Genomic DNA, 60,948 nt, shown 5'->3' on the forward strand with positions numbered 1-60,948 from the left:
CGCCAGCGGGGCTGGAGAATGTACGGGACCGGGTGAGTGATGCGGTGCCGACGCGCGCGCGACCTAACTCACTTCAGCTCCGGGTTAATTCTCCAGCGCATTCCTCCACATCGCGGGTTTTGTCAGCTCCGGTGACACTAAGAAGTGCTCAGGGAGTTGGGAAGACTTCCGGGGGGGGAAGGGAACACGCACGACGCGCATCTGAGGTGTCTCACGCGCACTTGCGCGCTTCTCCCACAGAGCCGGCTTTTATGTATGAGAGTGGGGGTTCTAGTGAATCCAACTCGAGTACATGCTCTGTGGATTCAAGAGATAGAGACGCGGCTTGTGTGATGCCCTTTCGTCTACGGCCCGTCCTTGGGGGGCGGGCCGGAGGACTACCCAAGGTTCGCCAGGGCTGCGGTTCTGACAGAACATTATTCGGCTTGGAGTCGCCTGGTTTTACTTCTAGGACCCACTTGGCTGGGGGGAGTAATCAGGCGGGGCTATGCACTACAGTTTGCCCGTCAACCCCCGCGTTTTTCAGGGATTCTCTGGACGCGTATGGCGGAGCAGGAGAAACTATCCTGTTTGAGAAACGAGGTGTCTACTCTGCTGCAGAAGGAGGTCGTAGAACTGGACCCTGCAGCCGAGATGGTGACAGGGTTTTACTCCCGGTACTTCCTCGTGGCGAAGAAGACCGGGGGTTGGAGGCCCATTCTGGACCTCAGCTATTTGAACAAGTTCATAGCTACCCGCCCGTTTCGCATGTTGACGGTCAAGAAACTGCTTTCAGGTGTATGTCCAGGAGATTGGATGACATCTATCGACCTGACCGACGCGTACTTTCACATACCGATAGTCAAGAGACATCGAAAGTACTTGCGTTTCGCCCTCGAGGGTCGGGTGTTTCAGTACACTCGACTCCCGTTCGGCTACTCTCTGGCACCCAGGACCTTCACCAAGTGTGTGGAAGCGGCAGTGGAGCCTTTGAGAGTGAGTGGGGTAAGGATCTTGACCTATCTGGACGACTGGTTGATCCTTGCCAGGTCAGAGGCAGAAAGTTACGCTCACACACAGAAGGTGTTGAGCCATATTGCCACCCTGGGGTTCACAGTGAACCTCAGCAAGAGCGCTCTGACTCCAGTTCAACAGTTAGTTTACCTGGGGGTACTGTTGAACTCGGAGGAAGGATACGCGCGCCTCCCGGACGTGCGTATCCAGCCCATTCTCCGACTGACAACACAGTTGCTGGAAGCTCGGTGTCACGTGACAACAGCAGGCACTGTTATGTCCCTCCTGGGGCTCATGGCGGCAGCCCACACGGTTGTTCGGCTGGGCTTGCTGCACATGAGGGAGCTTCAGAGATGGTTTGGTCGTCTCAAGCTAGACCTCAAGCGGGAAAGAGGTCGGGAAGTGCGCCTTCCCGCTCGGGTTTTGCAGGACATCCAGTTTTGGAACTCTCACGCCGACCTCAGGCGGAGAGTTCCATTGGGTTGCGTCCTTCGTTACACTCAAGTGTTTACAGACGCTTCCCTGACAGGTTGGGGAGGCACCTCGGGTCAGGCCTACGCCAGTGGGGTCTGGAGCAGTCCGGTGCTCAGACACATAAACTGGCTAGAGCTGAAGGCGATTCACAATGTCCTGCTTCACCTCTCTCCCCAACTGTCACGGTCCAACGTCCTAGTATTATCAGACAGCTCCACCGCCGTGGCGTACGTAAATCGCCAAGGTGGAGTCAGATCCCCAGCCCTTCTGAGTGTGGCAAGGAAGATTTGGCTGTGGGCGGACTGTCACCTGCTTTCGCTCAGAGCCCAGCACGTCCCGGGAGAGCTGAATGCAGTAGCGGACAGACTGTCGAGGGGGGCCGTCCAGGACGAATGGGGTCTGTCCGAGGCAGTGGCAAGCGAGATCTGGTCTCGATTCGGTCACCCGGTTGCAGACCTCTTCGCCAGCAAGGAGAACTTCAAATGCCCTCTTTGGTTCTCCCTCAGGGCTTCGGATTGCCCCCCACTAGGCGTGGACGCTTTAGCCCATTCGAGGTGGCCGGTCGGTCTGCTGTTCGCCTTCCCTCCTCCGCGGCTTGATTCGGAGGACGAGGCGGGGGGGGCTGAGGTTAATTCTAGTGGCACCAGACTCCCCGGGGGCGCTCTGGTTCCCAGAGCTGGTGCGCATGGCGGTCGGGGCCCCGTGGGCCATCCCTTGGGGCCCCGCTGCCCTGTGACAGGCGGGGGGGACTCTGACAGCGCCCCCGGTGCTGGGCCGGCCTCTCAAGGTGTGGCTCCTGCACGGGACGAGCTGATCGGGACCTTGGACCCGGACGTTCTCCACACGCTGGAGAACGCCCGGGCCCCATCAACACGTAGGCTTTATGCCTCAAAGTGGGGGATATTCTCCCGCTGGTGTTCAGACAGGTCCTTGGACCCCAGCTCTTGTTTGGTCTCCGCTATCCTGTTTTTCCTGCAACATTTGCTGGATAACGGGCGGACTGTGGCGACACTGAGAGTGTTCGCATCAGCCATAGCGACGAGGCATGTCGGTTTTGAGGGTGCTTCGGTTCGCGCCCACCCCTTGGTGGCGCGTTTCCTGCGGGGTGCCTGCAGGCTTCGACCTCCTGCAAGGCCTTCCAGCCCTCAGTGGGATCTCCAGTTGGTACTGGACTCTCTCACAGGCCCGACCTTCGAGCCTCTTGACCAAGTCCCACTGGATATCTTGTCTTTCAAGGTATCGCTCCTTCTGGCACTAACAACCACGAAGAGAGCAAGTGAGCTTTGTGCCCTCTCCATTAGCCCTGAGTGTCTTTCCTTTGGCGTCGAGGAGTCTTCGGTGTCTTTGCGTCCTAACCCAGCGTTCCGCCCGAAGATTCTGAGTTCCTTGTTCCGGGCGACGACCTTCACGCTGCGGGCCTTTCACCCGCCGCCTCACTCGGACCCGGGTCAGGAACGTCTCCACCTGTTGTGTCCAGTGAGGGCGTTGGCCTGTTACTTGCGGCGGGTGGCCGAGTTTAGGCGCTCTGATGCCCTTTTTGTCTGCCACGGTAGATGCCGGCGGGGAGAGGCGGTCTCCCCCCAGAGGTTCTCTCATTGGGTGAGATCGGCCATTATCCGGGCCTACCGAGCAGCGGGTGGATCCGCTCCTAGCGGTCTGAGGGCACATTCCACCCGTGGCGTGGCAGCCTCAGTGGCTCTTTTGCGGGGTGTGGCAGCAGAGGATATCTGCTCTGCTGCCTCTTGGGCGTCCACGTCTACCTTCGCTAAGGCCTATCTCCTCGACGTAACGGCGGGTTAGTAGCTCATACTGTTTTGAGCGCTGTTGTGCCCCCCTCAGGGCCCACGGCTCAAGTGGGTTTGGACCCTGGGCCGGCGGGGCCCTAGTGATGCTGCTCCAGGAGCGGCGTCCAGCTGGGGGTACATTTATCCCGTCAGGCTTCGCCTTTTGGGTAAACCCATAGCGAAGCCGTTGGAGGGCGGAGCACCAATGACGTAGAACCCCTGAGTTATCTATCATAACCTCAGGTTCTACGAGTTGGTGCGAAGCCCTCCAACCTCGTCGCCCAGCGGCCGCCCTTCTCGCTGAGTTTTCAGTTGGAGAAAGTGCGGCGGGTGCTTCCCGCCTTTATAGGAAGGGACTGCCCCCTGCTGGGTGGCGAGTTCATTAAGCTTTCTCAGAGACGAGGCGGTGCCTCGGGGTAAACCCATAGCGAAGCCGTTGGAGGGCTTCGCACCAACTCGTAGAACCTGAGGTTATGATAGATAACTCAGGGGTTTTTGCTTGTGTGCGTGTTTGTTTTCATGCATGTGTGTTTGTGTGTATTCATGCATGTTTGTGTGCATGTGTGTCTTTGTGTTTTTGTGCATTTGTGCATGTTTGTTTGCGTGCATTTGTGTTTTTGCGTGTATGTTTGTTTGCATGTATGTGTGTTTTGGGAGGTGTTTGTGTCTGTGTGTGTATGTACGTGCATGTTTGTATGCATGTGTGCATATGTTTGTGCTTGTGTGCGTGTTTGTTTTCATGCATGCTTGTGTGTTTGTGTGTGTATTTATGCATGTTTGTGAGCATGTGTGTCTTTGTGTGAGTGCATGCGTTTGTCCGTTTTGTTTGCTTGCATGTGTGTTTGTGCATGTTTGTTTGCATGCATTTGTGTGTGTTTCTGTATGTGTGCTTGTGTGAATGTGTTTTTGTTTGCATGCATGTGTGTTTGTGGGCATGTTTGTGTGTGTGTGTCTGCTTCTCTAGTGTGTCCTTATTCTGGTCTCCATCTTCAGAGAGACACTACAGATCTTCCAGAACCTCAGCCCCTCCAGCAGTGAAGAACCCGGTGGTTCGGTCCAAGAGCTACAACGTTCCTGTGCTGACCCCTGTAGTAGAGTCGGACCCGGACTCATCCACAGGAAGTGGAGTCAGACGCCATTCGGTCTGCGAGATGACTTCCTGTCTGGAGGAGAGCGTCCCTGTGGCTGAACCTTCCCTTCACACCTGCAGCACCTGTATGGACCACCAGAGGGCTCCCTCCTTCACTGGTGCGTTGACCTCTCGAGCAGCAGAAGTTCTGGTCAGAAGACTCACCCTCTCCCCCTCCTGCAGGTGCCGTGACTTCAGAACCAAGAAACCGTGGGGACAGACCGGTCCTCCCCTCCTCCCCTGGGATCCTCCCGGACCCCTGGTCCTGTGAGTCGGCAACCCTGCTGCATGATACCGAGTCTGGTGCCAGTCCAGACGTACTGAGAGCCCGGGAGAGTCTGGACTCAGAACCAGAACACGATGGACTCTTTCTGAACTTCAGCAGAGACACACACAGCTAGAAGTCACCGACGCAGCCATCGATTAATCTGGTGAATTAACTATTATACTGTAAATATTTATCTCAATTAATTTGTTTTTAATTCCTGTCTCCATAAGAAAAATGATCATAACTTTTTAATCATATTTTTCATAAAAATGTATTTTCCAACAGTCAGACACAGAGGAAATAAAAATAATATATTTAATAATAATAACGTGATGTTTATTGAGAATAAAACTCGGGATTGTGAAGATCATGTGAACATTCATGCGACTCGCCTCGGTCGATTCTCTTCCGAGAGTTACCATGGCAACAGTCCAGCATTAAAGGAGTCATTGGTTTTGGAGGAAACTTGAGTTCTTGAAGGAGATCATGATGTTTAAACCGCACATCCAAAGAATGGACCCGGTGCCTCCACACCAGAGGTCCGTTTTCCTCGGGAAGTCATCGCTGCGCACCTTGATGACATCACTGCTCACCTTGATGACATCACTGCTCACCTTGATGACATCACTGCGCACCTTGATGACATCACTGCTCACCTTGATGACATCACTGCTCACCTTGATGACATCATAGCTCTCGATGAAAGCATGTCACTCATAATGATGCCAACTGCACATGATGATGAAAATTGCTGCTTGGTGGTGACGCCTGCAGCCCGCTCACAATGATGACATCACTGCGTCTGATGTCGATGATGTCACTGCTCCGGGTGGTCGCCGACGAGTCGAGATTCCCCGTGATTCAGAGTGAAGAAGGATTCTGGATCTAAACCTCTCTGCTTCAGAGCTTCTCTGAGACGTTGAGGCGGCTCCAGGTAGAACTGAAACACACACACACACACACAGTTACAGCAGAGCACACAAGCGTGCACAAACACACACACACACACACCTCATGAGCGAGGGCGAAGGTTCCCCAGTGGACAGCAACAGACTTTTTGGCACAAACGTCTTGGTGGATCAGAACCGCCTCTTCAGGGTCCACATGTTGCCCTCTCATCACCTCCCTACACACGCACGCACACACGCACACACACACACACACACACACACAGGTTTAACAGCAGATTAAAACACATAATAGTGTGTTTGTGAACAGACCGGGGCTGATACGCTCCGATGGGAATAGCTGCGAGGTCGAACGGTCCAAATTTCCTTCCGATCTCTTTGAAGGACGAGCAGTAACCGGTGTCGCCGGCAAAGAAGAACCGGTGCTTTGGACCGATGACGGACCAGCTGCCCCACAGAGCCTGAAGAGACCAGAGACTTAAACCAAACCCGGAGAGAGAGAGAGAGAGAAGTTTGGACCGGACCTTGTTGGTGTCCAGTGGCGTGCGCTTGCTCCAGTGTTGGGCCGGCGTGCAGACGAACGAAACCTCATCCCGGCCCGGAAGACAGTCCTGCTGCCACCAGTCCAGCTCCGACACATCCTCACAGCCCATCTTCACCATCCAGTCCGACAGACCCAGAGGGACGAACCTGAGACGAGACATCATTAGTCAAGAGCTTCTCTGAGGCGTCGGAGGGTCCGGACGCTTACCAGCGTAGTTCTGATCCGAAGCGAGAGTTTAGACTCTTGACGGTGTGGAGGTCCAGGTGATCGTAGTGCGAGTGGCTGATGAGGACCGCGTGGATTTGGGGAAGCTGGGACAGACAAAGACGATCAGGACAGAGACCCCGGAGAGAACACATTAACCCACCTGCTCCACACTGCAAGGTGGCCCTCGGTACCGCTTCGGACCCATGTACTGCAGCGGGGAAGCCCGCTGGCTGAAGATCGGATCCGTCAGGATGTTGAGTCCATCAAGTTCCACCAAAACGGAGGCGTGCCCGAGCCAAGTGACCCTCAGACCAGAACCAGTACCGCACTGATCTGGACTCTTGACAAAGAACGGTTCCATAATTGGAAGTTTGGAGTCCAGAGTCTGTGGTCAGAGAGGAAGAATTCTGAAACTGAAAGATTAGATCAAAGAACCGGGTCAGGGTCTCACCTTAGGATCTGAGGGGATGTCACTGTGGTCTTGGTCCAGCAGCAGGAACCTCAGCAGAGACAGAGACGAGGGGAACCTCCAAGTGGGCCATGGGTTCATCCAGTGACCCTTTTTGTCCCGGCAGGACCGGGTCACGTCCTCCTGGACCAGAAGAGGTCAAAGATCACCTAGAAACTTACAATTTTATTTTGTATTTATTTCTGTTTATTTCTAGTGTCTATAAATGACTCTAGAGGTTTTGTTTCAGGACTTTTGTCAAGGTATGGCTGCTCAAAATGATTAAGGTGAATATATTTTATTTGAGTTAAAAACAAAGGGTTATTCTAAATATAACACAATTATATATTAAGCATCTTTACCTTTTTTGCGTGATATTTACATTTAAAAAATCCAACTCACGTCGGGTCTGACGTCACTCTTCGGGGTCACATGACCTCCATGAGCTCCTCTCAGCGCCGCTGTTTCCTGGTGATGAGGACAAGTTCAAGTTTCCATGGCGACAGGAACATTCATGGTCACGTATGAAGATCACGTGACTCATCGGCTCTTCACCTCCATCAGCTCTGGATCCCTCGCTGCCGCGTTAGAAGATGCTGGCGTATCCATGGCGACGGATCTGCGACACACACACACACACACACAGATTCGTCGGAGTGACAGGCGAGATCTTCACACGTCAGAAAATGATTGACAGCAGCTCCTTCATTTAGCTTCGGTGTGAACTCGCGAGTCCGAATCGGGCTCTATGTACGTCAAACACCGGGTCCACTCTGACGGTCCGGGAGGCGAAAACGATGGAACCGGAACCGCGAAGATTCTGTGCAGCTCAGGTGGCTCAGCTGAGCCGGTGACGTCACGGATTTTGGTCACGTGACTTAAACAGCCAGCGTAAACAAAACGACAGTAGAAAATAAAACACGACTTTTGTCACTTTCATGTTCGTGTCGTGTTTACTCTTATGTTATTTCTACTGTTTAAGAATTACGACGTTAAATTATTTTCTTTAACAAGAGACTCGTAATGTCAAATCAGCTAAACTTCCGTTTGGGATGAAGCCAGTAAAAGTTTCAAAGAACACGTCACTTCCGCAACGCATCCGCGACTAATACTACTTACCTGGTCCAGTGACGGTGAGTAAATTTGAACCTGGTTAAAGTCTTTTTTAACACTTTCAAACTCCGCAACATTCCGCTCCACACCGAACACGAAGGAGGAAATCCTGCACTTCCTGTGTGTTGCCTTCACGGACCGTGGGACGTTTTTCTTTTTAACTACACGTGTTGTGAGCTCAGTACTAAATAAATAGTACTTTTACTGAACACCACAGTGAAACACAAACCGCCACAAGTAAAAATGTTTTACTTTATTTAAAAAAAAAAAAGAAAGAATAAAAAGGTAAACCAAAACAAACAACAGGTCACAGGTCTTTCTGGTCCGGATCCTCCTCCAGTCTTCGGATCTCCGACTTCAGGTGGTTGATGCTTTCTCTGCTGACCTTCAGTTTGTCCTTCAACTCCCCGATCTCCTGACTGGTCCTCTTCTTTGCCGACTCTAACTTCTCTTTGGTGTTCTGCTCCAACTCGCCGACTGATCACACAAACATCAAGTCAAGTTTCGTCAAATCCCACAACTAGTCTAGTAAAAGTACTTTCTTACACTCGGTCTCGTGCTTATAAGCTCCCAGAGTCAGTTGTCTGGACGTCGTCAGCAGCTGCTGCATCATCGCTGTTGGATCTTGGAAAATCTGAATTAAAAAAAAACCACACACATTAAACACATTTTTCTAGAGACAAACTACACACAGACACACACAGCAGTACTGACCATTTCATCATAGAACTCAGAGACAACAGTCTTCTTGGGTATTGCACTGGAATCTGACTGGAACAACTTCAACAGGTGATACATTGTGACCTAACACACACACATACACACATGATAAATACACAATATTTCCAACACTTTTATTGTCACATGATATCACATGTCCGCTGTAAGAACTTGGTCTCTGTCTTGCTAACGTAAATGCTCTAAATTTACCTTATTTTCGAATGTAGCCAATAGCACACTGAACACAGTATCTAGTCTAATAGGTTGACAAGAACTTAAACAGAGGTGACCAGAGTCAGGGTCATACTTCACATCAATCGAGGTCAAATCTCTTTGGCATCCTGGTTCAATACTGACCGGTTTCTCGTTGGTGTCGATAAAGAAGATCTTAATCATGATCTCAAACTCCCCCCAGCCGGTCTCTGTGATCTCGTATGGAGGTTTGGTGACCACTGAGGCGGACACACACGTCAGTCAAGAGGTCACTACACTTCTGTTGTGGACGGTCTCACCTCTCAGTGGGTTCCCATAACTCTCGTGGAGTTTGAATGAGATCTTTTTCACGTACGCCGACATGTCCTTCAGCGACACCGAAACACAAGTCATGTCGGAACTTTTGCTGCTCGTCGCTTATTGATGACATCACATACCTCGTTCATGAACGGCTTGACGTAGACGGACCACTGGTGCGTGTGACCATCTTCTTCACGCTTCTTTCCAAAGTAGCGGGCAACATTTCCAAAAACAATGGGCTTGACGATCGTCACTCCCTGTTACGGGAAGCATTTAATTGAGGAGGAAGATTTGTTTTTAGGGCACTTACTATTTACTCGGTCAAACAAATTTTAAAAAAGTGTGTTAAAATGGGTTTAGTGTATTCAAAGGGATCATAACTTTCATAATTCCATTCATATATAATGGGGAATTACATAAAACATGTGTCAATGGGATATTATCTCAACATAAATCCAGCTTTTTGGTCATTTTAAAAAACCAAGAAGATGAATTTCCTCACGTCCAAAAAGTTGTAATTAGAATTAGAAACGAACATATTAATTAAAATGTATTTAATATTAATCACTTTAAAATTATGCAGGTGAAACCATGCAGGGTTTACATTTTTAAGTAAAGTCTTCTTTCTCGTAATAAAACCGAGGAGTTTCTTACTTGTGTAATACTGCAAATAACAAACCTATCATTTCAAATCGTGGGTTATTTTAGGAAAGGAAAATATAGAATTGTTTGAGTGTATTTTGACTGGTACGGGGTGATGGAAGATGAATTAATCTGCTATTAACACTCAAATATTCCGGTGTTCCAGGGAGAATTAAATTATATTTTGGTTCGTAACCACTCACCTTTACTCTCTTCCCCATCTTCTTGAACATTCCACGGTGCCAGCCAACTTTAAGACTCCATTTATACAGCAAAGCGAAAATTCTACTTCACAACAGAAGCCGAACAAACGCCGGAAGTTCCGTTTCGCTCGGTCCGGATAGAAACTCGATCACGTCAAAGGTTCCGCACAATTAAGACTAATGCAGCAGGGGACGCTATTTGAGGATCCACTGTTCTGTTCTGTTTAAAACTGAACGGGTCGACACGCCAGATACATTTGGAACATTATTTATTATATTAAGTCTCGGTAATAATTGAAAAAAAAGGAAAGTACACAACAGAATGTTGGTGCATGACGTCATCACCATAACCTGAGTATATTTAGTAAGAAGGACATTCATATTTATTAACAAAAAAGTACCACCATAAGGCATAGTTCAAGAATATATACCTAGAACTAAAAACATTACAATTAGATTTAGTTTACTGGGGCCACTTTTGCTGCTTAACATGATTTATTTAATGCTTGAACTTAAAACAAGTTTTCCTCTGAAATCTAATCCAAAAAAGTAAATAATTTTACCTTAGTATATTTAACAGGTTCTTTTGGACCCGGTGAGAGAAGTGAGTGAAATCAAGAACAGAGAATTTTTGTCCAAAGATTTTATTGTTCTGAACATATTTACAAACGGGTGACGGGTCAGAGCTGGTCCAGGTCCAGTGAGGTCACTTACCCAGGAAATCGGTCAGCAGCACAGCAGTCACATGACCATACATGTGTGTGTGTGTGTGTGTGTGTGTGTGTAGAAGCTTATTTAAAAGTCATCACATGAACAAAGTGATTTAACAAACATCTTCCAAAATATCTCTCAGCATCTCATAATAACAAAAGTGGATATAAAAACATAAACGATGACATCATCAAGGTGGGACGCCTCAGAAGCACGATGAGGGTCTCAAGTCCCTCCTGCTGGTCCCCCATGACAACGGCGAGCAGAAAACCACGTCGGCACAGAGCCCCAGTAAACACTTTATTACATCATCATGACGACAGGAAGTGGAGCTACAGAAGGAAAAATCTACCACTAAACAACTTTATTGTTTTTCACACTTGGAAAAAAAAAAAAGTTTTGTCAAAATAAAAAAGCAGGTTGTAAAGTTTGTCAGGTTTGCTTACACGGGTTTCCAGGCTCCGCCTGCTGCAAAGCAGAGACGAGGTTCTGTCGGTCCGGTCATGCGGGGCGGCGGGAGGTCGGGGCGGCGGCGTCCGTCTTGATGCTCGTCAGCTGAAACGTGTCAGAACGGAGGGAGGAGTTTGTTTGGAGGCAGCGCAACAGAAACACTCCCCTCCCCCGACCACTACAGCTACACTCGCCCACGCCAGAGCCGAGCGCAAACACGGCCAGGTCAGAGGTCACACAGAGGTGAAAGAGCTACAAATTCTAGCAAAACGACTTAAATCGCAATTTAAACCTCAATCGGGTTTCTAGTCACGTCCTAGTCTCGTCTCCTCCCGGTGTCTGGCGTGTGTTTGCGCTCGACTTTGACACGCAGCCGCTCATGCAAACAGGAAGTAGCTACAGTTAAACAGCGTCATGATCACAATAATTGTCTGTCAGTCGTTACAGATGTTCCGGCTGCGACTCGCTGACGAGGACAGTGGAGACGCCAGCGAGTCGCTGACACAGTTGCATCAACATCTGGACGATTTTTTGTTGTTTTTTTTTTTTTAAACAAAAGGGGGAATTTGTCGTCTCCAATTCAAACAAGAGGAACCAGACTGTGCTAAACAGCACGTCAACAGAAACAACTAAGCATGAAACCTGCAGGAAAAACAGTCGTTAACCGGCAGTCACACGGATTTATGTCAGGTTAGATGACGAAACGCACACAAGGATGGACCGACAGGTGAAGCTCCGCCTATCAGCTGAACCACAGTCACCAAATGAGGCAAAGTGTGGCCCTCAAGAGGTCCTAACTGAAACCAACATTCATTTAGCAAGTTCTTGCTTCTCAATTAAAATGTTTTGGTATAAATCGCTCGTTTTAGGAGCTTGTATATTACCCTTTTCCCCCTCTTTTAATCTGCTTGGCATGTCATTCACATAAAAAAAACAACAAACACATAATTAATTACTATTTAATTATATGATACATTTTTATATATTCCATGTCAAGATAGTTTTCTATTCCTCACATTTTATCTTTGTCACTCCATTTTAAAAAATTGAGTTTTATATAATCCACCCAGTCCCTTGCTAGAAATTTTAATTTCTATTTTTTTATTATGTGAACTGTGTAGGAGAAGTGACCCCCTGGTCCAGCCTTGTGTGCAGCAGGCGCTGCAACGAGATACCTTTATTGAATCGTAAACACAGGTGGACATCGACAGTTTTGTACAAGCATCATCTCGGAGTCCCGAGGACATCCCATAATACTCTGGTTTATGTGAATGTAAGACTTTCATAATATTGCGGCTGGTCAGCGACACTACAGACACGTTCAAGTTACAAACGTTTGCCTTCACAGTCAGGGAACAACAAGGTAAACAAGTGATTACACTCTGGCGCAGCGTCGCAGAGAACAAACCAGAGTCAAACTCTCGCCCCCTTCAGTGTTTGCCATCGTAGATGTTTTTAAACCAATTGTGTTGCGCTGCAGTCAAGTGTCGGTGTAGATGATGAGTGAGGGGGTTCAGGAGAGACTTGGGGCGGAGCGGGAGAGCTGAGGTAAAAAAAAAACTGCAGTGGAACAATCTGTGATAGTCTTACAAGATGTTGTCAGTGAACTAGAGATGTGGATGAAGACAAGTGGAGTCTAAATGAGTGCCAAAAACCTGCTTGTGTACGAGAACAAGGGTTTGACTCTGGCTTGACTTCGGCGGGCACCATTCACACGCTCTCTCCTTCAGTTTCATTCAGACACCACAGATGTGAAACCTAAGAGGAGCCAGAGTTGCCGTCTACCGAGAACCTGATCATCTTTTTTTTTTTCCTACTCTGCTCCAGGTTCTCAGTGGACAGCAGACTCCCATCCTCGTTACACAGTTCACCGACCCTTCATGACCCCCGACATGTTCGTCAGTACATCATATTCAGCGTGACAAGATTTTACACACGACTGCAACATAAGAGCTTCATTCCTCGACAGAACAAACTAGATTTGAGCTTCTACAAGACGTTTTCTCTTCCTTGAGGAACGCGTCTCAGTCGAGTAGAAACAGGGAGACGGGAGTCTTGGTAGGGTAATAGAGGCGGGACCAGTTTCAGTCGAGTCGCAGCGGGGACTCGAGTCCAGGTCGAGTCGTAGGGGGGACTCACTAGTCCAGGTCGAGTTGTAGGGGGGGACTCACGGGCCTAGGTTGAGTCGTAGCGGGGACTCACAAGTCCAGGTCGAGTCGTAGGGGGGACTCACAAGTCCAGGTCGAGTCGTAGGGGGGACTCACAAGTCCAGGTCGAGTCGTAGGGGGGACTCACAAGTCCAGGTCGAGTCGTAGGGGGGACTCACGAGTCCAGGTCGAGTCGTAGCGGGGACTCACGGGTCCAGGTCGAGTCGTAGTGGGGACTCACAAGTCCAGGTCGAGTCGTAGGGGGGACTCACGAGTCCAGGTCGAGTCGTAGGGGGGACTCACGAGTCCAGGTCGAGTCGTAGGGGGGACTCACGGGTCCAGGTCGAGTCGTAGGGGGGACTCACGAGTCCAGGTCGAGTCGTAGGGGGGACTCACGAGTCCAGGTCGAGTCGTAGGGGGGACTCACGAGTCCAGGTCGAGTCGTAGGGGGGACTCACAAGTCCAGGTCGAGTCGTAGGGGGGACTCAAGTCCAGGTCGAGTCGTAGGGGGGACTCACAAGTCCAGGTCGAGTCGTAGGGGGGACTCACAAGTCCAGGTCGAGTCGTAGGGGGGACTCACAAGTCCAGGTCGAGTCGTAGGGGGGACTCACGAGTCCAGGTCGAGTCGTAGGGGGGACTCACGAGTCCAGGTCGAGTCGTAGGGGGGACTCACGAGTCCAGGTCGAGTCGTAGGGGGGACTCACGGGTCCAGGTCGAGTCGTAGTGGGGACTCACGGGTCCAGGTCGAGTCGAAACGGGGACTCACGAGTCCAGGTCGAGTCGTAGGGGGGACTCACGAGTCCAGGTCGAGTCGTAGGGGGGACTCACGGGTCCAGGTCGAGTATAACGGGGACTCACTGGTCCAGGTCGAGTCGAAACGGGGACTCACTGGTCCAGGTCGAGTCGAAACGGGGTCCCACGGGTCCAGGTTGAGTCGAAACGGGGACCCACGAGTCCAGGTCGAGTCGAAACAGGGACTCACGAGTCCAGGTCGAGTCGAAACGGGGACTCACGAGTCCAGGTCGAGTCGAATCGGGGACTAACAAGTCCAGGTCCAGTCGAAACGGGGACTCACGAGTCTGAGGTCAGCAGATACAGTGACTCAAGAAAAGTAACATGGTGATAGAACACGGGGACTCACAAGTCCAGGTTGAGTAGAAATAGGGAGACAGGATTCTTGGTAGGGTTGACCAGTTTCAGTCAAGTTGCAGTGGGGACTAGGTCTAGTCTTGGCAGGGATTCACGAGTCCAGGTCGAGTCGACGCGGGGACTCACAAGTCTGAGGTCAGCAGATACAGTGACTCAAGAAAAGTAACATGGTGATAGAACATCTTGGAGAAGCTCAGACTCGGTCCAGATCGTAATCGTTTAACATTATGAGAACCTTTACACAAGAGAACCACATTAACAAATTACAACGTCTGTCAGCAGCGTTCAGTACAACCAGTGATCACTAAAACAACAAGCTAACATCAGGTCACATGACCTGGCCGTCACATTACATCTAGAGCCACAGCAGCATTGAACTAAAGTTTGGTCCCAACTTTAAAGGACAAAATAGACAATGAACTATAAACACTTGAAATTATTTGGGATTGAATGCAACATTGAGTACAAGTTGACCAGAACTCAGTTGAAGACATGAAACTATTCTGCGACATGACCCCTGACCCCGCAGTCTCACTTTGACTCCACGATCCTGAGCAGCTTTCCCAGCTGGCAAGGACCGACCCGAGGCACTTGAGCATCTCGAAGCAGACAAGCAAAAATCTGCTGCTGGCACGACCCTGACCCATCCTCTCTAGATATAAGGGTTGACAGTAACCATGACGACCATCAGAACCAACTGTGGAGTCAGATTTAATACTATTGTTATTTCAAGACAATGGTCTCAAGAGTAACAGTTGACATTGTCATGAGGAGGACAGGAGGAGCAACTGGCTAGCGATAAACAAAAAAACAAAAACATTTAAGTGTAAAAATAAACGAAAGTATTAAAAATAAATATATAAAATATATAAATATATACAAAACATATTTTATCTGTCGAGTGTTTGACCAAAATGACAACAGGCTCTGGGTCGGTGCTGGTGCTGGCAGAGGAGGGGGTCACTAGTGGACTGCAAGGTTCGGGGTTATGGACCGATCTTTATTTTCATTGACATTGAGATTTTTGGAAGAAACTTGACAAGACTAGTTACAGCAACATGATTACATCTCACACAAGGGACTGAACCAACAACACCGTCACATTACAGATTCACAAGTGATGACTCGGCAGATTTACAACATCTTTAGCTCGTCATGATTTTAACACTCCAAACCTGCACAAGTGTGTGTTCATCTGTGTGTGCGGAGAAGATAAATCTGGGCACACTTACCTGACCTACTCACCCCGACAACGTTCCTCCTCCCGCTCTGGTCTGGACCAGGATTTAGCATCACTAACAGAACTGTCAGTAAACAATCTAAGACGCGACGTTTCAGGACTGAAAGGAAGTCAGAGAGTGTTTATGGGGACCCACCTGCTGTACTAGCGGTGCCGATACTCTCGCTCCCGCTCCCTTTCACGGTCCCTGTCCCGCTCCCGGTGGCGGTCTCGCTCCCGGCTCCGTTCTCGGTAGTAGTCCTCGTGGCGTTCCCGGCTGCGAGACTTGTGCCGGCGACTCTTCTCTCTAGAACGGCTGTGGTCTCGCTCCCTGGAGCGCTCTCTTCTGCCGTAAACGGGAACTGTTTCAACACGGTCGGGAACGTCTTAACGTGACAGCGTCAGAAGGATACGCACCTCGAGGCGGAGCCGTAGCTCTTGGACTCGATGCCGTGCAGACAGTCCTGCAGGGAGCTGATGAGGACTTTACAGCGGTCGTCTGCCGAGACCTTGGACTGTTTTATTAGGCTGATGGCAGTGACTAGAGTCTCTATGGCGCTGCCGTACTCCGCTGAGAAGGGACACACTTGTGAGTAGGAGATACACTTATTATCGTTTTCTTTTTATATACAATTAAATATTCACAGCATTTGCTCATTTTGGTGTTGCAATACATTTTCAGGCCGCTAGAAGAAAGGAACCAGGAATCCCAGCCTGGAATAAGCAGCTTTTAAAGCTGATGTTTGGACACTTTTTGGTTAAAACAAATATAAGCAGCTCATGTGTCATGTGGTCTGGAAATTCTGCAACACCAGAGTCAAGTACGTGACAATACTGCACATATAACCTTGTTACTACAGCAACCCAAATATCTCTATCCTTATCCCTGTATCATAATACGTATTGAACCCCAGAACGTGTCGATAACAGTAAAATTGTGAGAGCACAAACCTGCACTGGCGTCCGACACTGCCCTGGAGATGGCGCTAGAGGAAATTGCTCTGTTGCGGTTCATAATCTCCTCAAACTCTGCCTCGTTTAGAGGGGCCCGTGAGGATTCCATGTCCCTGAAAGTCCAAAAGATTAGTGGGGTCACATCCTTTTAGGATCATCAGAAAGGGTGGCTAAGGCTCACCTGCTACCAGGACCGTAGTCTCTTTCGTAGGGTGGTGGTCTTCCGTACATATCGTTTGGTCCTGGGGGTCCTCGGCTGTCGTTGGGGGGCATGTTGTTGTTACCGGGTGGGGGAAAGAAGGCGGGGTTGACGTGGGGTGCTGGTGGGGGGCCACCAGGCGGGGGACCTCCCAAGTGAGGCGGGGGTCCCAACGCCATTGGTGGCCCTAAGGGTCCGGGAGGACGAGGGGGGAACGGTCCTGGAGGTGGGGGACCTTGCTGTGGTGGAGGTGGACCAGGAGGAGGACCATAGCCTGGAGGTGGGGGACCAGGGGGCAAGGGGCCCAGTGGTGGCTGGCCAAACTGACCAGGGAAAAGAACTGGAGGAGGCAGTCTGTCACCCCTACTTGGTGGGCCAGGCATAGGAAGCGGGAGTCCCTGACCAGGGGGCGGTGGTCCCGGTGGACCGGGTAAGCCAGGAGGACCTGGAGGGGGACGTGGAGGACCCTGAGGTCCACCTAGAAGACAAACAAATAGGTTCATTGGTGACAGAAGGACAGAGCCTTGACCAGACAGCAAGCAGAGGTGTATTACCTCGGTCTCGCCAGCTCCGCCCGAAACTCATTTCCATCAGGGGTCCATCTGGTCCTCTGCCCGAACCTATTGGGGTGGAAAGCAGAACAATAAAATGGCTTCCTCGGCTGCCTGTCAATCAACTAAGGACCAACCACAAAGTAAGGATCTGACAGAAGGTGCCGGCTACGTCAGAACAACTTCTAATCAAACTACATTGAACACCCCCCAAAAAACAAGAACCCACAGATTTATCCTAAAGCGAGGTCAATGAGCTCAAGGTCACACCAAATCTGCCAATCAAATGAGGTCTGAATTGGCAGATCTGATGTGTGGAGTCCCTCAAGGTTCTGTTCTGGGTCCTTCCTATCGTTTTTGCTTTACTTGATTCCCCTCGGTAAAATCCTTCAGAGATTTCCTAATGTTTCTTATCACATTTTTGCTGATGACATCCAGCTCTACTGCTCTTTTGATCCAACTGAGCCCCAGAGGCGGAACAGCTTAGTCAATTTTTTGATAGAAATCCAACAATGAGTGAAAACACTCTACAGCTAAATGTGGACAAAACTGAAACTCTGGTGATTGCTCCTGATGATATGGTTCCAGGGTTGAGTCAGTACTTGGGTGACTTAGGTCAGTCCGTCAAACTGAGCCTGAGAAACCTGGGTGTTTCTTGATGGAGTCTACTGACTCCTTCAAGAAACATCTTAAGACGTTTTTATTTGTTCAGGCTTTTCCTTGATTTTCTGGAACTCCTGTTGTGTTATCAGTTTTATCTTGACCTTTAAAGTATATACCTTATTGAATATTGTTTTGATTGTTTAAGCGCTTTGTGACCCTGGTCTAGAAGAGTGATATACAAATAAAAATTACTTACTTACTTACATTAGAAACACACAAATTAAAAGTTTGTGAACAAAACTATATAAAACTCACCGGGAAAATGTGGTGGTGGACCTCCGGGCCCTCCAGGACCCTGGAAACGATCGTTCCCAGGGCCTGGGGGTCCACCGGGGTACCTGCTTCTACCTCGACTACCTGGAGGAAACCCTCCACGAGAGCCAGCACCTGGGGGCCCGGCCTTTCCCTCCCCCGACATCTGTCCTGAGTGATTACCTGCCGGAGGAGCCATACCTTGAGGAAAAACTGGGGTGTGGGTGTGCGTTTGTCTATACGGTATACAAGAGTGTGGATTACTTACTTTTGCGAGACTGCATCTCAAACTGACTCAGCGACTGTTTGTTGCAGGGTGTGACAATCGGATTCTGACCATGGAGCTCCCGCTTTGACAGGAGATCCATCAACTTCCTGGAGGACGACTCAGAGCCCACAGAGACCAGCGCGAACCTGAACACATACACGGATCAGACATATTGACTTGATGATCTGGCCAGTACAGAGACACCGCAACACAAACTTACCCTTTGGACTGGCCGTTGGCTCTGTTTTCAAAGAATTTGATCTCCAACACGTCTGAGATTCCCACTGAGCGGATCACCTCGGTCAGGTCCTCGTCTGTGGTCCACTGAGGAAGCAAATATCCATCATTAAAAATGATTCGCTGCAGCTTTAAGATGTGTATTTTTTAGTAGAACTCACCCATGTGAGGTTTCCGATGTACAGTGCTATTCTTTTGCCGGAGTATGTGAACACGGAATTTGGAGGGGATCGCTTGCCCCCCTCAGGTGCCCCGGAGGCTGGAAGATTGTCCAGGTAGTCGCGGTCTTCTGGGGCATCACCATTGTTGGCTGATGGTGATATGACATCATCATACAAGTCTATCTGCTCGTGCACTGGGTAGTCTTGTTCCTGATGACACAATCATGAAAGAAGGTTTTTAGGCGATGATAAATGTCAGACTACCCTTTTACATCAGAGAGAATTCCAAAAAATAAAACGACACGGAAACGGATAACGAATCATAACAGTTCAGAAAATGTAATAACCGTTCACGCTTATTTTCTCTCCTTTAAGGTCAAGATATACATGCATTCGACGCGGATCTGCTTTTGACCAAATAAGGAGTGTGTTTTGGCTATATAATGTGGAACTTTGCAGAGTAATACTTTAGTGTCTCACATTGTGGCTTCTTTGCTTGTATGTTGAAAGATTTTTGAGCAACTTTTACGATACAAAAATATGTTCGAATTAATTAAGTAAAAACTTAATACATACAGCATACATTGTCAACAAGATTTAAGTGCCCCTTTAGTTGAAAAATACAGTAAAAGACACCATGTGACTTTTCTTTTAGGCTTGGCACAATTTAGTATATATTTGAATATAGTTTGTAAAAGTAAATCATTTCGTTTGATAACTACCACAATTGGAGCATTTTTTAATTGAGACAGAATCACATGGTTAAACAGTTATAACACGGTGACAAGCTTTAGATAGTCTTTTATTAAACTAGTCTTAAAATACAATTTAAAATATTTTGCTGTGGTCAGCAAAATTCTTTCGAAGCGATTCCCCCCCGAGAGTTTTGAACAACATTCTTCCTGAGATCGATCCACTGACGATTTCACAACAATGGCAACCATTGCCAAAAAGCCCAGAGGAAAAACAATTGTTAAACCTGCTTTAGAATGTTTGTTTAAACAAGATCATGCGACGTTGTTGTGCAGAAAATGAATTTCCATTGTTGTTTTTGTCTTATAAACATGTAAACGCAACACATTAGTTCATTACACGCGGTGCTAACTGTGGTAAATGTTCTTCTTGTGTGCATTGCAATACTCGGGGTAAACATACATCTTGGTTTTAGATTTAAAATGCGATAAACTACACTGAAATCGCATCTACCTCACGAGACACACCAGTTAGCACCGCTAGCACGTTAGCATGCTAGCGGGAGCCCGCCACGGGGTCCGTGAAGTCAAAACAACAATAGACTGCAGAAGCGAATAGTAAAACTCGTTTATTCAACGGTTAAACACCGATCGATCGGTGCAGCTCACGGGCATCATGACGTTTGGAACTCAAAATGCAGGTTTTATCCTCCATTCACGCAGGCGATCATAAAGGAACCACGGGTGGCGGCCTGGAGCTAACATGCTAACGATCGTCGCACACAAAACAAAACAGGGGAACTCGGTGTAAAAAGAACCGCGTTCTTCGTCGCAGCTCGGGGGAAAAAAGACGAGGATAGCAAACCTGGTTAAATTCCTCTTCTACGTCGGCGTAGATATCGATGTGATCGACTCCCTCCGACATTTTCCTCACTGATCCACCGACGAGCAGAAACAGTGGCAGAAACAGCGCCGCCGACAGTCCGAGCGACTAGAAGAGACGAGACTGGCAGGGATCGCCTCGGCGTGACGTCACGGACGTCGTAATTGACTTAAAAATCTAAATCAACGATAGAGATTGGCTGCCTTCGGAGTGTAACTATTATGTATAGTAACATTTTATAATTAACAAGTAACAATATGTCGACAGTTAAAATTTCATTTTATCCTTCCCCCCTCGTTCCTTCTTTCTTTTTTATTAAATAAAACTTTATTTGTCCCCGAGACGCGTTATTAAAAAATTAAAAGCACACAGAGACAGTGATTTAACTAATAATAAATAGGTAAAAACACACAAAAAAATTAAAATATCAGTGAAAACAAAATGTGCAAAACTTTCTTGCTGTCATTTCGACATATATACCATGAATATTTTAACACATTTTGTGCTATGATATCGCTAATATTTTGGAAACATTCTATAACCGCCTGTTTCTGTTTTACCATGTTGTGTTTAAATAAAAATGAAAAATCCTGTAGCTCTAACTGAATGGACAGAAATAGATTGAGCGCCCTCTACTGCACAGAATACGCACACACAGGTTTTTTTTGTTTGTTTATTTGGTCCCTTTAATTTTTAAATATCCAAAACAAGCCGAACAAACATTTTCAACTTGGAATCATGACAGATTTATATTGTATGTTTTTGTGATCTTTGAACCATTAAATAGTTAATTCTTATCTTCTCTGTGTCTTGAGATAACCTTGTTATGATAAGACACTTTAAATAAAATTGAATTGAATTGAATTGTGTGAGTGAATGTTGGTGCACAAAGTCATGAAGATCAGGATCTTATCAACAGGACGAACGGAATAAATGAATGAATGTAATATGTATAAAACAAAAGTAAACACGCTGACATACACATGTAATCTTAGCACGCTAACCCGCTAATTGCCATCTAGCTTGAATAATCACATGTTGAGGTTGAAGTAGCAGTTAGCGTTAGCATTAAAAAAGAAAAAAAACCGAAGCTAAATGGCAAAGATAGTTAGCACAACTGCCCCCCACCCCCTTTACCCTGGCTAGTCTGGACCACCTGTATGAATAAATAAACAACATGGTTGCATAGTGAAGGCACTTTGCTGCCCCCTGTTGTTCCAAAGTGTCACAGCGACAGACGGCAGCACCGCTTGTGACGTCGCTTCCGGGTCACATGGCTATTGCGTGGTCAGTGGGACGCCTCGAAAGTACACAGAGCTCGGTGACGACGTTCAGTTGTTGTCGTTGAAGTCCCGGCAGATCCCGCGGACCAGAGGTTGGATGAACTCGGCCAGTCCGCTGAACTCGCGCGTGAAGAAGGTGTGACCGTCCTTGGGCTCCGACGACATGGAGCGCAGGTCGTCCAGCGGCGCCCAGGCCACGCCCACTGAGTAGACGGTGATTCCTGGGGATGGAACGAGAGAAAGTGGGAGGAGTTTAAAGAGGCTCGGTCGGTGACGCCACCTGGACCGACTCACCTTGTTTGTGGGCCTCCCGCGCCGGAACTCTGACGTCATCGTACGACTGACCGTCCGTCACCACGATGAGGAAGTTACGCCCCGGACCGACCCGTCTGCGGCGGAGAGCCAATGTTTAGACACAGTTTCAGTTCCAGGGTTGAGTCAGTACTTGGGTGACTTAGGTCAGTCTGTCAAACTGAGCCTGAGAAACCTGGGTGTTGTATTTGATAAAGACATGTCTCTAGTTAACACTGTAGAAAACTGACCAGAAACTGTTTCCTTCAACTGAGAAAAATCTCTAAACTTAGGAAAATGCTGTCGGAACATGATCTGGAGTCTTCTCGCCTGGACTACTGCAACAGTTGGTTTTCATATCTCAACAAGAAGGATCTGTCTCGCCTGCAGTTGATTCAGAACTCTGCAGCGAGAATTCTGAGCCGCTCTAGTAGAAGAACTCACATTTCTCCGATCCTTCAAACTCTTCACTGGCTTCCAGTTTCTTTCAGGATCAACTTTAAAATTCTGGTTCTTACTTTCAGATCTATTCATGGTCAGACCTTACATCAGTGATCTGATCCAGACTTACACCCCAGCTCGGGCTCTGAGGTCTGTGGATCAGAATCTAATGATGGTTCCTGAACACGGTTCAGGACCAGAGGAGAGAAATCCTTCCAGGCTGTTGCTCCTAAGCTTTGGAATGATCTTCCTCTCTCTCTGTGTTTGATGATCTACTGACTCCTTCAAGAAACATCTTAAGACGTTTTTATTTGTTCAGACTTTTCCTTGATTTTCTGGAACTCCTGTTGTGTTATCAGTTTTATCTTGACCTTTAAAGTATAAACTTTATTGAGTATTGTTTTGATTGTTTATGCCAGGGGTGGGCAAACTCGGTCCTCAAGGGCCACAGGGGGTGCAGGTTTTTGTTCCAACCGATTGAGCATGCACCTTTTAACCAATGAGTTTTCAGCTGAAACAAGCAACACCTGACTGACAATCAACTGATTACACTCCTTAGACACCTGATTGGTCAAAATGTGTCCTCTTGATCGGTTGGAACAAAAACCTGGACACCCTGCGGCCCTCGAGGACCGAGTATGCCCACCTGCGGTTTAAGCGCTTTGTGACCCTGGTCTGGAAAAGCGCTATCCAAATAAAAATTACTTACTTGCTTACTTACATGCGGACGCACACGCTCACCTGAACAGGTTCTGGGTGGTGAAGGTGATGGCCTCCCCGGTGGCCGTCCCTCCGCTCATGTACGAGATTCTTCTCAGTGCACTGATGGCGTCGTCTTTCTCCGGATGGTCGTAGAGGCTGAACTCCAGCCGCTGGTCGTAGGTGAACTGCACCGCTCCTGCAACACAATTACAGCTTGTTCTGGGAAAGGGGTCCGGTATAGGGCCGAAAAAAAATCTGGATAGTTCGGGCGTAACTGACCGACACGAGCGCCTATGTCGGACACTTCGAAGCTGCGAGCGATCCCCGCCAGGAAGTCCAGTACCAGCCTGAAGTTCCCGTCGCCAACGCTGGACGAGCCGTCAATGAGGAAGCCGATGTTGACGGAGTTGTAGCAGGTTTTACCTGAGAGACAACCTCGCGTTATTAATAAAAAACTTGAGTTTTTAATAAAACAATTTCATTTTCTATTTACAATTAACATGCAGATGTTTATAAAGTTAATTTTTTTGTTGCAATTAAACTTCCGGCCGCTAGATGGCAGCAGTCGCTGAATCCGCTAAAGGGAGCAATGATCCCGGTAATAGGCAGATAGATAGATGACTAAGAATGAGAGGATACAGTTGATTTAAACAGTTCTTAAAGCTGATGAAATTATATTTTGGTTTCAAACAAATGAAAGTAGTTACGACTTCGTCAAATGTCATGTGGTCTGTAAATTCGGCAACACCAGACTCAAGTACTCGACAATACTACAAGTAAATCCTTGTTCCTACAGTATCACAATATATCGTATCGTTGCCCCGGTATTGTGATACGCATCGCCACATTCTTGACAATACACACCGGTAGTGTGTGTGTGTGTGTGTGTGTGTGTGTCTTACTGCAGAGCATCGAATCGGCCGAGCAGAGTTTCTGCGTCAGCGGCTTGACGTGCTTGGTGGTGCTGAACCAGCTGGGGATCAGGTAGGTGAAGAAGCCGTTGTCTTTGCACACGGCCTGAAAAAAAGGTCAGAGAGAGGTCAGAAGAAGACCCAATGTATCCGCCCCCCCTCCCCCGGTGCATCACCTTCTTCATGAAGTCCTTGTCCTGCACCATGCCCAGTTCCTCCGGCGCCGGTCTGGCCACCGACACCATGAAGACGTTGACCCCGGACTCCCGGGCCAGTGTGGCCGCCTGCTCAAGGTCGTCGGAGGGCCAGCCGTCGACCAGCACCACCATCACTCGGGGGTGACCCCGCCTCCCGCCACGCTCCTGACTGAAGAAGGTCTCGGTGGTCTGCATGATGGCTTTACCTGCACGATGCTCGACCGTCAGTGCTCGTGTGTGTGTGTGTGTGTGTGTGTGTATGTGTGTGTGCTTGTGTGTACCTGTGTTGGTGTTGCCGCCCAGGTGGGACACTTCCTTGATAGCAAACAGAAGCTCCTTGGGTTGTGTGTAGTTGGACAAGAAGAACTCAAACTTGGGAGCATCGCTGCACACACACACACACACACATACACATATTCTTCTTCTGTTCCATCATGTGTGTGTGTGTGCGTCTCACCTGGCCTGGACCAGACCCACGTGAGGTCCGGTAGGTCCGACCTTCAACATGGCTGCCAGTTTGGCGACCAAGTTTTTCTGCAGGTTGAAGCGACGCTGACCGATGTTGTTGCTGCTGTCCATCACTATGGCGATGTCCATCGGACAGTCTATACACACACACACACACACACACATTCTCTTCAGAAGATCTTCCACCCATTCACCCTCGGATCATAATGTGTGTGTGTGTGTTTGTACCTTTATTTCCTGCTGCTGCCACTTTCTTAGTGGGCGCCTTCTTCGGTTTCTTGGCTGTGAAGAAGGGAAAGTTTGTGTCAGGGATGTGGGTCACTACAGGAAACTGGGTAAGTTCAGGAATCAGAACCGGTTATTGCCAGTATTGTTAACACAACACAGGGATTTTTTATTGTTGTGTTGACGTATAAAATAAAAAAATAAAATGAATTAAATTAAATTAAATTAAATTAAATTAAATTAAATTAAATTAAATTAAATTAAATTAAGTTAAATTAAATTAAATTAAATTAAATTAAATTAAATTAAATTAAATTAAATCAAAATATCATTGCTTTTTAATATACCGTTTTTATTGATAAAAAAATCTTAAATCGGATTATTGTTCTTTATTTGCGTGGCTCTTAAGAAGCTGCAGTCTGACACTTCACCACTAGATGGCGGAATAAAAAAATCTTTCACCTGCAGACGGGAGTTCTGTGGTGCTGGTCTCACCGGTGAGCTCCTGAGGTGGGCTGGTGGGCTCTGTGGACACACACACGCGTCACACACGTGACAGGCAGGTGATTGACAGGTGTCCACTCACTGCTGACGCTGAAAGAGGCGGTCCAGCGGCTCAGGGGTTGAGAGAGGATGCCGTGGGAGAAGGAGCTGATGTAGTCGTGTCGACCTTGGAGCCGGTGGACCTGGACCGGACCCCCGGCCTCGCCCAGCAGCCCTCTGCACAGAAGACCTTCAGTGAGGACCACCTGCCGGAAAAATCTCTGGAGGTCAGAGGTCACCTGACCTGTGCAGGGCGGCGCCACAGACGGACGAGATGGAGGCGTAGACCCCGGTGCCGAACACAGTCCCCCTGGAGCGGAGGCAGTCTGGAGGACACAAGACCAGCAGTCTGAGGTCGGTGAGGTCGGCGGCGCGGGTCAGGCAGGTGATCTGGTACGGTGCTGAAAGTAGAAGAATCATTCATCTCTTCATCCCTCCACGGTGGCTCTGGCTGTACACCAGGTGACCCTTGACCTCCATGAAGCCCGGTACCCCCAGACTGTTCCATCATTGAAACTGACCGTTTGGTTCTGATCCGACCAACGAGGCAAAGAAGAGGACCAGTCCTGGAGAAGTGAGAGAGAGAGAGGTGAAGTTCACGTCACCTGACGCACACACACACTCATCAAAAACACACAAAAACACATCGGTTAGCAGGGACACACATTCACATACACACACATGAACACACACATGCAAACACACACATACACACACACTCATCAAACAAACACAAAAAACACATCTGTTAGCAGGGACACACACTCACATACACACACATGCAAACACACATACTCACATGCAAACACACACTTACACACACACACTCATCAAACACCTACACACACATGAACACACACATGCAAACACACACACTCACATGCAAACGAACACTTACAAACACACTCATCAAACAAACACAAAAACACGTCTGTTTGTAGGGACACACACACACACTCACACACACACACATGCACACACACACTCACATGCAAACACACACTTAAACACACACTAATCAAACAAACACAAAAACACATCTGTTAGTAGGGACACACTCACACTAACCCACTCACACACACACACACACACACACACACACACACACACATACACACACAAGTACACACACACATGCGAAAACACAGACACGCAAAAACACACACACACACACATGCACAAACATAGCCATGCCAAACACACACACATGCAAACATACGCACACACATGCAAAAACACACACATGCAAACACACACACAATTGCTATCAGGCACACACACTCACATGCACACACATGAACACACACTTACAAACACACACACACACTTAAACACACACACACTCACATGCATACACATAAACACACACTCACATGCACACACATAAACACACACTCACATGCACACACATGAACACACACTTACAAACACACACACATTTAAACACACACACACTCACATGCATACACATAGACAAACACCTGCACACAAACAGATACATGCACACACCCACTTACATGTACTCGCACATATGCACACACACATACAGGCGCACACATACACACACTTGCACATACAAAAAAAATACACACAAATATACACACGTACCTGTCACGAAGGTGGTGACACTCATTTTGAGACCTGAAACACAAAATGATGTCATTTCCTGTCCCATGTTCATCTGCTGACATAAGGATGCCATTAAATAACGTTACTACTGCCTGAAATTTACTTTTTCTGCAGTGGTCAGTAGCTGAGAAGAACGTCTATGTTGACACTCAGATCAGAAACATGAGCTAGATGGTCAGAATGTTGGCTACAGGAAGCTGAGAAGAAGCTTGTGACAGGAGTTCTTGGAAAAACATCAACATTTATGACATCACAGATGAATATAAACCTAAGCCCCGCCCACTTTAAAAATACAGTGTTGAGTGTAACTAATAGTTTCTCATGTCGACTTGAATTATTACCTTCATTCTTAGGATTCATCAGCTTTAGTTTGTGTTCATACTTTGAGCCAAATTTTAAGTTAGTCACTAGTCTAGTCACTAGTCAACTTAACTCGGATCTGTCGCTGAAACCAGTGTAACTAACCTAGTTTGACCAGAGGGGACGACAGACTGATCTACTGACTCAACAAAATAATAATAACAAAGTAATAACCTTCAGTTGCCCACTTTAGAAAAAAACTGGACTCACTTCAACTAGTCGCTTATTTCCATCTTAACTTAAATTATTCCGTTAAATAACTTTAATATTCATGAGTCGTCTTGCAACTCCTGCAAAAGGTCAAAGGGTCAACTTGTGCAGGCACAAAACTAAACTAGGTAAGTTAGCAGGTGACCCCGCGACACCACTGCAGAAACGTTGCACCTCAGCGTTAAAAGTATGAAACTTACTGTTGTGAGTCGAGTCACCGGATTGTGCGTCTAGTCCAGAAAACTGGTGATCGCCCCGAGAGAGTCGGCCCCTTAAATAATCTCTCTCTCTCTCACACACACACTCACACACACACATACACACACACACACACACGGAGGAGGAGCTCCGGTGAACCTGAGAGAAGAAAAACAGAAAATCTAAAAATGAGTTTCTGTCTGAAGGACTTCAAAGGGGCGATGATGGCGTCGTCACACGTGATGATGTCATCAGGTAGTAAATGTGAGGTACGAGGGGCCGACGCTGGTCTTCCTTTAGAGGTCAGATGTGGTCTCTGATGCTCAGGTGCACTGACCGATGGATGGAACGAGCTGCTCTACTCAGAGTCTCAGGTGGACGACGGAGCTCTTGTTCAGACGTTGGCGGAGGATTATAAGTTGTATTACTTGGAATTGTGTGTTGGTGCGAGTGGTTATGAAAATATGGATACACTGATGTATCGCAATTTTTTTCTTTACAATACTGTTTTGATTTGAGTTTTTTTTTCTTCTGTGACTGAGTACTAGAGGATACAGCGGACTGCTGCAGCCTTTAAAGCTGATCTTTGGACATATTTTTGTTTGAAAACAAATAATAGCAGTTACAACTGAGGACGAGAGGATACAGTGCCTCCAGCAGTTTTTACAGCTGATTTTTGGACATATTTTGGTTTGAAAACAAATGAAAGCAGTTACAACTGAGGACGAGAGGATACAGTCGACTCCAGGAGCTTTTAAAGCTGATGTTTGGACATATTTTGGTTTGAAAACAAATGAAAGCAGTTACAACTGAGGACGAGAGGATACAGTGACTCCAGCAGCTTTTACAGCTGATTTTTGGACATATTTTGGTTCGAAAACAAATGAAAGCAGTTACAACTGAGGACGAGAGGATACAGTGACTCCAGCAGCTTTTAAAGCTGATGTTTGGACATATTTTGGTTTGAAAACAAATAAAAGCATTTACAACTGAGGACGAGAGGATACAGTGACTCCAGCAGCTTTTAGAGCTGATGTTTGGACATATTTTGATTCGAAAACAAATGAAAGCAGTTAAAACTGAGGACGAGAGGATACAGTGACTCCAGCAGCTTTTAAAGCTGATGTTTGGACATATTTTGGTTTGAAAACAAATAAAAGCATTTACAACTGAGGACGAGAGGATACAGTGACTCCAGCAGCTTTTAAAGCTGATGTTTGGACATATTTTGGTTTGAAAAATGAATGAAAGCAGTTACAACTGAGGACGAGAGGATACAGTCGACTCCAGCAGCTTTTAGAGCTGATGTTTGGACATATTTTGGTTTGAAAACAAATAAAAGCATTTACAACTGAGGACGAGAGGATACAGTGACTCCAGCAGCTTTTAAAGCTGATGTTTGGACATATTTTGGTTTGAAAAATGAATGAAAGCAGTTACAACTGAGGACGAGAGGATACAGTGACTCCAGCAACTTTTAAAGCTGATGTTTGGACATATTTTGGTTTGAAAAATGAATGAAAGCAGTTACAACTGAGGACGAGAGGATACAGTCGACTCCAGCAGCTTTTAGAGCTGATGTTTGGACATATTTTGATTCGAAAACAAATGAAAGCAGTTAAAACTGAGGACGAGAGGATACAGTGACTCCAGCAGCTTTTAAAGCTGATGTTTGGACATATTTTGGTTTGAAAAATGAATGAAAGCAGTTACAACTGAGGACGAGAGGATACAGTGACTCCAGCAGCTTTTAAAGCTGATGTTTGGACATATTTTGTTTTCAAAACAAATGAAAGCAGTTACGACTTCTTCAAGAGTCATGTGGTCTGTAAATTCTGCAACACCAGAGTCAAGTACTTCAACAATACTACAAATATATCCTTGTTACTATAGTATAGTAATGTATCGTATCGTTGTGCCTGTATCGTGATATGTGTCGTATCGCCATCATCTTCTCAATACACACCCCTAGTGTCTATATATTTTAGGCCTGTCCAAGGTGCCCCTCTCATCCCCATGCTAGCTGGGACTGACTCAAACCCCCCTAGCCAGGTAAAGTCAGCAAAAACTCTGAGCGGCTCAGTTTCAGAGAAGGAATCTGGCGCTGGAATTGGTCCCAGCGGGCAGTCGAGACCCAAGAGACTTACAGGAGGACCACAATGGCCGGACTTAAGTGGAGTCGGTAGTCTGGACCGGCAGAGGCAACCCCCTTCGGTCAGGCGCAACGTGGCAGTCCCCGGCAGTCCTGCCCGTAGGCCGGAAAATCGATCTGAAGCCAGATTAGACCGGAATCCTCCCGAAAGTCCCCTGGATCAACATCAACAAATGTTTTTTGCTCCGGCGTTCACCTGAGAAGCTGGTTTCAGATGATGAGTCAGAACCTGCAGACACCTGAGCTAACTGGGTCGTCTGGGACAGACGCTTCTTTGTTTCGGACACACCGCAGCTTTACCGTCCACCTGCTGTTCCCCAGGACACCACAGGGGGGCAGGTTCAGGTGTTCACTGGTCCAAAAGCCTTCCTTAAGGAAAGAACGGCGGCCATTTTGGAATCTTCGATACGCGTCTATTTTATTAGCTAAATAACTAAAATGGTTGTCATGTATATCAGTGGTCCGAAACCCCCGGGTCATGGACCGGTACTGGGCCACACAAAAAGAAATACAAATTGGTTTTAAATTCGATTTTACATATTATTAGTATGAACAGGATTAGTAACAAAACTACTAAAAACAAACTCTATATGATTTCTTTTGGCTGTTTTAATCTGCAGGTCTGTCTGTTAATATAATGGCAAAATTAAACGGGTCCGCGGTGCAAAAATGTTGGGGACCCCTCATCTGTACAACATCAACCAGATTAAATTGTTTTTTTTTGTTTTGTTTTCTGGTCAATTTGGATTTTCTCCCTACTGTTTGTTGAGCTTTTGCTCCACCTTCATCATCTAGAGATTCCACTTAATATATATCGTCTGCAAAATTCCGACAGGATTCCTGAGTTAATGTGCGTCACTTCCTGACGGCCGCTGAGTGTCGCTCAGGTCAACAGACTCTCGGGTGCGACAGGAAGCAGCCAAGTGGAGGGTAAACACTCGCTGCTAATGAGCTTATAGGGGTTCAGGGATTGGGGGGGGTCACAGAGAGGACCTTAAACCAGCAGGAGAACACTCGCTGCTGCAGCGCCCCCCACAGGTCCCCATGTGTCACTGATTGATCTGATGACTGCCATGGTGGTCCAGGTCTGAGTGCACGGTCCACTCGTATCTCAGAGGCTTAGTGAGGAACACAAGAGTGGAGTCTCACTCCGAGAAGAGAAAGCTCAGACTCCCACAGATACTCAGAGTAGATCTGCCACTGCACATGAATATAGATCATTTTTGAAGAATCCCAACAGAAAAATTCCACTCAAACTTGCAACATCAGCGCCTGGTCCTCAGCAAACCAACAACTCAGAGACTAGGACACACAGAGACTGTTATGGCAGAGACGTGGACAACAAAAGACAAGAGAATGGGACACAAAAATGAAGACACAGACAAGAAAACAGGAGACTAGAACACACAGAGGCAAGAGAACAAGGAGACAGGGACACAAAAAATGATGGCAGACTTGGACACCAAAATACTAGGAAACTCAGAGACTAGGACACATAGTTGGACACACAGGCACAATAAAGTCAGAGACAAGGACACATAAATACACAAACACTAGGAGAGTAGGACACAAAATCAGGACAGACACCTGGAAACACAAGGAGACTAGGACTCAAGAATTAGGACAGAGACTTGGACATATAGAGACAAGAAAACAAGGAGACTGGGACGCAAAAATTAAAACTGAAACTTGGACACACAGAGACAATAAAAAAGGAGACTGGGGATAAAAAAAAGACAAGGACACATAAATTCATGCAGAGACTTGGATACCAAAAAGACTAGGACACAAAAAAACAGGACAGAGAGTTTGAGATACAGACACAATTAAACTCAGAAACTTGGATACACAGATAAGGAAACTCAGAGAAAAGGAAACAAGGGTTAGGTCTCCAAAAAAGAACGAGGACACAAAAATTAGGACAGATATTTGGACAAACCGATATAATGAGACAAGGATACTGGGACTCCAAAAGACTTGGAAACTTAGATACAGAAAGACTAAGACACTCATAGACTAGAACACAATTGGTCTAGGACACGTGTCTCCTCACTGGACACTTTGTGACTTTATCAGGCGTCGGATCAGAACCGGAGCCGCAGAGACCTGGCGGAACACAACACACCCAGAACTCCTGGAGACACTGGAGCCGAGAGAAGATGTGATTAGCGAGCAGAGGAAAACACAGATCCGTTTCAAGGCCATGTGATCCCCTCCGATAAGACACAATGATGATGCTGGGAGCAGGTCGTCATGGTTACGGTCAGGAATCAAACCTGTGACCTGGGGGAGAGTGGTCACAACAGGTTCCGCATCACTGGAGGGTCTTGAACCAGCGACCTCTCCCTGACCAGACAGAAACCAGTCGCGTCCCGAGACAGTTTATTTTGGCGGGCTGTCGCCCTGACGACAGGAGACTTTCTAAAGTGGAAGAATGTTCCGACGCTCCTTCAAAATAAACCCCAAAATATTTTCAATTCTTTCAAAAGACTGACTTTTATTTTGGCGGATTAATGCGATGAAACCAAAATAAGTCTTTGTTCCAAATCTCCACTGCTGATAGTCACGAGTGTGTGTGTGTGAGTATGTGAAGAGTGTGTGTGGATTTTTATGAACTACAGGTGTTGCAGTGTGGAGTGTTTAAGGATGTGTAGATAAGTGTGTGTATAATGTGAACAGAGTGTGCGCTATTAGTCGAGTTCGGTAGATGAGCGTGTGGAATAAAGGTGTGATCAAGATTGTGTAGATGATTGTGTGTAATAAATGTGTGATTAAGATTGTGCAACAGTGTTTGTGTGAGGATCAGTGTGTATGCGTGTCCACCTCAGGATTATTGTGCCGCAGTGGTCACTAGGTGGCGCTACATCTTGATGCCACTTTGTTGCTGAAACGGTGAAACACAGAATTTGGCAGAGAAACACACACGTGACGTTCGTTGAGAAGAAACATGAGACTCACGATCAAAGTTTCATCAATTATTCTTGACATAGTCGGCATTACATTGTAACAATCGCCAGATTGTGTGCGGTTGTTAAACGACGACAAAAACAACAGCGTTCGTGTTTAAACCTCGATGGCGCTCAAGTTTGTCGTAAAGTTGAATCACTGTTGTTCCTAATTATTGCGGAGACGTCAGAGGATTAAGAGTCCACTTCCAAGAGCTTGTTACACAACACACACCCACACGCAGATTAAAATGCCACGGTGACATAATCCTCGGATTAATCCGTTTTGTTAGAAGCCAGTGGTTCCACACTGAGCCCGCGACCTTTGACCCTCCAAACCCCAAAACACCAGCCTCCGTCAGGCCACGCCCTCGAGCGTGTGACATTCACTGGCATCAGGAAAAGTGAGCGATAATGGAGGCTGCTGCAAGAATGGAACGCTCTTGATCAGGGGGTCTCATCTGACCCGGGGGCCAACAGTTCTCGTGGATGCCGAGGCTGCTCCTCATTTGGAACACCAGCCTGCGTGTTGACTTTCAATTAAAAATAAGGATCAAGTTGTAAAAGATTCAAAGTTTAATTTAATGTTTTAAAGATGGAAATGAGTCACATGATGTTGTCCATGATCGAGTGTGTGTCGGGGCATGATCGGGAGGCCACTTCCCTTTATGTCCAGACTGGAATGATGAGGAGACTTTACTTTTGTCCGAGCAGCGACAGCTTTGAAGGTAAAAAAAACAAAACAAAACACGGTTTTAAAAACATGCCCGACTGGTCCAGTGTTTCTTCTTTTTACCTGTTTGATGAACTGAGACGCATTGAAGAGTTCACTGCAGCCGTAGATGACCCGCTTCTGTTTGGACTGTTGAGACACACACACACGGTTAAGGAAGGAAGGCCCAGGTGGGACCATCGGTGTCCTACTTTAGCGAAGTCCACCAGGTTCTGATACTCGATGTAGTTTCCTCCTCCGACTACGAAGACGATCGCCTGCGGACGACAAACGTGTCACTCAATGCAGAAACGCAACACAAGGTTGCGGGATATACTGACCTCCTGAAACGGATTCTTGTTCCTCGGAGTGGAGCTGCAGGTGGAGGAGAAGATGATTGACACCTAACACTTGTTCATACGACTGACAGGTTGTTACCTCTCGCCCCCACGGAGCATCTTCGGGTCGAAGTATCGATAGTCGTCCGTTTCCTAATCGGAGAAGAAAAGTCGAGATTGTTTTGACCTCTGACCCCGCTCCGAGCATACTTTCATGGAGTGAGGCTGATGTGTGTGTACGTGAGTGACCAGGTCTGATCTGAGCTCTCAGCAGTCTGATGAAACATTTGATATTTCAACTCTTGACGGTCTTGACAGCGCACACACACAAAGAATGTTCTTCCCACAACAGCATCTTTGTTCATCAACTGTAACTGAGAACCTCAGTGTGTGTGTGTGTGTGTGTGTGTGTCTGTGGTGCAGGGACACACTCACCGGGTTAGACTTCATCTCCATCAGGTTGTCGAGGATCCGAGTCACTGGAAGATTCTGGAAGAGACCCAAGCAAGGGAGAAGAAATGTTACCGTGGAAACAAGGTTTTTTCGGAGGCCCCGCCCACAGAACAGGTGTGAGCTCATCTTATGAGGAGCAACTGGGTGTTTATTATTTTTATCGTAATTCTTTTATGGTTTAAAAAGTGTGTATACAATAAAAGAATATATTTTTTAAATGTACAATTAACATAAAAATATTTAGGCTTTTTGATCATTTTTTGTGTTGCAATCTGCCCTGAGGACGAGAGGATACAGTCGACTCCAACACCTTTTAAAGTTGATATTTTAACATGTTTTGGTTTAAAAAAAAATGAAAGCAGTTACGACTTCGTCAAGAGTCATGTGGTCTGTAAGTACTCGGACAATACTACAAATATATCCTTGTTCCTACAGTATTGCTAAATACCGTATTGTTGCCACTGTATCGAGATACGTACAGTATCGCCAGATTCTTGCCAATAAACACCCATATTATTCCTGATCTTTTTATGGTCTGGTTCTTGTTGGAGGTCCGGGTCGTCCCGGGTTCTGGCTCCGTGGTTCTTTACGAGCGGCGTGTGCTTTGCTAATGCAACAGTGAGAAGCTTCTGGTGCCGGCGCCGCCGGCCCTCTTCGTCTATCCCGGTCCAGCCCGAACGCTGCCGCCAACGGCTTCAATAAAGAGGCATTAAGTGAGCTTTAGTGTCGCTGAGCAAACGCCAGCAACCGCAGTAGCACAGTCGGCGTGAAACACTGATGGTGTGAACACATGAACACACACACCCTGTTTTCACTTTTAGAGTGGCCAGCAAGTCAAGGACCCTGACCACGGGTGACCCCGAAAACAAGGTGATGTCACCAAAGACGGATTTTGTGGCCCCTAGTCCAAAAGCGATATTTGAACAGAACATGTTGTGCACCTTAAAAGTAAAAGTGTGTTTTTGTTGTGACTTGCACTTTCCCGCAGTTCTGGTGTCAGATTTATGAGCAGGACTGAGCCCAGTGTTTTCTTTTCTTTTTTCTTTGGGCCACTAACATTCCAGCTGCTGGACCAGGATCAAGTCCTCATCATCTTCTCAAAGACATGATAATCAGGTCGACCGCAATGGAGGACGCGGGCAGAGACATGTCACAGGGGAACATCCATCATTTTCTTTTCAGGCGAGTGAAATATAATCATCAGCTCAAAATTCAAAAGATAGACTGTGTTTGTGAGTGTACACATGAGACTTACGTGTTGCTTCACCACCAGGTTCTTCACTCCCTCCATCACCAGCTGGGAACCAGAATTCATCACCCTTGAGAACAACCTGAAGGACACGAGGAGACATGAGGACGCAGAAAAATATGAGAAGGAAAAAGGGAGAAAAACAAGTTAGAAGAAGATATGCAAGGAAAGGTGAGGAGTTAAAATGGAAGGACACCAAAATAGAAGGGAAGAAGGTGAAAGATGCAGGGAGGAAAGGAGATGCAGGAGCAGATGGAGAGCAAGGACCAGTTTCTGGGAGATCGCATGTGTGTACTTGTTTGTTTGTGCACACTTTGTGCATATACTTTTTTCATTAGTGTATATTTCTTCTGGCACGTATACTTTTTTTTTGGCATGTATCAATTCCTTTTATGCACAGGATTTCTTTCTTGTGCATAAAAATGTGTCTTGTGCGTAGTATTTCATCTCTAGCGCATTACTTTTTCTTGTTTGTAAAATGTTTTGTTGTTCGTACGATATTTTCTTGTGCGTATGATTTTTGTTAGGCATATTATTTTATCTTGTTTGTTTTATTTCATCTATTTTCTTATGATTTTTTGATGTCTATATTATCTTTTCTTGCACATCCTTTCCTTGTGTGTACTATTTTTCTTGTGTGTATGATTTATTTTCTCACGTGTACAATCATTTTCTTGTGTGTATCTCCTTTCCTTGTGTGTACTAGTTTTCTTATGTGTATGATTTATTTTCTCGCGTGTACAATACTTTTTTGTGTGTATCTCCTTTCCTTGTGTGTACTATTTTTCTTGTGTGTATGATTTATTTTCTTGCGTGTACAATAATTTTCTTGTTTGTATCTCCTTTCCTTGTGTGTACTATTTTTCTTGTGTGTATGATTTATTTTCTCGCGTGTACAATCATTTTCTTGTGTGTATCTCCTTTCCTTGTGTGTACTATTTTTCTTATGTGTATGATTTGTTTTCTTGCGTGTACAATAATTTTCTTGTGTGTACTATTTTTCTTGTGTGTATGATTTATTTTCTCGCGTGTACAATCATTTTCTTGTGTGTATCTCCTTTCCTTGTGTGTACTATTTTTCTTATGTGTATGATTTGTTTTCTTGCGTGTTCAATAATTTTCTTGTGTGTACTATTTTTCTTGTGTGTATGATTTATTTTCTTGCGTGTACAATCATTTTCTTGTGTGTATCTCCTTTCCTTGTGTGTACTATTTTTCTTATGTGTATGATTTATTTTCTTGCGTGTTCAATCATTTTCTTGTGTCTATATTTTTTCTTGTGTATACTCTTTTCCTTGTGTGTATGATTTATTTTCTTGCGTGTACAATCATTTTCTTGTGTGTATCTCCTTTCCTTGTGTGTACTATTTTTCTTGTGTGTATGATTTATTTTCTTGCGTGTACAATCATTTTCTTGTGTGTATCTCCTTTCCTTGTGTGTACTATTTTTCTTGTGTGTATGATTTATTTTCTTGCGTGTACAATCATTTTCTTGCGTGTATCTCCTTTCCTTGTGTGTACTATTTTTCTTGTGTGTATGATTTATTTTCTTGCGTGTACAATCATTTTCTTGTGTGTATCTCCTTTCCTTGTGTGTACTATTTTTCTTGTGCGTATGATTTATTTTCTTGCGTGTACAATCATTTTCTTGTGTGTATCTCCTTTCCTTGTGTGTACTATTTTTCTTGTGTGTATGATTTATTTTCTTGCGTGTACAATCATTTTCTTGTGTGTATCTCCTTTCCTTGTGTGTACTAGTTTACTTATGTGTATGATTTATTTTCTTGCGTGTACAATAATTTTCTTGTTTGTATCTCCATTCCTTGTGTGTACTATGTTTCTTGTGTGTATGATTTATTTTCTTGCGTGTACAATCATTTTCTTGTTTGTATCTCCTTTCCTTGTGTGTACTAGTTTTCTTATGTGTATGATTTATTTTCTTGCGTGTACAATCATTTTCTTGTTTGTATCTCCTTTCCTTGTGTGTACTATTTTTCTTGTGTGTATGATTTATTTTCTTGCGTGTACAATCATTTTCTTGTGTGTATCTCCTTTCCTTGTGTGTACTATTTTTCTTATGTGTATGATTTATTTTCTTGCGTGTACAATCATTTTCTTGTGTGTATCTCCTTTCCTTGTGTGTACTATTTTTCTTGTGTGTATGATTTATTTTCTTGCGTGTACAATCATTTTCTTGTGTGTATCTCCTTTCCTTGTGTGTACTATTTTTCTTATGTGTATGATTTGTTTTCTTGCGTGTTCAATAATTTTCTTGTGTGTACTATTTTTCTTGTGTGTATGATTTATTTTCTTGCGTGTACAATCATTTTCTTGTGTGTATCTCCTTTCCTTGTGTGTACTATTTTTCTTATGTGTATGATTTATTTTCTTGCGTGTTCAATCATTTTCTTGTGTCTATATTTTTTCTTGTGTATACTCTTTTCCTTGTGTGTATGATTTATTTTCTTGCGTGTACAATCATTTTCTTGTGTGTATCTCCTTTCCTTGTGTGTACTATTTTTCTTGTGTGTATGATTTATTTTCTTGCGTGTACAATCATTTTCTTGTGTGTATCTCCTTTCCTTGTGTGTACTATTTTTCTTGTGTGTATGATTTATTTTCTTGCGTGTACAATCATTTTCTTGTGTGTATCTCCTTTCCTTGTGTGTACTATTTTTCTTATGTGTATGATTTATTTTCTTGCGTGTTTAATCATTTTCTTGTGTCTATATTTTTTCTTGTGTATACTCTTTTCCTTGTGTGTATGATTTATTTTTTTGCGTGTACAATCATTTTCTTATGCGTTTGATTTTCATCTTGTGAGTATTATTTTTATCTTGTGTGTGTCATTTTCTTCTTATGTGTATGATTTTTCTTGCTCGCTTGTGCGTCTCTGTGCTCCTGTGCACAAGAAAGTCTGGCTCAGAAGGAGCTTGTTTTCGAAGAGACATAACGAATGGCGTGACATTAGCGTTACATGACATCAGTGTGTGTTCTGAGCTCTGGTTCGAGTCCAGAGGAAATCCCGCCGCTCAGGTGTTGACAGCTTAAGCTCCTCCGTGACGACAGAAGCAGCGGCGGCGTTGGAAAGTGTAGGTCACGTGACCACGCGACAGATGATTCCTCAACAGCGAACAAAAGCTCTCACATACGGACAGACGGAGCGGAGCCGCGGTCCAGTTACGAGTCACCCGAGTTCAAGCTAGGCTGCTTTTATGAGACGGCTGACATGACAAGATGGTTCACGCTCAGGTGTGGAGCACCTTCACCTGGTCATCACTGGCCTCAAACGTACAAATCCGATAAACTCACCCCATGGGTTTGACGCCGCTGTTGCCATAGTTAGCCGGTGTGGCGGCCATCTTGGTGAACGCCCTGAAGATAGAGGAGACCGACTTGATCATCAACGCATCAGACAGATTGGAAGAGTCGAGTCTTGGATCACTTACTTCCACTGCTTGATGTAGTTGAGCGGTGAAAGATCGCAGCCGGCGTCCTGCAGGGCGGTTCTGTACTGCTCCAGGTCCGACTGCAGCAACACAAAACAACAACAAGAAACTTTAAGTTAAGAGTAAAATAGTATTGTCCTGCAGGAGCAACTGCTAGCATGGACTGTGAGAGGGGGCGCTACAGAGTAGAGGCTTCAAGAACATTTTGATAGATAGCGATATTACTTTTCACGTATCAATATTTAACAGCACTGAATTTATTTTTATCATAGTTATTTTGTGGTTTATAATTCAAAATATTATTTATTTACAATTAACATGCACATCGCTGCAATGAATCTTCTGGCTGCTAGATGGCAGCAGTCATTATGTCCTCTGCAGAATGGGGAACAATGAAATCGCGGAAGATACCGGTAACAACTGAGGACAAGAGGATACAGTTGATTCCAGCAGCATATTTTGGTTTCAAAACAAATTCAATCCGTTAAGACTTCGGCAAGTGTCATTTGGTCTGTAAATTCTGCAACACCAGAGTCAAGTACTGGACAATACTACACATATATACTTGTTCCTACAGTATCGCAATATATCGTATTGCTGACCCTGAAATGTTATATGTATCGCAAGATTCTTGCAACGACACACCTTTAGCACAGAGTCAAAAAGTGAGAGTCCAAATCAGTTTTTTTCGGATAAGGATCAGCTACTAGAGTGTCAATAGGTGGAACCTCGGTGGTGTTGTGAGAGTGAAAGCAGCCACCAGAGGTCACAACCCCGCAAATATTTCAACAACGCACATTGGGGTACAGCACCACCTCTATCATCATCACACTGCTGTTGACTTGGGCCCCTCGACTCGGAAGGTCTCCTCTGGAACATTCCGAAGTGACATTAGCAGCCAGAGGAGTGGGAGAAGAAGTGAATAAAGGGATGTATGGAAGAGAGTAAAAGAAGGAGAGATAAAGAGGGGAAACAGAAGATAAGGGAGATGAAGAGAAAATACCTCAAAGGAGCTGTTAGTAGGAGGAGCAACAGTTGGAGGAACACGTGAGGTTTGGAGAGAAGAGGAGGAGTCAGGGAAATGGAGAAGAGCAAAAATAAATGTGGAAAGGAAGCAGGAGGAGAATCCATCTCTCTGTTCTCCAGAGGAGTAAGTCACGCCATCACTCCATCAATGTTACATTTTATCTTTAGTGTGTGCGTGGTTGCGGCCTCACCTCAGACGGCGGCTGCACTGATGTGATGTAGAAGATCAGGAAGAGTCTCATCTTGTCTTCTGGCGTTCCAGCTGTCACACACATTACACATTAAATCATCAAGCACGTGTGCGTGCGCGTGTGTCATGCGTGTACCATCAGGGTCTGTTATGATGTCCAGCAGAGACTTGTCAAGAGTGGATTTGCTCATGAGTTTCTCTTCATATTCAAAATAGACGTCCAGTTTACGGCTCTGAGGAGAGAAAAAACACTCGCACGTGAGTCCCGGAGTTCTACTCCCGGTACTCCCTTCGCTGGCTGTACCTTGATGTGGTCCAGGACGGCCGTGGCCACGTTGGTGTGCAGGTCGATGAGCCTCTTCTTCTCCAGGAGCTCGGGCAGAGAGCTGCACAACACAAGAGCTCGTTAAAGCTGCTCCTCGTTAGGAGCTGATATCATAAACAGGCTGGTGGGATTAAGAGCTCACGCCGCGGTGGTCTCACGTGGCGTCTGAAGATTAGAGGACTCGCTCTCTGGTGATGTTCTCATGGAAAACTTATCTTTACAAGTGGCTGAGGACGCGACCGCATAGGCAATTGTTGTTAAAAATAACGTGCGGGGCGGCCATTAGCCAGGTTTTTTGAGCACTTCCTGTGCGCTTTTTGTAACCGGTGGAGATCACGAAAATGTCAGCGAAACGCTCGTTAAAGCAAAGAGGAATAAACACCAGACAAACTTCATTAAGTAGCTCAACGCTTCGTGGAAAAACCACAATGGAAAAACATCTTTTCTCTCTTGATCAGTCTGCTCATCAGGGCCCGGACCACAACAACACCCAGACGAAAACATTCAAGCTCCGGCCCACCAACGGCTCAGGAGGTCCGTGGAGCTGCAGACTCTTGAGGACTCCAGATTTGATTATCTCTGTTAAATATTGATTTATTGGCGCCAGGAAAAACCGGTCCGAACCAGAAACCTGCAGCCGTGGGTGTGCAGAGCTAGGAGCCATCGGCCTGTGTTGATGCTTCTACCAGCCACCCCTGTTTTCTTTGGCACCGCAGCACACAACTCTGATGTTTTCCTTATAAATCTGAGCCATATTCGGAACCGCTGCCCGGATCCTGGTCATGTGACCGTGTTTTCTTTTGCTCGAGTGGCGGCAGAAGTGAACAGATGGAGGAAGAGTCACATCTGTATAAATCTGTGTGCGTGTCACTTCCTGTTTCTATACAAAATAAAGCTCTGGAAAGTTCTGATGTTCAGTTTTCGGGTACGGTATCCATACCTGACTGCGGAGGTGAGTTTGGCTGTGTTGTCTGACAACATGCTGATGGCTCCTTCGTCCTCCCCCTCTAGACCCTGAAAACATAAAAATACATTATTAAGGGTCAGAGGTGACAAAGACACGAGGTTCTCTCACCATGATGCTCTTAAGCCGCTTCACTTCATCCTCCTGGGCCCGGTACGAGTCCAGCTCCTCCTGGACTGACTCGGCTACCTCTGGGAACGGGCTGCAGACCGGCAGGTGATTGGTCGATGGCTTTGAAAACGTTAAGATCACGTGACCCACCTTCCTTTGTGCTTCTGCCAGAACTTGTCGGCTCCTGTGAGGTCGTAGGCCCGTCTATTCTTCTTCTTGGGTCTTGCACCGGCAGGAGGCGAGTCGGCCCCGGATCCCTCCTCCATTACGACCCGGTTCAGATGGAACTCCTGGAGAAAAGAACAAAACGTCCACCAGGTGATCCGATTACTTCCAGGACCTCTTTGGCAGGCGACCCGTGTCTTCATCCAAATAATATCTCATAAGGTGGAGCCCGTCCAGACTAAAACCGCCAGGACGTCATCTTCAGGCTCAGGGCCTCAGCAGTAATTGGACCACGGTGCGATGTGTCAGGCCCAGAGGCAGACGGATCGCGGACCCAGACGACACGGATCATAATATCTCTGTTGCTATGAGAGGAGCAGAACTCCTGCTGGGACTACGACCCGCACTAATGCTTCGCTATGAAACCGGCACCGCCACCTGGAACCGACCACAAAACAAACTAGCATACTCTGGACCGGTACCAGTCGGCCCAACACATAAATTAGAATCCAAAGACAGTAGTGTTTTCACAGCTGTGTCTGTTTTTGTATCACAGACTCGGACCATCCTGACAGACCCTTCACAGTCTTCAACTAGACCGTCCTGGACCACATCAGAACTTTAACGACTCAAGCCCAGAAACTAACCCTTTCAGCCCAGAACAGGCTGGAGAAGAACTTAAAGATTGACTGCGCAAGGTTTTGTGATGTCATCATGGTTGACAGCTTACCAGGACATCGTGAATCAGGGCCTGGTAGGTCCAAGTGTGGTGGAGGGGGGTCGCCATGTCCACGTTCCGGTCCGCCAGCACAAACAGAGGCCTCTGGAAACTAAAAGGGAGGAGTGAGCAAAGCATTATGGGAAAGGTTTCGGGTTTCTTAGTTTACCTGAACGGCCCGGCGGCCATGTTGTCTCCGGTGAAGAGGCTGTTTCTGGCATCTCGCAGGTTCTCGCGCAACTTCTTGTCTAGTTTCTGATGCACAAGCAGGGGAACATCTTAGGGGCAACCCTCAGAAACACGACAGTTGACAGTGAACTCACCACCGCGACCATCTCCGCTGCGTTGCCGCGGGGACAGCGGATGATGGGAACGGCGCCTGAAGACATCACAGAGACGGAAGCATCAAGACACTGAGGACTATTGGTGTAATAACAAAATAAATACAATTAAATCTCTCTCTATTTTTTAAATATCAATACAGTGCCGTTGAAGCGATACATTGTGGAGGAAAAGATTGCGATATTTATATACATTTTTTTCATTATTTTTAATTGTATTTATTAATTCAATAAAGTGTGTATAAAATAATTCGTTTTTTTCATTTAAAATTAACATGCAATTATTAACTTTTGTTCATTTTTGGGTTGCAATTAAACTTCTGGCCACTAGATGGTCAAGATTACAGTATTACGTTCAGCCTTTAGGTTTTCTGCAGCTAAAGCAACAATGAAATCCTGCAATGACTGAGGATGAGAGGACACAATCGCCTCCTGCAGATTTTTAAGATGATGTTTAGAAATATTTTGGTTTCAAGACAAATTAAAGCAGTTACGACTTTTTTAAGAGTCATGTGGTCTGTAGATTTTGCAACTACAGAGTCATGTTCTCGTACAATACTACAAATATATTCTTGTTACCACAGTATCACAATATATCATATCGTTGTCCCTGTATGCCTGTCGCGTCGCCAGACTTCTTCCAATACACACCCTAACCGAGGACACACACGTTCTGACGGAAAGACAACAACAACAACACACTGACCAAGAGTGACGAAGAAGCAGAAGAGACTGTCAACAATTGTGTCCATCATCATGTCCATGTCGGTGTCCTGCAGGTCGCCGCGGTTAATGGCTGCAGGTCAGACAAAACAAGAGCGCTCAGGATTATTATTAACAAGTTCGGTGGCGTTTCTTCAGGGTTACCGTGATAAGAGATGAGCTCCTTGTTCTGATGGCAGAGGATGAACATGTCGTCTTCTAGCGTGATGAAGTTCAGGTACTGATCATACACCTGAGAGCAGAACGTCTTTTGTCGGACCTATGATGATGATGCTGCGTACAGCGAGGTCATGTGACTGACCTTGGTGACTTGAATGACAGCGTTGGCGGCTAAAGCTGCGCTGGCGATGTCCTCAAGCTTACTGCGACTAATGGCCGAGATGAAGTTCAGGTAGTACGACTCGTGAAGTTGGTTTCTCAGATCCTAGACACACAAGACGCTCAGGTCACACTGTGTTTGTTAATTTATTGTGTACACACACAATACCTGACATATCCTGTCGATGTTTTCCTCTGTGGGCATCACGAAATATATGGCGGGAACATCAGGGATTGGATCTCGGTCAGAGTGGAGAAGCCTGGGGAGACCCACAATGTCATCCTCAAAGGTACTTAAGTGTGTGAATTTGGGTCTTACAGGTGCAACGTGATGCCCATGTCTCTGAGCTCTTTGACGGACAGCAGGGGAGAGATGACGTCCTGGCCAAAACGATCGTAGATCAACACCTGTACGCGAAAAAAATACACACAGCTCACTCAAGGTCGGAGGGTTCCATCTGGTGGCAAGAAGCAAGAACTGCTGATTCCAAAAAAAAACTCGTATTTTACCTTCCATACTGGCTCGGCTGTCGAGTTCTTCAGAGGAGGAGAGTTGAAGTTGAGCATCTTCTTCAGAGCCACTACTCACACACACAAACACTGCTGTGAGCTTAACGGGTTTAAATCATATTTGTTTAAAAAAATTAAAAAAACGTGAAAAAATAAAAATGGAAATATGTTACAAAGCTATAAATAAAAAGTTATATTCAGAGTTAAGCTATTAATAAATGGTACAAAATAAAGCGTAAATTAGACGTTAGAGCTACAGATATAATAACGTAAAAAAAAGTTGCAATCTGTTATGGTTAGAGAAGCCAAATTTGAATCTAAAATTAGGCGGCTTAGGTTGACCCGATGTAATGTTAAGATCAACCATTGTCACAAAACAATGTAATATTTTTAACTTATAATATGACATGAAGTAAAATACTACACCGGATATTTATGAAAAATATAAAAATATAATCTATATATCATATATTCGGCTACCAGGGGAGGTGGAAGGGGAAATCAGTTCCTTGAGGCGATAGTTTAAAAACAAACGTACGATAAAAACTGAATATAAATGTTTAAGAATTTCCATTTTTGTAAGGGGCAATATATTAACTTGTATTTCATTAAGGAGCAAATATTGCGGAGGAACAAATATAAATACTGAAGATGAAAGTTCTTCACAAAAAGAGAGAGAGAATTGAACGCAGCATGGTGAGTTCTGGAAAGCTTTTAGTGCAGAACAAATTGCATCCCAGAACAGTTTCATGACAACAACCGGTCAGATATGAAAATGATGATAATACCTTTGTGTATATCAAGGGACTTGGTTACCTCGAATGAGAGAGATAAGCACCTGCTCTTCACTGGCTTCCAGTTTCTTTCAGGATCAACTTTAAAATTCTGGTTCTTACTTTCAGATCTATTCATGGTCAGGCTCCTCCTTACATCAGTGATCTGATCCAGACTTAAACCCCAGCTTGGGCTCTGAGGTCTGTGGATCAGAATCTACTGATGGTTCCTGAACACGGTTCAGGAACAGAGGAGAGAAATCCTTCCAGACTGTTGCTCCTAAGCTTTGGAACGATCTTCCTCTTTCTTTGTGTTTGATGATCTACTGACTCCTTCAAGAAACATCTTAAGACGTTTTTATTTGTTCAGGCTTTTCCTTGATTTTTCTGGAACTCCTGTTGTGTTATCAGTTTTATCTTGCCCTTTAAAGTATATACTTTATTGAATATCGTTTTGATTGTTTAAGCGCTTTGTGACCCTGGTCTGGAAAAGCGCTATACAAATAAAAATGACTTACTTACTTACGTGTCAACAACCGGTCAGATATGAAAATGATAATACCTTTGTGTATATCAAGGGACTTTGAATGAGAGAGAAAAGCACCTGCTCTACCCCCAGCTTCTGCTGGATGACTGAGCTGAAGATGATGAACGTGATCTTAGCGTTTTCAGTTTCGTTTTTTCAAACTAATACCGATTAAATTGACGTTTCACGTCAAAGAAAACACTTGATTTAACCACAATATGTTTCGTGATTCATGATTTCGGACGATTTTCGCCAGTGAAATGTTTCTTTAGTTGAAAATCTGACAAACTATAAAGACACGTAGACATTAAAAACAAGCTCCATTAGCTTGAGCTAACGTTCATTTTAACGTTTAATTCTGACCACTCGTGACGTGAAAGCAGATAAGACTGAACAGCTACATCGATACTTTAAGACAGAAAAAATGCTCCATCAGTCTCGTCGATGTGAAGCTTCCGTTTAGCCTCGACACACGTCAACAGCCTTCAAAACCCGCGGCCGGAGACCTCGACTCGCCCTTGGCCGGGGAGAACCCCCGGTGTCCGGTGCCGAGCTGCAGATAAACACCGGCGAACAAGTTTACTGACCAGTCTGCTTCTCCCGGACACTCGCCGCCATCTTGGATGTTGTTGTGACGTAGCGCTGGGTGACGTGGCAAGAACGCGACGTCACCTACCGCTGATGAGGGGCGGTGTCTGATGACGTCAGCGTTAATTCCAAAACGATGTCAAATGTGAGGAAATAAAAATCGAGACAGTCTACAATTATGTCAGCAATGTGAGACAGACATATGTATGTATAGAGAGTAAACAAGGAACTGAACCTAAATAAAGGAATAAAAATAATAATAATTTGTGATTCAATAAAGTACAGTTCCTGCAGAGGAATCTTCATTCCTTCTTGTAAACTAAAACATGACCTCCAAAATACTTTTTCCTCCCTTTTTACTGAGTTAACATAGTAAACATTTACAAACGAAAAGAACCAAAGCGAAAATGGACAGACATGCAGGAGCCAGAAGAATATAAATAATGGAGAACAAACACAGGTGATGCGACTGCTCTAAACAAGGGCTTATGTTTTGCGGTTCTAAAGGACGCAGAACCTCTTCCTACACTATTGAAGTGTGCAAAAATGTCTTTAATGGAGTAACACCTGTTGACCCTGTTGAGAAGAAGTGAGATGTCGGGCTTCACACAGGCGTTCATGTCTCTGTCAGGTATGGCTGAGCATTGAGTTCTTATCTTCTGCATATCAATTGACTTGTTTAAAAAAACTTTCCATCAAACGATCAAAAACAGAGAAAGGAGAGGCAACTTCAGGGAGAGCTCAACAGCACCCCCATATGGTCTCATAATTATAAAAAAGTAAAAAAAAAGTAAAATGGATTTTAAGAAAAGAACATGTGAAAAGTCAAATGTCAGGAAAGGTGTAACAACAACACAGAGTCTATGTGTCAGTGGGGAGGAAGTGGACACGGTGGCTGATCGCCTGCTCCAGGGCACTCTTGAAGGACTGGTAGGATGAGGCGAGGGGCAACAGGAGGTGGTTGGATCCAGGGAGGCACTGAGGGAAAAGCCCATCCTCCCCAGAGGAGGAGGACGAGGAGCTGCAGGAGACTGGGTGCAGGAAGGAAATGCGAGGAGTGGGCAGGAGGCCGATGGCAGGAAGCACCTCTGTGCCGGTGGAGAATCGAAGAAGGTCCTGCAGAGAGACGGAGCTGTGGCCAACTGAGGAGGGGGGGCAAGAGGAGACATGTCAGGGTAAAGATTGAGTCTGGAATGAAGTCGTCAGCGTTATGAATGCGCTTCAGCTATACCTTCACAGTCCAGTAGGAAACATCTCCAGAAATCATGCGTCGTTTTCTCCAGACTCCGAAGTTCCATCTGGGTTGAGAACGAGATGTGGAAGAGTTCGTAGAGTGTCTGAGCCGAGAGAGGCGGCCCGGCGTTGCAGAAGACCTCGTAGAACCAGGACGGGAACAGCTGGACCTGGAGACGGAAGGACATCAGAAAAGGAGGCAAAAGGGAAGGACACAGAAGACTAGAGAAGAACAGCGTGGAGGACACGCAGGAGACCAGAAAGCAATATGTGCACCTTCTGAAAGACGCCCAGAGTCTCCAGACCTTCTCGGAGTCTGCAGAACAAACAAGAAGAATTCACATGACAAACAATCCACCCCAATGTCGATGATGTCATCACGCTTCCCCCTGACCTCTGGAGCGGGAGCTGCATGCGTGTGATCAGGGTGAAGCTGACCAGGTCCTCCACCAGGTTGTCCCGGTCCTCCAGCCTGCCGATTTTTCGTCTGCAGCCAGCCAGCTCTATATACTCGGCGCTCTCCTCCAGAACTCTGTTGAGCTGGTTCATGGACTCTGCCTTCATCATCTGGAAGAAGCAATCACAGCGAGTCAGGTGATTGATGTAATTGGGGAGAGGGGTGGTGCTGGACACATACCCTGACGACTTTGTTAGTGAAGACGGTCCCAGGGGTCATGTGGTTGGGGCCGAGTGGGGAGTTGGGAGGGAAGTTGAAGAGACACTGGTAGAGGGCGCCAGAGAAGAAGCCCAGCGGAGGACCGCCGTGGACAAGAACCAGAGCCAGCAGACAACCAACGTCAAAGTACAGGTCATCAGCCAGAGCTACAAACACACACACACACTTAAGACCATAGCTCTTTTAATAGCCGTACGCTGTATCTGGATGGGTACCTCTCGAGTCCAGCCTTAGGTTCTTGCACCCCTCTGGGCCCTCAAATATCACAGAGTTCTGGATCTGGTCCACCAGTTGCTTTAGGAAACGTTGACTAGCTGCCACTTTAATCCAGGGGCTGCTGGGAAACGAAGCCCGAGCCTCATCTCTGAACCTGCAAGACAAGAATATTAGGAGAAGAAACAAGGTGAGACAAGGCCATGGGGGGTTCCTCATGATAGTTCTAGATCAGAGATCTACTCACTTGACTGATAAGGGATGTGTGGGGTCAAAGTCAAGCCTCCTCACCAGTTCCAGACCTGCACGCAGAGCATTGGACTCCACCAGGACCTGACTACACATGCCCCCCTCCAGATCAGGCAGCAGCTGATCAGCCAGAGACTGAAGGACCTCTTCGTGAGAACCAGAACTAGGTCCGGGACTAGGTGCCAGCCTGGGACAGGTTACAGAGGGTTATGGATATCTTGGTCAGGTGAATACAAGCTCTAATGGTCAGTACCTTTTTCTGCTAATGGGAGAGTCTAAGGAGGAGAGTCGGCGTTTGGTGAGGCGACTGATTCGGGTTTGACCTTGAGGAGACGCCAACAGGGAGGCTGGAGACAAAGAGGCAAGGATGATCAGACATGCGCTCGGAATCAGAGGAACTTCAGGTTGACCGACCTTGTCCGTCCGTTGCCTTTGAGCAGTCGCTGCAGGCCCAGTCCTCGGTTTCCAGGGTCAGTCCAGAACACTTCCTGTGGGTTCCAGTGGAGCCACAGAGGAGACAGCGGATGACCTCAAACCATCTGGAAGAGTAGATGACAATATCAATAGAGTGAATTTATTATTTAGAGTTATTTTAACAATACAGAATCCATATTCAACAGTGCTGTATTGTATTTATTTTTAGTATCAAAACAAATAAATCATAGTTAATTTATGATTTATATTTTAATCCAAATGTGTATAAAAACTTCACTTGCAAATATTCACAGTCTTTGTTTTTTGTGTTGCAATTAAACTCCAGGCCACTAGAGAGCAGCCTTGTTACATCCTCCGCAGCTAAAGGAATAATATAATCCTGCAGGCTCCTGGCGAGAACTAAGGACAAGAGGATACAGCCGACTCCAGCAGCTTAAAAAAAATGATGTTTTGGACATATTTTGGTTTCAAATCAAATTAAATCAGCTACGACTTTGTCAAGAGTAATGTGGTCTGTAATTTCTGCAACTGCAGAGTCAAGTACTGGACAATACTACAAATATATCCTTGTTACTACAGTATTACAATATATTGTATCGTTATTGTAAATTGTGTTGTAGCGTGAGATTCTTGCCAATACACACCACTATAGAAGAGACTACAGGGGTTAGCCTTTTCAGCTTGTACCAGTGTGTGTGTGCGTGCGTACTTCTTACCCGCTCTTGGCAGAGTGGGACCGTCCATTACTGCACACGCAGGTCTCTGAATCACAGTTGGAATAAACCTGCAGCAGCTCCGAGTATGCATTGGCCTCCAACTCCCATGATGCATCTCTGTAGCAGGGATAGAAGTCAGGGTCAGTCGACTGGTTAGAACAGAGCGTGGCCCAGCGGACATGTCCTCACCGTTCTGGGATGTAGATTCCCATCCTCAGCATCTCCTCCTGGTACTCCTCCTTGTTGTTGCACAGAGTGCACTTGAAGAAGAAGAGTCCTGCACTGAGCGCCTGATGCTGCGTGACACAAACACGTGAGAAATCCCCGTCTCGGCACTGGATTCTTATCCTGGTCTTACCTGGACACAGTCTCGGTGGAACCAGCTGCCGTGGCAGCTCGGGCACTTAAGCACAGAGAAGGAGAGGACCGGCTCCAGAGGGTCCAGACACACCGAGCAGGTCTGGGGAAGGCTCAGGTTCAAACTCGCACTCAGGGTCTGGGTGGGACTGTGGTCCAGGCAGTAGGACCTGCAGAGACACCTGTCCAGGTGAGCATCGAGGTACACGATTGTCTCGCAAAACAGGAAGTGACACTGACGGGAAAAGTGCAGTGAACTGGAAGATGAACTTGCTGTTGCGGCCGCAGGGGAAGTGAACCATCTTCCTGCAGGTCTTCACGTTGCAGCCCACTGACGCCCCCTTCTGCTTGCACACCGTACACTTCTGGTACACACAGAACAACCACACGGTCAATGAAAGGCGGGGGGGGGGAGGAAGGGTCGATAATTAAGGGACGTCAAGAGCGGACCAGTTTGGACGAGCGCCGGACTTCCTGCTTGATGTCCTCCACCATGAAGCCGACCACGCCCTCGCTTTCCTTACCGCGCTGGCAGATGCCGCTGGCGGTAAGCTGAGAGATCACATGGAAATATTTGACAACATGATTAGATTGACACATGAGCGGATTTAAAGGAAGACAACGCTAATGTTGAGCCAAGCGACAATCTTATAATCAGAATTTGGAGTAACGCGTTACAGTAACTATGTTAGTTTTTTGCGATAAGAGTATAAACGAGCATATACGATGATAAATAAATAGAAGTTTGTGTTATTACACATCTGTTAACTTTCTTTATGTCAATGATGCATTCAATGATAATCGGTCAACTTAATGTACAGATTGCTTTGTTTTTGTTTTTTCATTTTGGCTGTCAACTCATGTTTTAGTTTTCGTTCACACTCACCAAACAAAAGTAGTGGACACATATTTTTTCCTCTGCGATGGTGAATTTTTCTCCCAACAAGTTGGGGTCATCGTCCGGGAGTCTGCAGAGGACGCAACCTGGAGGTGCACATGAGCAAAGGTACACATAGTCACGACAACTGCGACTGCATCAAACTCTTACACAAAACTACTCACAGTGCTCCGCGTCTATAAGATGAGGTTTTATTTTCTTCTTCATGATCTTGATATCTATAAGGATGAAGTCGGAGGTCAGTAGTGGTTCTGAAGCGTCCATATTTTTTTTTATATTTATTTAACACCAGTATGGTCCATTTAATATTCAGAAAACAAGTTGTGATGTTATTACCATGGATTCTCAGTCTTTTATAGTTCAACAAAATCCGGCGACTCCGACCGGTCTGAAGGATGGGGGCTGGTCAACAAACGGCGATTCAACCTGAATAAATCAAAACATAACTTCAACTACAAAGGTAAAAGAGCTGTGCCGAAAACTAAACAGCAGTGACGTCACACTGGATTTCAAGGGACGTTTAAATCTATTCAGACTCTTAACAAAAGACGTGCATTCGAATGATACAAGATGCAGATTACACATCGGAAGGATGATTGTGTGGTCGCTTACTTTCGTGTCCACGCATTGAATTCTTTAGATGAAAAACAAGCTGAGGACTTGTTAGTCTGCAGACGTTAGCGACGTTTAAATTTCCCTCTTTCTAAACAGAAAGCGTCACTTCCGGTTTCTGCCCCTTCTCTTCTTCTTCAGCAGCGGTGCATGAGTTGCAGCGACACCTGCTGGACAGATGGCGGATCGACGTCAGTGTGTTGTGTTTTAGGCGCGTCTATCCGTCAAGTTATTTTTTTTGGTTGAAGGCACCGAAGGTCGCTGGTTTGAATCCCGATCCTACCGACGAATGGTCACTTTATTTTCTCACGTCCACTTGCCCCCGAACTATTTGACGAAAATTAAAACGTCATCTAAAAGTGTGTAGGGAGCAACTCTGACCAGCAGGCGCCGCTGCTGACAACGTTAAATGTCTTGAAACAAAATCCGAATCAGTGCGATTTAAACTTCACCTGTTTGTTTAAGAACGTTTACGAAACAGTTTTTCGTTAAGCTTGTCACACCCAAGGCTCGTGGGGCAAACCTGCTTTTCACTTTTGCAAAATCCCCTCACTTAAACACGTAATAACAGTAATAATAAATATACAACAATTCAAACAACAGTAGAATCGGAAACTTTTATTGCCAGTATTGTAAAAACAAAATAGGATTGTGTGTGGTACCATTACAGAATAAAATAATAAAAAGAAACTAGTCCTTCTCATATTTTAAATTGTTTTTATTAATACAATCTAAATTGGCCATTACATACATTAAATATCCCAGTAAGTAAGTCATTTTTATTTGTATAGCGTTTTTCCAGAACCAGGGTCACAAAGCGCTTAAACAATCAAAACAATACTCCATCAAGTATATAGTTTAAAGGGCAAGATAAAACTGACAACACAACAGGAGTTGAAATAAAAAAGGTTTGGCAAAAACTCCATCCTTGATGCCTGAGATTTTGCCCGCTATTTCAACCGTTACAAGTTTGGCCACATATGTAGTTTGACAAAACTGACTCTCCTGCTTTGGTCGGTGAAAGTGATGTAAGAGCTTCAGGGCTGAACACGTTGGGTACGTCAGATGCTCTGCTGAACCTATCAAATCTCCAAGTCTGTCTAAAAAAAAAAAAAAAAAAAAAGTCTGTGACGTCGCCAGAGGGCGGTGCCCGCAGGTAGACCCGGGTATGTGACCCGGACAGAGGAGCCAGTGTGACGACGCGGTGCCAGGTGGAAACCGTGACACACACACGCACAAGAGTCGGTCTCTAGAGGAGCAGCAGGAGGAGCTGAAATAGGGAAGTGGAACCATCATGTTCAGCTGGGTGAAGCAGGAGCAGGAGGGCCGCAACAAGGAAGGCGAGATGTACGCCACCGTGACCGAGGGGCTCCAGACCCTGTACCTCAAGAAGCTGCTGCCGCTGGAGGAGACCTACCTCTTCCACGACTTCCACTCCCCGGCGCTGGAGCCCGCAGATTTCCAGAGCAAGCCCATGGTCCTGCTGGTGGGCCAGTACTCCACCGGGAAGACCACCTTCATCAGGTACGCAACCCCCGCGGGCGCTCAGGCCCCCCCCCCCCCCCCCCCCCCCCCGCGGCTTATACGACGTCTTCAAGTGATTTTTATGATGTCATCAATAACGTTTCCTTCGTCATCCGTTCGTCATAAATAGAGCTCTTTGACGTCATCGGCAAATTTAAAAGTGACGTAAACGGGAGCTCACCCTCAACTGCGAGCAAAGTTACAAAAATCCTCTAGAATTATTGCTCAAGTTTTTTTCTACACACACGCTGTATTTATGTACCTTAGGTAAAAACAAACGCTTCGACGCGTACACGTGCGCGTGCACGTTAAAATGCATGGCATTATGTCGAAACCGTCAGGTGTTCCCGAGTCAGAATCATGGCAGAACTCGTTCTGCGTTTTTATTGTTGAACTTTCGCAATCCGTACCGAAGCCCGTCCGTGATCCGGACCCCCCCCACACCCCCAGCGGGACCGATCCAGAAGGTCAGCACCGGGACTTCCGCTGTTTGTTTGTGTCCAGATGTTGCAGCGAGGATGAGGAGGGAGCAAACTCTCTATTTTTTTTTTTAATGGGCGGTCACGGATGTCAGAGACGTTAGGTCTGCATCATCATCATCATCATCTTCATCTTGCTTGAGATGTTTCTCTTTTTTTTTTTTTTTTCTGGAGGAATAACACTATGAGGTCAAAACGCATGCGCGCATGCGCACACGCGATAAACCTACAATTTTTTCAGTTGGATGTCAGTCATGTTGGTGTAGCTGACGTCTGAGGCTCTTATCATTCGTCTGCAGAGAGAGAGAGTGTGTGTTTTGACCTCACCGCCTGATTCGCCTCCAACACAAACTACAGTGTAATCTGAGCCGCACAGAGTGTGTGTGTGTGTGTGTGTGTGTGTGTGTGTGTGTGTGTGTTGGGGCCCGCCCTGCCCTGCAGAAAGAATCACGGGAACAGAAAAAGAATGCCATGAATCATGGGAGTCTGGTGCCAGGATATTGCAGAATCGACATTTTTTTCTCTTTAGAAGTGACTGTGTCAACCCCCGGCTGGTGGGCCAAACACATACACGCACACGCACACACACACACACACACACACACACACACAAAGGAAAGCTAGGGATTGACCTTTGAAATGTTTTGGCCCCGAATGTCTTATGAAAAATAAACGTCAACGACCAGAACAAACTCCAGGAGAAGCATCAAGTGTCAGTGGAATGTGATGATGATGATGATGGTGCCGATGAAGGCAAGACAACAGTGGGTCTGGACACAGCTGTCATGCAAAATTCTCTCTTCTCTGATACTCCTGGAGCTCCGAGCTGCTGCACATCTGGATCTGATAAAACGTTGGAACATTAATCTCTCTTTATGACTCTGGATGGCTTTGTTGGCTCGTTTGAATCCTTAAGTCTTGTTCACGAGTGAGGGCACTAGCCAGTGTTCAGAATTGTTCGTTCTTTATCGGTGAGCAGCTCTGTCGTCCAGCTGTGACTCAGAGTAGAGCCTTTTTCTCTCAATCTCATTCAGCATGTTTATCTAGTTTTAATAGTGTAAGGGTCCATCAAGCATAACAGATAAAAGACTGTAAAGCCTGAATATAATGGGAAAATTAATAAAATCAAGTTAAACAGGCAAAAATATATATTTTTTTGTATTTTATATACGTTTTTTTATTGAAAATCTGACATAAAACATTTTTTTCACCAAATATTGTTTAATGTACACTTATAAACAATATTTTGGAGAGCAATGAAAAAAATATTCAAATGACAAAAACAGAGGAAAAAAAGGTCTTAAAACCAAAACCCTATAATTATATTCAGAGTTTAAATAGTAATGTATAATCAAAGCAAAATATAATTATTTTTATAAATGATCTTTGACTTCATGAGAGCCACATAAATAAAGGGCCACACTTTACCCAGGTCTACAGTGACAGATGCGCCCCCTGCAGGGCAACTTGAGACTAATATTCTGGTTGCTTGCATTGTTGACTGACCCCTCCACTCGTGGTTGCAGGTATCTGCTGGAGCAGGACTTCCCGGGGATGCGGATCGGACCGGAGCCGACGACGGACGGCTTCATCGCGGTGATGTACGGCGAGAACGAGGGCGTCGTCCCTGGCAACGCTCTGGTCGTCGACCCCAAGAAGCCCTTCAGGAAGCTCAACGCTTTCGGAAACTCTTTCCTCAACAGGTCAGAACACACAAACACACACACACACATACACACATGACCTCCGCAGGGAGAGGTCATACTTGAAAGTGAGTTTGAGTGACATTCCAGAACTCGGCTAAATTTATCCTTCGTCCGAATGTTCGGAGATCGAGGAAAAGGAAGGACAGTGGAGTGTGTGTGTGTCCTGGTGCCAGGGAGGAACCGTCTACAATAAGTTATTGTTTCCAGAGGGAAGTGTTTGTGCGTCACCACGTGTCAGCCAGGAGAGTTGTTTTTTCCCGCGTTTGACCGCCATGACTGGATTTATAACCCGGAGAGGGCAAGGTGACCCCGAGGTCAGGCGATGACGAGGATGGCGATACAAACCTTTGAGATGACTTTCCTTGTCGTCTGCAGGTTCATCTGCTCTCAGATGCCCAACCAGGTCCTCCAGAGCATCAGCATCATCGACACGCCTGGAATCCTGTCCGGAGAGAAGCAGCGCATCAGCAGAGGTGAGTCTGCAAGGTCGGGGTTACTTTTTTTTTTAAGAAGCCGGTTAGGTTCACTTGAGGAGAAGAGAGAGAGGAGAGAATGTGCACAACATTGTTTAAAAATAGGTTAGGAACAGATTTTCTGCAAGTTAGCAACAAATGGAACTGAAAGCTGGGTAGTTTGGTTTTTCGTTACTTGGGATTCTTCTGAATATTATGGGCTGAAAACTTAATCATCGGAATCGAAACACTTATTAACTCAACACTGGAATTATTTGTGGTTATAATAGTATAGAATAAAAAAGTATCGAGTTCATATAAATGAAGTAAAATGAGATGAATAAAATACAAAATAAAAAAATGAACAACAATGAATTAAATATTAAATTAAAGTGATAGTTAGGTCAGTAGAAAATTAGTGAATTTTGTATTTTTCAGGAACTAATTAATAATAATAATTAATTAATATAGTTTGTCTTGTTAACTTTTTGAGTTGCTTTTAATCTGTTGTGTGTCGGTCAGATCTGCTCCTTGGAAATGCTCAGCTACAGTTTCTTTGATTTTAAAAAGTATTGTTTTTGTATAAACAAAAGGCCCAAATGCCTGGAATTGTCCGTTTTTTTCCTTCGGTGAAAGTGTGTCATCAGTAGCTTTTATGGAAAGAGGAAGTGACTGGAGATGACAGGAAATAATGTCGCCTGTAAGTCGTTTTTTTTGGTCGATACGAAACACACCTTGGTGAGGGTGAAACCTCAAGCTGCTGCTCTGATCGCACACACACACACACACACACACACACACACACACACACACACACACACACACACACATACATGTAAAGTGACTCCAAGACTCATAGGTAATTATTCATGAGGAGGTTTCAAACTTCAATTTTGGCTGTTAACTTCTATCGCTGAGCCAGATCTGCTGCTTAAACACAGAGACAGAAAATGACGTCTAGTTCTGACCCGTCTCCACCTGCCCGTCACTCTCACCTCAATGTTTTGTGAGTCTCATCCCTGATCGGGGCAGACGCGAGGTGCCGGTACCAGAGTGTTGGAACTGGAACTGCTGCGTCACCTCAATCGGTCGACATTGTGATTGTGATGAGTCGACACAAATGCTGGAGGACCCACAACATAGACACACGAGTGTGTTTACAGTAAACTGGACCTTTAGCACGACCAGCACCACTCTCAACCAGTTCCACTAGTTTCCCATCACGCACTTATTTCCGTCATGGTTATTGGTGATTAAGGCCTGACCTTTAAGTAAATCCCTAACATGGTCCTGGATTTGTCTCGGTGACACCCGGTTCTGTTGCACACATCATCAGGTTATGACTTCGCTGAGGTCCTGCGTTGGTTCGGCGAGCGAGTGGATCGGATCATCCTGCTGTTCGACGCCCACAAACTGGACATTTCGGACGAGTTCTCTGAAGCCATCCGGGCCCTGAAAGGACAAGACGACAAGATCCGGGTGGTTCTCAACAAAGCGGATCAGGTCGGGACCAGATTTTTCCACGCCCTAGTAGTCTACTAGTTGCTCACCTTGTCGCTTCGACCCGCAGGTGGACACGCAGCAGCTGATGAGGGTCTACGGCGCCCTCATGTGGTCACTTGGAAAGGTGATCAACACCCCTGAGGTGGTGCGGGTGTATCTGGGCTCCTTCTGGGCCAAACCTCTGCAGAACACGGAGAACAGGTGAGTTGATATGTCAGTCATCCCTCCACCCACCCCTCACACGATATTCCCCTTACAGGCGGTTGTTTGAGGCCGAGTCCCAGGATCTCTTCCGGGACATCCAGAGTCTTCCCAGGAACGCAGCGCTCCGGAAACTCAACGACCTCATTAAAAGAGCCAGACTGGCCAAGGTGAGACACACATAAAGGGGTCACAGGTCATTAGCCACAAGTGGTTTTTGGTCCACTTAACGGGTCTCAAACTCAGGACTTGCTTACAGACTTTCAGTAAATGCTCCTGATTTCTACTCGAGTCGAGCTGGGTCGCTAAATGTGGCGACCATGAGGCGTCTTCGCTGACGATACAATTGCGGCCCCCTTCAGGTCCACGCTTATATCATCAGCTATCTGAAGAAGGAAATGCCGTCTCTGTTTGGACGGGAGAAGAAGAAGGAGGAGCTCATCCTGCGGCTGCCGGAGATCTACGCCATACTGCAGAGGGAGCACCACATCAGCCCCGGAGACTTCCCCAACGTCAACAAGATGCAGGTACGACACCTGCACAAGACTCAGGACCGGTTTTGAAAGAACAAGCTGGTACATTTCTGCAACATAGAAACTAGGAACTGGTGTTCAGTAGGAAGCTGGAGAAACTTTCATCGTCATCACTTCTGCTGCGACACAAGGAAGTGAAAATGCAGCTGTGTGTGTGTGTGTGTGTGTGTGTGTGTGTGTGTGTTGGGGCCTTAAGGTCAGGGGTGGATGAAACGACCAGCTGCAGTTTGTTGGTGAAACCTCTTGAGAAAAACCTCTCGTGGTCACGATGGTGGTTCTTGTGCGTTGCAGGAGATGCTGCAACATTACGACTTCAACAAGTTCCCGTCCTTGAAGATGAAGCTGATCGAGTCGGTGGACAAGATGCTCGCCAGTAAGATCGCCGTGTTGATGGCGATGATCCGCGAGGAGGAGACCAAGCAGCCGCCCGCCATGGTGTCCGGGGGGGCCTTCGAGGGTTCACAGGAAGGCCCCTTCGGGCGAGGCTACGGCGAGGGAATCAGCGCCGGGTCGGACATAGACGAGTGGATCGTGGGCCGAGACAAACACAGATACGACGAGCTCTTCTACACGCTGATGCCCGTCAACGGCAAGATCACCGGCGTCAACGCCAAGAAGGAGATGATGACCTCGCGGCTGCCCAACACCGTCCTTGGGAAAATCTGGAAACTGTCGGACCGCGACAACGACGGGATGCTGGACGATGAGGAGTTTGCTCTCGCGCAGCACCTCATAAAGATCAAGCTGGAGGGTTATGAACTCCCCACCGAGCTGCCGCTGCACCTCATCCCGCCTGCGCACCGCAAACATCCGACTGCCGACGCCCTCTACAACCACGACGAGGACTAGAGTGCCCCATAGCTATCGCCAAAGACACTGACTGTGGGTCTTCAGACCGCTGATCCAAGTCTGATTTTTTATTTTTATTTGGTATATGTCTGTTACATTTGCTGTTGTTGTTTTATTGCTAAGATGATGTCGTATTTATACCAAATGTCACATGATTTAAAACCCAAAGTGCCTCTCTAGCGACCCCTTTGGCGCGTCTTGGTCACTGCTACATAAGGTTCCTGTTCAAAGCCAAAGAGAAGTCTTCGGATAAAAGTAAAAAAAAAAATGTATTGTAACTGAACCTTCGAATCATGACGGGGATAAATATCTTGACTCGTAAGAGGTCATTGACCGTTTAAGCAGCATTACTATCGTCATCAGCACTTTGACCTCTGTGACCTCCCCATTCTAGCTGACGCTAGCTCACACTGTTTGTCCTTTAGAAGACCTCCGACTCCTCTTCTTTGCCTCCCAGTTCCATCAGATTAAAAATCCAGTAAACATTTGAACGTCTTCTTTTTCTACCTTGATCATCCTCACCAGCCACAACTCATTTTCTGTCTATGAACCAATGCGATCTGCTGCCGCCTGCTGGTAAAACGATGCATTTGTTTTTAATTAGACCTGTTTTAGCCATTATTCTTTAATGGTCATGTGATACTAGAGTACAATCACGAGTTATGAACTTCCTCCTAGATCTCAGCTGCAACTTTTTCTTAATCTTTGAGATTTGTTTCTAGAAAGTTGCCTTCATAGAAACGTTTTCTTAAAACAACATAGTTGCTGGTTTGATTCCGCACATCACTACAGGTTCAATCAAAGCTTGTCCCTCCTGTTTATTTCACCGATATTTACGTTGTTGGTTCTGATCCAGAATACTGATCTCTGATGTTGCATCTGTTCATTAAAGTATTTCTCTCTGCTAACCTCCAGTCTCTCCATTAAATCCCTCCAGTCGTGTGTATAGCCGACATTTTGTAACCGAACCATTGCGGTTGTGTAACTTCCTGTTGGTCAGTCAGGAAGTTTGTGTCATTAATTTGAGCTCTGGAAGGAAAACGAGCCTTCAGACTTGTCACAGCTTTTTATTATAGGCTTCCTCCTTCAGCTTCCTCTCTGGACCCGACCAGGATCAGCAGAGTTTACGTCTCAACACTCTTATGGCCTTTTGGTTGTCTTTCAACATGTCATGACCTGCGACACCTGAGATGTGTCAGAACGGGCTTGGATTAAAATGTGAATGAAAAGCCGGTTTAAATGAAACTGTAAAAATAAATCTATGCTTCTAAGTCTTATTTTTTCATTTTATATTTTGCTGTGCTTGTCACATACCTACATAGTAACAACTAACTGTTTTTGGCCAATACTTTAAGTGACTTGCAGGAGCCAAGGTCTCATGAAGGCAACTTTTTGTGCTGTTGGATTTAACACACAAAGGGTACAAATATATCTCTTATGTGTATCTATGGAAGTATATACTGTAAGTGCCATCAAAATATTTAATGGTTGAATTTAACAGTAATTTGAGCTAAAAAATGTATTTTAAGCATTGAACAATTATTCGTTTTTAATGATTAAATCAAATAAATTGCATATTGAAAGGTTACATTTGTTTTTATTGTATTCTTGAATCCAATATGTTGAAACGTTAAATCATTTTTTAGTAATTGAAAAGAATATTTGAATATTCTTTTAACACATAGAGTTTGATACTTTTACATTTACCATAAAAATGTTGCTATAGTAGTGCCATCTAAAAAAAAAAAAAAGAGTAGCAAACTACGTAATCGAACTTTCAGCCGATCTTTGATGAG

General features: G+C 45.9%; 7 protein-coding genes across 13 annotated transcripts; 1 reads left to right on the forward strand and 6 right to left on the reverse strand.

The window, feature by feature from the left end:
* Positions 1-4,949: 4,949 nt before the first annotated feature.
* Positions 4,950-7,975, reverse strand: LOC148060347 (N-acyl-phosphatidylethanolamine-hydrolyzing phospholipase D-like). Of its 2 annotated transcripts, XR_015709310.1 has the most exons (11): positions 7,875-7,975; positions 7,311-7,374; positions 7,158-7,223; positions 6,759-6,899; positions 6,468-6,692; positions 6,308-6,411; positions 6,081-6,246; positions 5,869-6,017; positions 5,660-5,774; positions 5,284-5,588; positions 4,950-5,220 (listed from the first exon to the last, which is right to left on the reverse strand). XR_015709310.1 is itself a non-coding variant. In XM_087780451.1 (10 exons), the coding sequence occupies exons 1-10, from the start codon at positions 7,943-7,945 to the stop codon at positions 5,466-5,468; spliced, it is 1,224 nt and encodes a 407-aa protein (XP_087636577.1). In that variant the 5' UTR covers positions 7,946-7,975; the 3' UTR covers positions 4,950-5,465. The 2 variants fall into 2 exon arrangements, 1 of the variants encoding a protein (XP_087636577.1); XM_087780451.1 differs by having other exon boundaries at positions 4,950-5,588.
* Positions 7,976-8,100: 125 nt separating this feature from the next.
* Positions 8,101-10,074, reverse strand: yeats4 (YEATS domain containing 4). Its single transcript, XM_087780452.1, has 7 exons — positions 9,947-10,074; positions 9,239-9,358; positions 9,101-9,167; positions 8,946-9,040; positions 8,583-8,672; positions 8,415-8,502; positions 8,101-8,345 (listed from the first exon to the last, which is right to left on the reverse strand). Exons 1-7 carry the CDS (start codon positions 9,974-9,976, stop codon positions 8,176-8,178), a joined length of 660 nt encoding a protein of 219 aa, XP_087636578.1. The 5' UTR covers positions 9,977-10,074; the 3' UTR covers positions 8,101-8,175.
* Positions 10,075-10,944: 870 nt separating this feature from the next.
* cpsf6 (cleavage and polyadenylation specific factor 6) lies at positions 10,945-20,597 on the reverse strand. 6 transcript variants are annotated; one of them, XM_087779437.1, is made up of 11 exons: positions 20,465-20,597; positions 18,908-19,117; positions 18,730-18,833; positions 18,510-18,655; positions 18,245-18,424; positions 17,330-17,395; positions 16,758-17,253; positions 16,574-16,689; positions 16,040-16,193; positions 15,780-15,965; positions 10,945-11,212 (listed from the first exon to the last, which is right to left on the reverse strand). In XM_087779437.1, the coding sequence occupies exons 1-10, from the start codon at positions 20,522-20,524 to the stop codon at positions 15,788-15,790; spliced, it is 1,710 nt and encodes a 569-aa protein (XP_087635563.1). In that variant the 5' UTR covers positions 20,525-20,597; the 3' UTR covers positions 10,945-11,212; positions 15,780-15,787. The 6 variants fall into 6 exon arrangements, with proteins under 6 accessions (XP_087635563.1, XP_087635562.1, XP_087635561.1 ...); XM_087779436.1 differs by having other exon boundaries at positions 15,780-15,968; XM_087779435.1 differs by having other exon boundaries at positions 18,245-18,442.
* A 572-nt stretch (positions 20,598-21,169) lies between these two features.
* coch (coagulation factor C homolog, cochlin (Limulus polyphemus)) lies at positions 21,170-27,227 on the reverse strand. Its single transcript, XM_087779756.1, has 14 exons — positions 27,152-27,227; positions 26,065-26,109; positions 25,788-25,944; positions 25,587-25,720; positions 25,463-25,525; positions 25,004-25,057; positions 24,765-24,912; positions 24,589-24,692; positions 24,287-24,513; positions 24,102-24,216; positions 23,479-23,622; positions 23,239-23,395; positions 22,060-22,154; positions 21,170-21,986 (listed from the first exon to the last, which is right to left on the reverse strand). The coding sequence occupies exons 1-14, from the start codon at positions 27,222-27,224 to the stop codon at positions 21,814-21,816; spliced, it is 1,689 nt and encodes a 562-aa protein (XP_087635882.1). The 5' UTR covers positions 27,225-27,227; the 3' UTR covers positions 21,170-21,813.
* A 5,827-nt stretch (positions 27,228-33,054) lies between these two features.
* On the reverse strand, positions 33,055-46,600 carry scfd1 (sec1 family domain containing 1). The gene is made up of 25 exons (XM_087779549.1): positions 46,516-46,600; positions 44,630-44,700; positions 44,439-44,527; positions 44,289-44,379; positions 44,103-44,225; positions 43,946-44,033; positions 43,785-43,874; positions 43,061-43,116; positions 42,907-42,992; positions 42,750-42,849; positions 42,005-42,144; positions 41,855-41,945; positions 41,720-41,793; positions 40,759-40,840; positions 40,591-40,687; positions 40,456-40,526; positions 39,239-39,318; positions 39,102-39,164; positions 35,796-35,871; positions 34,523-34,576; positions 34,188-34,240; positions 34,091-34,124; positions 33,962-34,027; positions 33,834-33,899; positions 33,055-33,757 (listed from the first exon to the last, which is right to left on the reverse strand). The coding sequence occupies exons 1-25, from the start codon at positions 46,544-46,546 to the stop codon at positions 33,734-33,736; spliced, it is 1,896 nt and encodes a 631-aa protein (XP_087635675.1). The 5' UTR covers positions 46,547-46,600; the 3' UTR covers positions 33,055-33,733.
* Positions 46,601-46,855: 255 nt separating this feature from the next.
* Positions 46,856-51,993, reverse strand: g2e3 (G2/M-phase specific E3 ubiquitin protein ligase). The gene is made up of 18 exons (XM_087779827.1): positions 51,906-51,993; positions 51,630-51,719; positions 51,458-51,511; positions 51,282-51,379; positions 50,846-50,947; positions 50,636-50,760; positions 50,397-50,565; positions 50,228-50,334; positions 50,039-50,155; positions 49,302-49,426; positions 49,141-49,234; positions 48,886-49,074; positions 48,641-48,795; positions 48,387-48,571; positions 48,144-48,316; positions 48,026-48,065; positions 47,748-47,919; positions 46,856-47,658 (listed from the first exon to the last, which is right to left on the reverse strand). The coding sequence occupies exons 3-18, from the start codon at positions 51,498-51,500 to the stop codon at positions 47,378-47,380; spliced, it is 2,175 nt and encodes a 724-aa protein (XP_087635953.1). The 5' UTR covers positions 51,501-51,511; positions 51,630-51,719; positions 51,906-51,993; the 3' UTR covers positions 46,856-47,377.
* A 1,074-nt stretch (positions 51,994-53,067) lies between these two features.
* Positions 53,068-60,429, forward strand: ehd4 (EH-domain containing 4). Its single transcript, XM_087780589.1, has 8 exons — positions 53,068-53,429; positions 55,435-55,611; positions 55,990-56,087; positions 57,403-57,569; positions 57,637-57,770; positions 57,829-57,940; positions 58,133-58,297; positions 58,595-60,429. The coding sequence occupies exons 1-8, from the start codon at positions 53,200-53,202 to the stop codon at positions 59,150-59,152; spliced, it is 1,641 nt and encodes a 546-aa protein (XP_087636715.1). The 5' UTR covers positions 53,068-53,199; the 3' UTR covers positions 59,153-60,429.
* Positions 60,430-60,948: the final 519 nt, after the last annotated feature.

Source organism: Callionymus lyra, chromosome 18, assembly GCF_982586985.1.
Source record: "Callionymus lyra chromosome 18, fCalLyr1.hap1.1, whole genome shotgun sequence".
Classification (NCBI taxonomy): Eukaryota; Metazoa; Chordata; class Actinopteri; order Syngnathiformes; family Callionymidae; genus Callionymus; species Callionymus lyra.

Bases quoted from the DNA above. Each gene is read 5' to 3' on its own strand.
- LOC148060347 (XM_087780451.1), bottom strand. From the start codon at position 7,945: ATGTTGCGGAGTTTGAAAGTGTTAAAAAAGACTTTAACCAGGTTCAAA. The intron at 6,693-6,758 runs GTGAGACCCTGA...CTCTGACCACAG, and splicing joins ACATCCCCTCAGATCCTAAG to ACTCTGGACTCCAAACTTCC. The intron at 5,589-5,659 runs GTGTGTGTGTGT...TGTGTGTTTCAG, and splicing joins CCTTCGCCCTCGCTCATGAG to TTCTACCTGGAGCCGCCTCA.
- yeats4 (XM_087780452.1), bottom strand. From the start codon at position 9,976: ATGTTCAAGAAGATGGGGAAGAGAGTAAAG. The intron at 9,359-9,946 runs GTGAGTGGTTAC...TTCCCGTAACAG, and splicing joins AGATGGGGAAGAGAGTAAAG to GGAGTGACGATCGTCAAGCC. The intron at 8,673-8,945 runs GTCAGTATTGAA...TGTGTGTGTTAG, and splicing joins TCGACACCAACGAGAAACCG to GTCACAATGTATCACCTGTT.
- cpsf6 (XM_087779432.1), bottom strand. From the start codon at position 20,524: ATGTCGGAGGGAGTCGATCACATCGATATCTACGCCGACGTAGAAGAG. The intron at 18,834-18,907 runs GTGAGTTCTACT...TTGCTTCCTCAG, and splicing joins ACATCGGAAACCTCACATGG to TGGACCACAGACGAGGACCT. The intron at 18,443-18,509 runs GTAAGTAATCCA...TTTTTCCTCAAG, and splicing joins TGAGATGCAGTCTCGCAAAA to GTATGGCTCCTCCGGCAGGT.
- coch (XM_087779756.1), bottom strand. From the start codon at position 27,224: ATGAACATGGGACAGGAAATGACATCATTTTGTGTTTCAGGTCTCAAA. The intron at 25,945-26,064 runs GTCAGTTTCAAT...TTCTACTTTCAG, and splicing joins GGTCGGATCAGAACCAAACG to CACCGTACCAGATCACCTGC. The intron at 25,721-25,787 runs GTCAGGTGACCT...TCTTCTGTGCAG, and splicing joins TGTGGCGCCGCCCTGCACAG to AGGGCTGCTGGGCGAGGCCG.
- scfd1 (XM_087779549.1), bottom strand. From the start codon at position 46,546: ATGGCGGCGAGTGTCCGGGAGAAGCAGACTG. The intron at 41,794-41,854 runs GTGAGAGAACCT...TTATGTTTTCAG, and splicing joins AGCGGCTTAAGAGCATCATG to GGTCTAGAGGGGGAGGACGA. The intron at 40,688-40,758 runs GTACAGCCAGCG...TTCTCTCCTCAG, and splicing joins CCGTCCTGGACCACATCAAG to AGCCGTAAACTGGACGTCTA.
- g2e3 (XM_087779827.1), bottom strand. From the start codon at position 51,500: ATGAAGAAGAAAATAAAACCTCATCTTATAGACGCGGAGCACT. The intron at 50,761-50,845 runs GTCCGCTCTTGA...TGTGTGTACCAG, and splicing joins TCCGGCGCTCGTCCAAACTG to AAGTGTACGGTGTGCAAGCA. The intron at 47,659-47,747 runs GTATAGCTGAAG...CCCCCTCCTCAG, and splicing joins TTTCCTACTGGACTGTGAAG to TTGGCCACAGCTCCGTCTCT.
- ehd4 (XM_087780589.1), top strand. From the start codon at position 53,200: ATGTTCAGCTGGGTGAAGCAGGAGCAGGAGGGCCGCAACAAGGAAGGC. The intron at 56,088-57,402 runs GTGAGTCTGCAA...ACACATCATCAG, and splicing joins GAAGCAGCGCATCAGCAGAG to GTTATGACTTCGCTGAGGTC. The intron at 58,298-58,594 runs GTACGACACCTG...TGTGCGTTGCAG, and splicing joins CCAACGTCAACAAGATGCAG to GAGATGCTGCAACATTACGA.